The 72,089-nt window shown below is 38.9% G+C and overlaps 2 protein-coding genes across 3 annotated transcripts in view; both read left to right on the top strand.

Moving 5' to 3' along the window:
* Positions 1-13,616: 13,616 nt before the first annotated feature.
* prima1 (proline rich membrane anchor 1) lies at positions 13,617-40,019 on the top strand. Its single transcript, XM_057353327.1, has 4 exons — positions 13,617-14,467; positions 15,579-15,729; positions 24,456-24,588; positions 38,288-40,019. Exons 1-4 carry the CDS (start codon positions 14,375-14,377, stop codon positions 38,397-38,399), a joined length of 489 nt encoding a protein of 162 aa, XP_057209310.1. The 5' UTR covers positions 13,617-14,374; the 3' UTR covers positions 38,400-40,019.
* A 17,487-nt stretch (positions 40,020-57,506) lies between these two features.
* Positions 57,507-72,089, top strand: part of btbd7 (BTB (POZ) domain containing 7) — a 64,764-nt gene continuing 50,181 nt past the window's right edge. For both annotated transcript variants that reach the window (XM_057352387.1, XM_057352388.1), the window contains exon 1: positions 57,507-57,859. The gene's annotated coding sequence lies outside the window, so the exon portion shown is untranslated. The remainder of the gene's footprint in view (positions 57,860-72,089) is intronic.

Raw genomic sequence — 72,089 nt, forward strand, 5'->3', positions numbered from 1 at the left:
TATAAGCCACCATTGTAGCGGTTTTAGCTGCACGTTAAAATAATGATGAGCTTAGCTCACCAAATATGATTCTCCACCAGATCTATCAAGATCACATCCATGAAATTAGTTATTTAAAACATCAATTTCAGTCAAGGAATTAGTTTAGCTCAAAGGAAAATACGTATAATAATCGTTATTAAATATACATATTTTACAGTCTCTGATTAGTAATATAAAGTATGACAATATTTGTATGTATTCGTCCAGCGAATGCATCAATGATATTATACACTTTACGTTATCTCATGGCCATAAGTAACGTGACTTTACCAAACAGGATTTAGAGCAAAGGTAGCGTAAATCAAACACAGTTTAACGGACCAAGTATATGAGTTGATCACAGAAAACCCATCACAAGTAAATATATGGTTGTTTATTAAACTCTACTCTACATGGTACAATCGCATAAACACAAACAATACATGAAACATGAAACACAAACACGCTAGGGAGCGCAGAGAGAGAGCGAGAGAGAGAGAGAGAGAGAGAGAGAGAGAGAGAGAGAGAGAGAGAGAGAGAGAGAGAGAGAGAGAGAGAGAGAGAGAGAGAAAGAGAGAGCATGGCCGCGAGGCAGGTAAAACATTTCTGAACACCAATAACAATCATCTTTAACAAAGAGGCACGAACTTAATGCAGCTATTCTATATATAGAATCGGATACTTGCAAGCTCTGTGCTGGACCAATATCCGTATGCACGTGGATAGAAATCTTGAATGGTTTCAGAATGCAGTCCTGTTGAAACGCTGAATTTAGGTGTCTGAGGTTTCAGGGCCTAAACAACCTCCCCGCAAGCCGGGGTGTCTGTTGGATTGTCCTCCGTGTTCTCTTCCTTTTTTCTCCTAAATGTATCGGTGATGGTGTTTTTAAATGTATACCTGCCCTGCCCCCAGGTGGCCTGCGGCCCAATGCCATGAAAGCGATAAGGGGGCTCCTTTGTTTCTCATGGTGCCTTATTTGCATAGCTCTGACAGTATGGTTAATTTGCATTTAATAACTAAACTTAGTTCTGGACATAGTACGATGCAGGCTATAGTATTACAATATAGCTCATCGGATAGGTAATTAAGAGAGCAGTAGTTACATAGTAAACATACCGTGCTTTGAATTATGTTAAGCTGTGAATCATCCCAACATATGAATACAACCAAGCCTAAAATCAAAACTTGCATCATTACTGGTTACAGGTAACTTAAGATTGCAAGAGTGCTAACACACAACAAGGATATTTGCATACATTTATAGAAAAGGCTAGTTTAGTCACATAAGTTGTTGTCAGAGTAGTTTCACTGGATTGCCTCAGATGGGGGAATAGGTGTTATGTCCTTTTAACGGCTTACTGATAGCAAAAGGGCCTCTGGAACCCCTGGAGAGAGGATGGTAATAAAACTTTTGGAGAAGCACCAGGTATCAGGCCATTTGGAGCTGACTCTCTGACCCCCAAACGAATTCTGCAAAACTCTGGTGAGGGGCAAGTTTTATGACATGATCCAACATTTAGCAATGTGCAGGCACTACACCATTAACAAAAAGAACTGGGGATTTGCAGTGGAGAGTTATACATGGCATTATTGCTGTTAATTCTTTTGTTTCTGTTTTAAATCCAAATGTCAGTCAACAATGCCCATTTTGTTTTCAAAGATAAACTCTTTTTCATGCTTTTATGCAGTGTTCAAGACTTCAGCCTTTATTTGACTGTTTACTTTTTTTTATTTTTTTTAAGGAGAAGTTTACTGAACAAGTTTTTATTTTTGGTTTTATATATACAAGAAGTCATCAGTTTAAATGTCAATTCCTTAATTTTATTATAGGTAAAGTAAAAATGGTTATCTATATGTCATGAATCACTGACAGAACCCAGACGCAGACAGGGAAGGTAGGGGAAAAGGACGTTTAATAAATAATAAACCCACGAGAGGGCAAAACAGCAAATATCAATAATACAAAACAGAACACTTCCCACGAGGGGCAAAACAAATAAATTCCAAAAGACAAAACAATAAAGGGTCCAATGAAGCAAGACAAGGCAAGACTGGAACAAGGTATTAAATGCTGGGGAATACTCCACACGGACTTTGAACTATGCAGACAAACTATAACGATTCGTCAAGGGACAGAGAACACGGGGGCTTTAAATGGGGAATACTAACGAGGGATAATGACACTGGGTAGGTGAGGGGAATGAAACACTAAGGGCGAGATTTCGGGAAAACAAGGGGGCGGGGCCAAGGCACGTGACAGGAGAGAACGTGGCGCGAAGTAACAACAAAGGCCACGTGCTTCCACACAGACACGCAACAAGCACAAAAGACATGGTACGTCACGACCCTGTCCACAGAACTAAAGAACTGACAAGAAGGACAGGATAATGACACTATATGAGTAGAAAAGGAAAATGGAACAAAAGGGTGATTACTGTCATGTCCTATTGCTGGCGCCTCTGTTCGCCACCTGAGGGCGCCATAGTGCTCTGTGTTTCTGCTTGTGTTTTGTAGGACTCCATTTCCCATTATGCCTTGTGTCTTGTTATTGTAACTGGTTTCACCTGTGTCTTATTTCATGTTTGTCTCTTCTCTTGTGTATATACAGTATATTGCCCCTTTGTTCAGTTGTGTTTTGTTGATCGTTGTTGTTTGTTACGCCTTGTGTCGCCTTGCCGTGTTCCTTGTTTCATTGTGGATTATACTCACTTTGCGAATTGATTAAAAGAACTTTAATGCACGTGGATCCACTCTCCTGTTTTCCCTGCTGCTATACGTGACAATTACAATGTTGTAATGTTTTTTGTTGGGCTATTGTGGCTATTGGACACCTACTGTGCTGTTACTGCAGCGAGAACAGCAGTGATTGTTTGTTGCAGACATTTATACTTAGATGATTATTCAAGACATAGACATTGAATATTGTTGTATTGTTTTCACCGCAATATGTTAATGATGAAGAGTGACAGTAAATGATCAACCTTACTACGACTCTGTCTTCATTGGCTACCGTTTAACTTGGTGTTTAGTCAGAGTTACAACAGACTGCACGAGAACACTACAGTGAAAAGGCACCGATTGATGTTTAAAGTGGTTAAGATGGCAACAAGCAATAAGTCATCTGTGTGCAGCGCCAGATGCAGCAGGTCATCCGCGTCATCTGCTAGTGCAGCCCACACCCGGGCCAGAGCTGAAGCCGCCAAAGTAAGAGCATCATATGCCAGCGAAGAGGCTAGACTGAAAATGGAAAAGGCTGCAAGAGAAGCTCAAAATCAGCTGGAAACAGTGAGAATAGACACGGAATTGGAAGTGTTAACACTACATAGAGAAGCTGAAGCAGCCGCAGTGGAAGCACAAGTGCTGGAAGATGCTGAATTATCAATGCATGCTGCAGAGGAAAGAGGAAGATCTGAATCAGAAAAGGTTAAGATTGAAAGTACCAGTTAATATATAAATTCTCAAATCAACCATCAGAGTCGTTTTCCCCCTCCTCTCTTATTAGCCTCACATGTCGTTCCCCCCTCTCATGCTGACTCACACAACAGCTTCATAACACAGAGTCCGCCTGCGAAAGACATTTCACACTTACCTGTAACAAACCTACCTGATCTGTCTGCAGGTGCTATGAAGTCTGAAGTCAGAAGCCCCATCACGAACGTGCATGCTAAGTCTCATGTTCCTCGATACATTCCTCCAGTTAGCACGCCACCTCAGGTCGAGCCTTTGGCACAGTATTTAGCACGACGGGACCTTGTTAATTCAGGACTGTATCAATTTGATGATAAGCCAGAGAATTATCGGTCATGGTATTCTTCGTTCACCAGTGCAGCACGGGAAGTTCACCTCACAGCAACCCAAGAAATAGACCTCATGACTAAATGGCTGGGAAAGGAATCTGGCGAGCAGGTGAAACGCATCCGCTCAGTGCATGTCAGAAACCCCAATCTGGCTTTACACAAAGCATGGGAGAGACTACGTGAGTGCTATGCTGCACCAGAAATTATTGAAAAGTCACTATTTCAGCGGTTGGACAATTTTCCTAGGATTTCAGCTAAAGACCACACCAAATTATGTGAACTCGGGGATTTGCTTATGGAAATCCAAGGTGCTGAAGAAGATGGTTATCTCACAGGTCTGTCATACCTCGACACTTCACGTGGAATTGGACCAATTGTAGACAAGCTTCCATGTGGGCTTCAAGACAAGTGGGTGACTTCTGGGTCATTCTACAAGGAAGACAACCACAGTCAATTTCCTCCCTTTGAGTACTTTTGTAACTTCGTGTGCCATGAGGCAAAGAAGCGAAATGACTCTAGCTTTATGCATCAAAGCAGTGCTACAGCACCCACAAAGCCTGACAGATCAATTGTGAAGAGTTTCCATACCAACAAACCCATCTCAGTGCATAAAACAGATGTGTCTGCAGCCAATGACGACCCTAACAAAAACTGTCCATTACACAATAAACCACACCCTTTGAAAAGATGCAGAACATTCAGAAACAAGCTCCTTGGTGACAGAAAAGCCTTCCTCAAGGAGAAAGGAATATGTGTCAAATGCTGTTCTTCGGTTTCTCACTTCACCAAAGAATGTAAGTCTTCTGTGAAGTGCACTGAATGCGGCAGCACCAATCATGATGCGGCCATGCACCCTGGTTTAATTTCATTGGAGCGTGCAAGGAGCTTGGAATGGACAAAACGTTGCAGAGGTACCTCAGTGAGCAAGGATGCAGCTGGGAATTCAACCCACCACACAGTTCTCACATGGGAGGCTCGTGGGAGCGTCTGATTGGCATTGCCAGAAGAATCCTAGATTCAATGTTTCTGCAATTGAACACTCACTTAACCCACGAAGTTCTTTGCACTCTAATGGCAGAAGTTACTGCTATAATTAATGCACGACCACTCTTACCTGTCTCTGCGGACCCGGAGCAACCTTTCATACTTTCACCATCAATGCTCCTTACACAGAAGACAGGAGTTCCACCTCCTCCTGGAGATTTCTCGGACAAGGACCTGTACACAAAGCAATGGAGACAAGTTCAGGCTCTTGCAAACCAGTTCTGGACCCACTGGAGCCGTGAATACTTACCTTGCTTGCAACACAGACAGAAGTGGACAGTACCTTGCAGAAACCTTCAAGTTGGAGATCTGGTTCTGCTCAGGGACAAGCAGATGGCCCGTAACTGCTGGCCCATGGCCATATTTCCTGGAAAGGATGGACATGTAAGAAAGGTTGAGGTGACTACAAGTGACCAAGGCAATATAAAAACATTTCTAAGGCCAATTGCAGAAGTTGTTCTACTTCTACCCAAAGACTGATCTAGAGGTTAAGGTTCAACAGTCTCACAAATTCATAGTGACTTCACATAGGTCAGGCGGGGAGTGTGTTGCCCTTTAAGAAAAGTAACTTTCAAATATCCGCTTTATTTTTTTGAAACATATCCTCAGGTAATATGTGAAGTTCATAATTACTTTTCTGTTTATATACCTCATTTGTAAAAATGTATATTATTTGTTATGTGATGATGTCACTTCCTGTTAGTACTTCCTGGTTCTACATGAAAGTAAGGATTTTGATAAAAGATGATGTTTAATAAGTTGTTAAAATCAAGCTAATAGCCACTATAGCTTTTACTGCAGCGAGAACAGCAGCGATTGTTTGTTGCAGACATTTATACTTAGATGATTATTCAAGACATAGACATTGAATATTGTTGTATTGTTTTATTACACTTTTCACCGCAATATGTTAATGATGAAGAGTGACAGTAAATGATCAACCTTACTACGACTCTGTCTTCATTGGCTACGGCTTAACTTGGTGTATAGTCAGATTTGCAACACACTGCACGAGAACACTACAGCTATGATTAAATCAAGAATTCTTACTGATTTTCTTTTTTATAAGGCTACATAATGTTTATTAGTCTTTGAAAATATCTGGTGCTGTAGAGGAGTGTTGTGTTGTGTTCTGTTGTTGAAAATGAAATCTTTTTAATTATATTTATTTTATAATATTGTTAGAGCCTTTCTCAGATTGTGTTTGTAATGGTTTTATGTTTTTAATTGTATTGTAATAAAAGGGTTTTGAAAAATCTAAAAATCTCTCTCTCTCTCTTTCTCTCACTCTCTCTCTTTGTTCCATATGGACAAAGAGGAGGCAACGATCTACAGTGGCATCAGCAGGGTGTCAGCAGTACTCTGGAACACTGACTCTTGATATTACCTTGCAGCACATTCTTCATCAGACACTGCATTTTCCTTCACAAAGCCCACAGACAAAATCCAATGCATGGGCCATTTAACACTTTCGTGACCATGATTTTTCTCCATGATTGCTCTTTTATTGCTATTAAATAGAATAGCAAATGTACCATTCCCTATTAACAACAATGAAAAGTGTACAGTTTGCAAGTGTGTACGATACCAGAAAAGATTTGATATAACCACACTAGATATGGCCTTTGTTATGCTTTATCCACGTTAATTATTAATGTACACTATTGATTTTTCCACATTTTAAGTGTCTTTAAAATAGCTAGAGGTTTAAAGTACACATGCACAAATGTATTAAATATCATAGACTTCGGAAGTGGCGACCCTCCCTTCTCCCAAGGAGGTCTCTACATGATTCATGCCCAGTAATCAACTGTGCTGCCTTGATTGGGTAAAACAGTCACTTCATTCACCCTGCCAGATGCACCTGGCAGCAGAAAACCCCCTTACTGACCTCTGTTTATACCAAAATCATGATCACCTTTCTTTCCTACCCAGCATCCTGATCTTCCCACAGTTATTGTCTGAAGTCACAGAAAGTATTGAAATGTGTACAGTGTTGCAGTTCCTGTCAGGTTGCTAACTGATTATAACGCAATCAAAGGCTTTCATAGACCAAACCATTGATCACTCTTTAAATAAACTTATAAAATACAATATTAGCTATATAAAGCATAACCTTTACTCTGCACAATCTCTTACCAGCGAATTATACAACATACAAAACATGGAATAGGAATAGGAATACATTCCCTGACCCAGCAGGACCTTAATTCTTGTTTCTCTTTCCCTGTTCATTTTAACCAATAGATTAGTTTGGCCATTGAAGCCAAGAAAGTTCTTTGCTGGAATTTGTATTAAAATGCAATTCCGTTCCACATTCAGTCTAATCAAAATAATACATAGCTCATATCTCATAGACAAAGGTGAATCAATGTGCTCTTAGCCATTGAAGTTCAATAATTCCGATTAAATAGTACCTTGGTTACAAAGAGAGACCCTCAGTTCCACAGCTGTGGATCTATGTATATGTCTATTAGCATCACATTCAATTTGATCTCTTTCATCATGCAGGCCAAGCTGGAGCCTGGGTGTTAATAATGGTTGTTCTGACAATGCATCTATCTTTTCAAAGGCTCTTACCTGTAAATGATCCACGCAACAGAAGCGCAGGCACTAATTGATGAATCAAAAACATGCTACGTGATTACATTAACACAAAAGTTTTTATCATGTAAAATTCTGCTATTGATGTCTTATGGCTAGTTTTTGGGAAAATAAACATCTCTTCGGAGACTTTGCAACACCATGTGCAATTCATATCTGGACGGTCTTTGGACTAAAGCTCTCTTTGAACGTTAGACACGGTTTGACATTTAAGACTGTGACATTAGGTTTTTCAAAGAAAAAATGATTGAACTAAGTTTAAAGATTTGTTACATTTTATGCATCTGTAATGTCATAGGACCTGGAGGTATTAAATAGATATCATGTTGGAAAGCTTGATGTACTGTAGGGAAGCAAAAAAAAAAAAAGGCAATAAAGCTTGAGTGTGTTTTATAAATCTTGTTAAAAGGTTTGTTCGAGTGTGATAAGTCAATAGAAAGTCTCATCATTATGTCATGTTGCATCTGTTTATCATTATGTCGCTCTGAGTGAGCTCTTTTAATTCAATCTGAAATATAAGCTCATTGCTCTTGTATTTTACGTACAGCTCAACCTCCTAACACCCCTCTGATCTTTCTATTTGTTCTCTATAGTGAGGCGATGATACGTCAGAACAGCACAAAGGTCAAGGACAAAGGTCAGGTCAGCAATTCATCAGAACAGACTCCAGTATTCCTGATTGTCATGGCTCTGCTTCCTTAGTCATGTTTTTCTTGGTCCTGTAGCAGAGCCATGACAAAGTCTTTGGTTATGTGTGGAGAGAAACATATTATTGTCCGTTTGACAATAATATACGTTCTCTCCAGTGTCTTGTCATTGACCCCATTCCTCTCGTTTCCTCGTTATCTTTACCTGAGTGTTTGATGTCCCACACCTGCCCCATGTAATTATCCCTCGTTTGTCTTCCCTATATATACCCTCTTGTTTCTTTGTCCTGTGCTCTTGTATTGCGTGTACTATGTTGTGTATGCATTGCGTTTGTGCTCATGTTCCTGTGTACCTTGGTTCCTGTTCCGTGCCTTGTGACGTTGTGTCGTAAGCCTGTTTTGTTATTTTCCAGTTTTGCCCCATCGTGGGAAGTTTTTTGTTCTGTTTTGTTTAAAATAATTATCTGTTAACCCCTTCACTGCCTGCCTGCGCTTGGGTTCTTCTGCCAGTTTCCTGACACTGATGTCCAGCTCCATAGAAGAACAATTTAAAACAAGACACAAATGACACAAAAAAATGCTCCTCAAGTCTGATTTATTCTGAAAATACATACAGCACAGATTTCATTAGAAGGAAATGATACCAAAGACAAATTATTTAACAATTCAGCTTTGTGATTGTACAAAAATTGAGAATTGTAGTCTTCATTTAAATAGTCAACTAAGAATGGTTATCATAGCACCAGCACTGGGGTGTATGATCTGTCCTAATTTGATCATCAAATTAAAATACAGTATCAAAATGTTCAAGCATGTTTGTATAGTGTGCATCTGTTTGCTGTTCTTGACCCATGTGTTCAGTATGTGCTACTCTAGCAGGATGGGTCAAGGACACAAATGTTTGCTCTATGGTTTACATCCAGTGTCAATGACCCACTCAAAGATGCATTTTCAGTCAAGCATTTTAAGCAAAAAGCAATCGCTTTGTAATTTGCCAGTTAGAATGCATACAGTTTATTTCTGGTCATGCTGCAGTAGGATTTAATTCATGGACTACTATTTACTGTAGCACTGATAGCTTCACCAAGGCCACAATCTCATGTTTCTTAAACTGTGTGATTGATGATGACACAATAATCAAAAATAAACCAAAGTAGGTATAACAGTAAGGACAGGTGGTAAAAATAACACAACACCTTTTTTTGATAATGCTAAAAGCCCTCTGTAAAGTGCCATTAGTTCTCTTTTGCAGCAGAGGGTGAAGCGTGCTTCAGCGATGGCACTTAAAGCTGGATGAACTGGCTCACAAAACAAGGAAGAAGACCATTACTGACAGTGGAAATACACAGTGACTATTGCAAATGCATTCTTAGTTTGTTGTAATCATGTAAGTTTACATGGTCTGAATTGGTTTACTGAGAATAAAGAAAAGGAAAATAAAGAAAGTAATATTTAAAATGGCTCTGGTTGATGCACCATTCGTCAAGTAGTGCTTTTAAAGAAAACATGTCTCACAGACAGCAACATCTGTATGTGAGATAAAATGACAACATTCACATTTACATTTATTCATTTGGCAGACGCTTTTATCCAAAGCGACTTACAAGTAGGAGAGCATATAAAATTTTTGTCAACAAACTAAACAGTACTGTTAGTTTACAAGGCCATGCTAGGAGGATTAAAGCAAGCAAAGGAGGTAATGAACAACAGACAGACAGACAGACAGTTATTGATTAGTCAAATAAATGCAGAACAGATCAGTTGTTTTTGAAAGCAGAAAACAATTCACTAGTATCACCACACGGAATTCTGGGAAAGTATGATTTGCCTCTGGGACTGAATGAGCTAGGCTTTTGGCATGCAGAGTTAGGCCCGTCCTGTTAAAGTGTGCCATGTGCTCCCCGGGTGCTGAGGGATACCTTGCTGGATATGCTTCGCTGCTGCTGGCCACTCAGACTCTTCCTCTCCAGATCGATTTACTGTTGGAGCGCAGGCCTTAAATCACAGCCCCATGGCTGTGCTGACTCCACTCCACTTCTTGACCTGGGGTGGAAAAACTCAGCAAGAAACAAACGGCTGTCACAACAGCATCTATCACTACAGCTCCCTCAATCTCTATCCGTCCCTCTCCCCATCGAGCAAGGTTGGGCACAGCGCTTCAGCTGCATTACATCCAAGTGCTCTCCACGGGCTTTGATAGAGCATTACATCATGGACTGGTGAGAGACTGTGCAAGCACAAATGTTTAGCAACATGTTATTAGAGCTGACACGGAGTAGTGCAGTGGAGGGCAACTCTTAGCTAAAAGACAAGGGTTAGAGATATTATATTATATACCAAGCTATTATTCTTATTTAATAGGCTGATGGTTTATTTCAAGTTCATTTAAAGTTCATTAAAAAAAATATATATATTTATATATATATTTTTTTCCTGTAGCTCCATTGGTGCATTTACATTTATTGGTCATGGCTTCGGTCCAATACTGCTTTGGAGGAAAAACGTCTGCCAGATCATACATTTAAATATATACTGTATATGCACAAGCATTGTATATACAGCCTGTACCAACAAAATAGCAATGTGGAATGTATAAATAACATTTTTGAATATTTAAACAGTTTTATTTCAAGAAATTATATTAGTCATTTGTAGGTGATGCACTTAACACGAAACAGTCAATTACAGCCAAACATTTGTAAAACAAAGGCAATCATTTATAACATGATGGCTTTCTTATACCATTCTGAGCAGACATTAAAATTCATGTGAACTAACACTGTGCATGATAAAGGAACATCACCGAGAATGCTCATTATCTACAGCTTTTTCAAGCACACTGTTGAATTGTGTAATTTCTCACAGAAAGAAGTCATAAAAAACATGTAGTATTTCCGCATGAATGACCAATTCAATTTAGGAATGAATTGCAAATGCACTTATGACTGTAGTGCATGACTGAATGACTGTATAGTATTCCAAGATGGTCATCATTTTAATTACTCTTTACAAAATGGATGGAAGCATCTTTTCTTGGAATTAAAGGTATAAGAAAACCTTTGGCACTCTTTGACAAAAAAAAAAGAGATTTTAAATCATTATCACTTTCATTATTAAAGTCATGTTGGCTGCCCTCAGACTTATGGCATAAGAATATACTTGTAAGCACAATTTACTAGACAAAAACGGTTCTGTACAGTATATCTGTCAAAAACATACACAAAACTAATAGTGACTATCATTATTAAAAGTGACTAAAAACACAAGGCTTAACTTCGTTTTAGGACCATGGACACTGCCAAAAAAGCCAAATGATTACTCGAACACATAAAGTTTGTCTTCACAATTGCTTCAGTATGTTATCATCTTATAGATCACAGAATAAAATGTCCTGGGTTTTAACCCCCAGAAGTGTCTTTGATCTCTATTAAAACAACACCATTGACATAATGTCTACCGAGAGCTTTCAGTTGGTCGGCATAACTGCTTTATTGCAGCGAGACTGGCGCCAACCCGAGACAACCCCGAAAAGGTTGCAAAGGCTTACGGGTGCAAACCTTATTGAATCTGCCAAAAAGAATACCCTCAGCAGTCAGTTTGATATAGTATTCACTTCTATCCTCAGCAGAAAAGCCCAGGATTGACAGAGGGTTATCCTGTGAGGAAGCACGAAGAAAGAATTTAAGGCCAGGGAGATAAGGAACAGAAATCGAAAAGAGGAAGGAAAAGAAGCAGCGTGAGCTCATCTTGATTTAACGTAAGCCTAATGATCCGGGCTCAATTGGATGAACAATCACACAGATCTACCTTAATGTACACAGAGCCATCAATCTCCTTTTTAACTAGATTACAGCACCCTTTAGCGTTGGTCAGTGGCAGGGGAGAGCTGCCGCAGACCAAGCAGGCCTTCCTGGCATCAAGCTTTAGAATCAGCTATTGTCTGAATATACCCCTCCCTGTTCTCCTGCCCCTCTTCCTATTTCTAATCTACTCTTCGGCAAGGCATGTCTCAACTAATGAAATGGCATTAACTTGGACTAGAGCCTATCACTAAAACCAAGCACTCACTTTATTTCCTATTGACTACATTTGTCCAGCACTCAGGAGAACGTACGCATGATGCCTGCAACTTTCATAGCGCTCAACAGATCTCAGCGTGTACATATTTAAAGAAAAGTATACCCAGGAGTTTTTGATTGTTAAATTGAAAATAATATTAAATGTTGACTCAATTTAACAAAATAAAATTTCACATTTAACATGCCATGGTGTTTGTTTTACAAGCGAATAAATAAAAAAATCTGCCAGTTTATTTTAAGAGCCAATAAATGGTTACTGTGATTGAATGATCACATAGCAACACATTGGAGACACGGTGTCTGGGGCTTTTGGCACACTCGGTCTCAGTCCATAAAACAAGACCTATAAATTAAGATTCAATTTATTCTGGGTAGAATTTATTGCTTTGGTGATTTAGTGGAGCAACCTCATTTAGGATGATTACATCAGAGGGTCCCTTGGTCTAATTAAATTTGAGGAAGGAGAGGGTTTTATTGCAAAGTGTAAGCTGTCACTATACTGTACATTGCAGTTTGGTAGAAGACATCTATCACATTCCTGTTACCTGACCAGTCATTTGTCAAATAAACAAATAAATGAGCACATTATGAATGTTATTTGCATTCAATTTCAGCCCATGATAGATATGTTATCAGCTGTACTGCCTTTTCAAAACTTTGCTGCAAATTGCTCCAATACTTTCACTACCATTTAAAGCTTTGTTTATTCACCTTCACCAAGTCCTATATCAGAATTACATCAATTATTTTAGTCTTTTATTATAAATTGTCATATCCAGTGTTATGGATGTGACATTTTCATTCAAAACTTGAAATATATATTCTCTGTATTACCAATATAGAGATCCACCTTTTTCTAAATCCCTGATGATAAATTCCAGATATCAGAAAAACAGTGTGTTTAAAATAGGGAAAAATCAATGCGTTATAGATGTGACAAAATGGATGCACACATTTGAGACAACATACTTTGTAGGATTTCTGTGAATTAAAATGTACAAACCATAAGCAATAATACCCAACAAATGGAGAAGGGATGACATTATAGAACATTAATTGTTCATGTTCCCCTTTGTGAGGAATTTGGGTGGTTATGGAATTCACTTACCTTGCTATGAAAAACTATACTTTAAAAACTTTAAAAGAGACTTCACGTGGGAATTTAAATCACCAAATATTCCCATATGACATATCAGTATGGTGAAATCCCTCGTTAAAACTAGATTTTTCATTTTAAGTTTGAAATTCGCATGGAATAGTCCAAATGGCGTCCTGTGCGTTACTCTTGGTGGTGGTAATAAATTAACAGAAATGTCCTTTAATAATTCCATGGAAGCTGAAGTTAAAATTCTGCCACCTAAACAAAAAGCTAGAAGGCAAAACTGCCCCCCTCCCCTTTCTCTCTCCCTCTCCCTCTCTCACGCTCTACTGTGTCTTCTCTGCAGAGTGCATCCAACTCGCCCAGGATACACGCTCAGTGTCTGATGCTGTGACCTATCTGATCGTAACCCTAAGGGTCTTCGTTGAATACAACATCCTCGATATTTCTTCTCAACCGTCCAATCGAATCGTCACATTCGTCGGCAATATAAATCGCTAGCACGTTTATAGTGCGTTATCTTTGCGCGCGTCTCTCGCCGGAAGGCATCGCGTCAGGTGCTCTCGTTGAAGTAATGAAGAGGTGAATCCTCAATCCACAGTTCTGGGACCTACACTCGCGCACCGGTGCATGGACGATTAGCGTATCATTTCTATGGTGCTTTTATTAAATACGCACAGTGTCAGTAACTTCTATGCCGTATGACTGACATCTCATCACGCTTGGCAAGAAATAAATCCTGATTCAGCGTTTCACACCCATTCAATCGTCCGTCAGTCACCGCGCGCGGGAGAACTTTGCAACTCTTGTGTGGATACGCCACGCGCCGTACCGCCGCGCGTAGGATCGTCAACTTTCCCCAAAAACAACGATAGCGTCCTTCATATGTCGTTTACAAACCTTCCATGTCACCGTTTAGCGTCGTATTAAGTGGACGAGAATGTTTCAGAGATCGTATCTGCTCAAACTCGGGGAAAACATCGTCGGTAAGCGTTGAGGAGCGGATTAAACTGCTGATAATAAATGACTTTTATGCTCCTCAGACTCGCGTCCTCAGGTGGACTGTGAAGAGCCAGAAGAGGAATGTTTATCCGAAATTTGTTGCCGCTCAGTTTTGTTTTTTGGTCGTTTTTGTTAAGTCGTTGCTTTTTCTCGGTGTTTCTTCCGTTTTTGCAGGTAAGTTGGAGTGAGAAATGTAGTCGTTGCTGTTAATTTATAGTCAGGTGCAGTAGGCTATCTGTAGTGGAAGTGCACGTGCATATCGGTCGTCTGCTGTCATATTGAGTTAACTGAGCATAGGATACATTTTACTTATATGATTGATTTGTTTATCAACCTTTGTGTGTATTTAGTTAATATCTGACTGATGATCGTTTATGAATGAACAACTACTGTACCCAATCAAAATATAGGCATTGAGATCATTGAGCTACTAACCTACAATGTTAAGACCAGTTGTTTTAATATTTTGAGAATATTTTAAATATTTTGCTTGATTACAATTTATTTTTGAAACATGTGTGCAGTGTAACATTTCATGAACACGCATGGCCATGTCAAAAATCCTTCAGAAAGGGACATTGTAAGGGGAGGTTTTAAGGAAAATCTATGAGTAGAGAAGGTAGAGAAACTATATGAGTTACAGTTAAATGTAATATTTTTATGTTGCACACTCAGTAGTAGTATTGACTTAGTATGCACTATTGACGTATTCTTTTTAAAGACTCTCTGGCGCTCCTTTCAGTTTTAGAGCCAGTTAAGTCATTGTTATTGAACTGATTTCTGGGGACATGGTTATTGGTTCTTTACTGCGGTCCCTTGTGGCCCAAAGCTCACAAGACTACCAAAAGTGTTTCCTGGATGGTCTGTTAGGGGGAGGCAGTGGTAGGGTTCACCCCTCGGTACTCCCACTCCTCTGGGGATCTGAGGTTCTGCGGTGTGGGTGGGTGATCTCTTTAAGAGACCTCAGCCTCCACACACCCTTCATTCTCCACTTTTAGTGGGAGGGCGCTCCCGTTTGCCACTGTGAAGAGAATAAAAGAGCGCTTGTGTTTCCAATGCTTTTATTTTCTCTTCATTGTAAAATGTGAGGGCTATTCACACAATCTCGGTTCACTCCTAGCTTCTGAATATCACCACAATCATCTTACTACTTTACAGCGTTTTTTCTGCCCTTTGCGAGCCATGGAACACTTTTTGTAATTATTCACATTGGATAGAGTGTGAAAACAACAGCTGAACGTGACAAGGAACATTAAACTAAATTTTGCCCACTTCTCCATCCTAGTTTGCAAAGGGGGAGCTCCAGAAGTCATGTTCCCGAACCACAGTGTCACCGTTGGAAGGGAGCTGCCAGTTGCCATGCCAGTGTAGGCCCTACCCACCGTTACCACCTCCACCCCCTCCTCCACCACCCCCAAGGCTCCTGGCTCCAACTGGTGAGTATCACTACCTTGCCCACATGTCATTGCAGTCTTAACAGAGATTGGCCCATGGACTTTTGTTTAAAAATGTAATGCCAATTATGACCTCAGAAAATGTTTAAAATTAATAAACATAAACACAGTTTATGCTTATAAGCGCTTCATTGTCACCTCAGAGTGTTTAAAATGAAAGAAAACAGTTTGTACTCATAAGCATTTCAATGCGTCACCTAAGAAAATGTTTAAAAATAAATGACAGGTTGTACCCATGTGCGTTTCTATGTCTATCAAATCAAGGATAGGATTTTCACTAACAGGTTTGCTTCTATTTCTTTTTTCTGGTTTCATCTTATCTTTACTGTTAGCAGATTTTGCAGTGACGTTTATCCCCAAAATGAATGAATTGGCTCTGGCCGCATGCTCACTCAGAAAGATTGCTGTTTGTATAGCAAAGCATCAGATTTTGTTGCTGTTGTGTTGAAGGTAGCTTATAAGCAGTTTAATAGATTGTCCTTTCTCTGAAACTGTTTTCATTTCCCGAAACCTCTCGTTTTCAGCAACAGATGTGGCCATAAAGTATGGTGCTGCTTGAAATTGACAAAAAGCTCAATCCGGTTCATTATAGGGGGTGGAAATCTTAGATTTGTCATCAGGGGTCCCTGTCAGACACGATGGAAAGCCAGATCAATGAGGCTCTTCAGCATTGAAAGGGTTGTGAAATCAATCTGCTCTTCTACAGTTTTAGACTTCTGCTTTAAGTCAAAGTAACAGCTCTTACAAAAATAGCACAGTGTTGAATTTATGACAAATACATTATATGTGCTTTGCTTCCGGTGCTTTACCTGCCTAATGCATGCATGCTTGATACATGTACAGGTATTGATCAGACAAAATCATTCATTACCATGATTAACGAAGGGGTATTAATATTACGGCTATTGATTGGCTTTGTTTTCAGTCTGCTTTTACGAGCTGCGTGAGGTTTGAGGATTTAACTTGAAAATGGGCTTTTGATAAGTAGCCAACTGAAGGCGTGCGACAGGCTTTGCCTTTAGGGGCAGATGGCTTTAACGTGAGCTTATTAAAATTATTCATGAGGAAGTTGTGGTTAATAAGGACTCCCACACCTGTCCTTATTGAAGGAGCGATAAAAGATTTAAAATGAAAACGTATTAGAATGGGGAATGGAATGCTCAAAGAGGCGTTAAAAAATGCAATAAAATGCACTGGATTTAGGGAACTAGTTGGATTAAAACGTAACTTTTACTTTGACCACGTAACCACACAAGATGTTTTACGTCACTTGTGAAACTGCATATTTTCCGGATAAACGGATGATTAAAGCAGAAATGGACTTCTGGACATTTTGAAACACTATAGCAGCAGATTGATACAAATGGGGATTTGAAGGAGATCATTTGTCACTTTTTTTCCTGTTCTGCAATGTTGACCACAGCGGATAATTCTATGCTGCATTTCTCTGTATTTTATTGATAACCTTCATAACCATTTTGGAAGCGACACAGTACTGATTGAATCTTGAATGTCACCAAAGTGTTTTTTATCGCAAGATTAGCCTGAATCTATTTTTAGCAGAACTGCTGATGCTGTGTAGATGAGGGGAAGTAGATTAGATGGAATTGCTCCTGGGCTCTTGGAAAAGAACACACTCTTTTAAGCCCAAAAAAGGGCATGTGTGGCAGTCAGAACAACACATGGCTAACTCTGCTAACTTCGCAGAGGTGTTCAGAGACACTCGGCTTGCCTTTGTGACGAATTGCAGTAACCTGAAATCCCTGTGAGCCGTCATCCCAGGGGTTTCCCGTGAGATGAAAAGAATTTGATTATATTTTTACAGTTGTGTCAGTTTTTACCTATGTGTCACTCAGCATGTGTGTATATTTAAAAAAAGGGCAGGTTTGGAGTATTTTTAGATAATCATTTATTAAGTGTATACTGTTGACACAAAGATACACTTATTATTACTAATTCAATGAGAAAGATGCAGTTTATTGAACAATTGCGTTATTGAATGTAATGTTGTTTCATGAAATCTAGGCTGAAAGTTTGCACCCAAAAACAACATAACACACCGTGCTTTGAAATGGCAAGTACTTCTCTCCTCTCGTCAGCCGTTCTCCCTCGGGGCCTGTCGACTCAACTCCCCCTCCTGACAATCAAAGTAAGGAAGGAATAAAGCAAAGCTAATGTCTCCCTGTCCAAAGGGCGGTTCTGTCTTGCAAGCGTATCGGCCTGTTTATGCTAATCCAAAACTTGTCAACATTAATTAAGCGTTTCATCGTCTTGGGAAGTAATTAAGTGTAGCCAAATCAAAAACACATTGTGCTGCATATAAAACGCAAATAAAGCGAAAGAAATTCTCCTCTGCGTGTCTTCCCAAAAGCAATCGGCGCCACCATGCCAGGTGATGGCCAATCCAAAAACATATTTTTGAGAAACCAGGCAATGTGTTTTGTTGGGTGCTGTGACTGATTGCAGAACATTTTCACTTTCATCACACCCATAAATTATTCAAATGTGTACAAGTAGGATAACTAGCCATAGGGAAAATTGCTGTGTCAGAAGAGTAAAATTGTCTTGTACCGTTTGAAGGTAGTTCATATAGGCCTGCTTCTGCAATATTATATAACAATGCAAAATGATCATGATCAAGAGTCCAACGGTTAACAGTTGGAACAGATATCTCGAATGTTATTGATAACACGATGCTGACGTAGCCTCTTCATGCACAATGATATTGTAGTGCTTTTTGTATTTGCTCAGGACACACATACTTCAAGGTGTGTAGTATTTGCAGATGTAATGTGCATTAAGGGTTGTCCTAGATGAAGTAGTCGTGGTGTTTACAGTTTACATCACTACATCTTGTCTCTGTGATAAATCGGTGAATGCTGTTAGCTTTCTGTACTAAAGCAGGATAACAGCAACAAGTAAAACCTTGACAATGATGTTCTTTCACTGCATAGCCAATATAGGTTCAGACAGACATCAGGTCCCAAAAATGAAATGCCATGATTGTTCAAATACTCGCTGTGGTTGTTCTGAGATCTGTTCATCAATCTTCTCATAACTCAAGGAAAATTGAACGTCAGCTTCTTTTATAACTTGGAAAGCAATACTTTGGGGCCATGTGCATTGCAAGATGACTGGACCATAGCGCTGAAGGTTGTAAGACCTGCCTAAGGTTTCAGTGACTATGAAATTGAGAAATTCATGTGGCATAAAGTATAGAATGTTATCAGGAGCTTTCTACCTCTACATAAACTGATAAAATTACCTTCCCTGCTGTCCAGTTTGTTTTCCAGCTGATCTGCTAATGTTACATGGATTGATCCCCCATGATCCAGTTTGTCTTATTGAGAGGACATTAGTAATCGAGGAGCATTAGCAGATTGACAGTTATTGGCTGAAAACCATGCAGTTGCTTTCTGCAAACAGGGAAACGCTAAGCTGACAGCGCAAATAAGTTGAAGACCCTCAAGTAGTCTGAGCTTGCAGGAGAGGACATAAAGCTTTTTTATGTACTGCTGATTAATGCTTTCCAGTTTGGGGTAATTGTATACTAGGGAGGCTCATCACAATTCTCATGACACAGAAGTTTGCATTTATTTGTGGTGTGCCATTGTCTGTAGTTGAGAATACTGTTTGAGAATGTGATCTAAACCCGTCCTAGTTTTATGACGTTTAAATGTTCCTTATAACCATCCAAAGATTGATGTAATCCGTTTCAAAAACAGTTTCGAGTTAAATTAACTTATCGGGTTTTACAGTGTGGTGGAAGTGTCTTGATGTGGGTGTTTTGTATGGTCATTTGCGCTTGGTGCATGCATCATAAAACGCATTGAAATCACCAAGATTTATTTCAATAAAGTGTGATTAATATATGATTATGAAGAGATGTGTGAAATGAAGTGACAGGATTATGTACGAAGGGGATTGCACCTGACGTGCTACTACAGTAGGAACAGTTTCCAGCTCATAGCTTTAAGCTCTCCTTATTGATTTAATTATCCATTTACATTAGATGGGATGCCAGCACACAATACTCAAATCAACCCTCAACTTATAGTTTACCCGGAAAGTTGGCAAAAGGTCTATATCTATAATGAAAGTGTATCCGGCAGCTTCACTTACAGTATTCAAAAAAGGGCAAAATAAATGAGACAAACGTCTACAATACATTGTTTCTCAATGAACTAAGCCAAAAACCATAGAGAAGTTATGATTTTAATCACATCTGAATCAAACACAAACATATTTACATAAGCTCCACGTGGAAGCTAGCCTTGTCTTTCCTGGCCTAAAATAATTTTACTTGGAGAACAAGCATGCTGGAAATTTAAGCAGACCTTTATAAAATTCTCTTATAATTAAATGTCAGATCATGGTCCTATTCTGATGCTAAGATGCACAGAACATTAATCAAACAAACAATCACTTTGCCACTAATACCTGATGCTTGTATGTTTAAACTAACATTAATTTACCAAAAAATTAATATGATGTGTAAACCATTATGTCGTAATAATAATTGCTGTGAGAACCACATTGTGCTTTTTATCTTTTGAAAATGCTATAAAAATATATAAAATTGTTATGTGTATTGCAAGAACTGAAGACATTATAAAAGTCCTGAAATATCTTATTCTAGCTCTAGTTCTTATTCTTTTGCACGTTTAGTCCAGTACTGCTGGCAAATGTCATGAGTTGGGGTTGGAATGTCATGGTCCCTTCAGCCGAGCGGGAAGGACGTGCTCGCAGGTCTGGCCCCGCACCAAGGTCCTATCTTTAATTAAAGTGGGCTTTAGGATGTGTGCCAGAGATTTTTCAGAATCGCCTTCATCGATCACCACCACCATCTCGCTGAGCTCTCCACACCCCCACAGCTGTTGAATCATCTTTAGTTTTTTTCATTTTACCCACTCATCGTCATTGGATGATGGAGTGAAGTTTTTCCTGTTGAGCATGACTAACTAGGTAGGCTGGGGGATGCAGCAGTGCCTGCAGGCTCTGCACTGACCTTTGCTCGCGTGCACTTTGTCATGAGTGTGGATGAGCCACCCACAGGGATGGAGGCCCACGATTGCTCCCCTCCCTCTGCATGCAGACTTTCCCGTTCTGGAGAGAAGCAGAGCAGCGGCCTGCCCTACCTGCACTTGTGATCAAACACTGGAGGTCTGAAGCTCAGACAATAAGACAAAATAGGAATAGTGTGAGTAAAAAAGGATATTTTACTTTGCTCCTTGTGTGGCAATCTACCAAAAAATATGCAGAGCTCGGCTCAGATGGAGTCATTGTTTGTTTTTATATCTGGCAATCTGTCAGTCCTCTCGTTTTAAAATCAGTTTTGCCCAGGCAATCCAGAGCCTTGTAACTCCATTAAACAGGAGAGCAGGTACAAAAATAGACTAATCTAATAGGCCTGGTTCTCTCTCTGCCATCATGAGACAGATCCTCTGATATGTCTGCTGCTCCTTTATCACAGACTGGAGACATCACAACCTTATAATGCTTTTCATAATGTACACATTAAAAGCGGGCGATGTTCATTTGTTAAGAATAATCATGTGTTTTGGTTTGAGTCCATCATGTTCTATATTTAAAATGAAAATCATGAGATGAGTTACCCTAGATTATTACATTTGGTGTATATCGTCGGAAATAGAATTACTGAAAGGGTTGGCAAAGTATGAAACATTTTTGAACATTGATTGAACTTACAGCAAGTATTACAACAAATCTTGTTATATGTAATGTTACTGTGCTATACAGTTACTTGTAACATCATTTTGATCATACCTTACACCCAGGTAAATACATTGTACACATCTTTTTATCAGTCTTTCAAATATTTAATGTTGAACATTAGCTATCGTGTTTTTTTTTTTGTTTGTTTTTTTCCCTTCAAGACACAGATCAAGTATTTGATTGATTTAACACTTTATTAAGCATGACAGGTTTGGAAATGACGGGACTCCTTTCAAAGATTAAACACATGCTTTCTATTGGATCACAGTGTCCCTTTTTCCTCATGTTTGGCCCATACAGTACATTCCCTGCAGATACACAAGGGCCCAATTACAAAGTTCACTCAAGCTAGATGCTCTATGCCACTGGAGATCATCTCTTAAGGGCAGCCATCGTTTCTCGGTAGTCACGCAGCGTGTTTTGGGCCAGTCGAGACTGAGGAGTCTATCGAGGACGGGCCTTGTCTCCCAGGCAGCCGCTGCGGATACGGCCACACTCATTACTGCACATTAGTCATTTCACCCTTTGCCTTAAGTTATCAGACTGAGAGCATATGCAGAAGTCAACCTAAGTCAACACGCATTGAGATCCCTACACGAGCGGACAGAGACATAAGGAGAAGTAGGCCTGTTGCGATAGTCAATTTATTGATTTATCGCGCAATATATAAACTTGACGTCAGTAGTTTTTGGTGATGCAATATATCGCCGTTGTGTTTTTATATGCGTTTTTTTTACATAATGAATGACAGTAACATTTCATCCGATTGCGCTGTCTCTGTTAGCGCTGCCCTGTGTCTGTGTATCAAAAGCGGACCTCGCGCTTACACACACGCACACACGGGGCGGACAGCGGCAGGGGAAAAGACTCGAGGAGTTATATTGTGTTTTCCTGATGAATAAAGCCAGTTCGGAATACTGTAGTAGACCTAATCGGCTTGGTGTCAAAGCCGCAAACCTCCCACTCCGATATGAAAACAAAGGAGCGTGTGAACGAGACGCTCTACTTTTTAAATACGGAGGTTACGAAAACAGCAACACAACTGATTAAAACAAAAGCCGCATTTGGAGCTCAAGAGAGGTCTTACAGACAGTCAAATTAAATATGACATGTCGCATGTATAAATACACCTTAGACGAATTTCAAACGTGTTTGTTCCTTTGAAGGGCACTTCACGAATAGAACCACTCAAAAAGTCGCTCCAGATAAAGAGACATTGTTTTTCATTGCTCAGTTGGGAAAGGGTATTTTAAACGGCCACATTATGACATACAATCGAGCTGTCCTCTCCAGAGTTCACATATCAGGGGCTCTGCTTGCGCTAAACTTCATCATAGCGGCGTGTACGTAAATCAACCAATTATAATTAAGGACTGGAAGTGTCTGTTTTATTTATTTTAAATATTTACATTCCAGTTGACATTCCAATTTCAATGTCCAAATATTCTATTAAAGGTTGTTTAAAATGGTGTACTTGCATTATTACATTATCATTACTTAATCAGTGGCATAAAATATTTATAAAATGACAATAATATTGACATTCGCAAATATTTCTGATGCAATTAATCGCCAAACAAAAAGTTGCTATCGCAACAGGCCTAAAGGAGATAAGATAACAGTCGTGAAATATTCTTGTGGTTGTGCCTAATGCGTTAGCGTTAATGTTCTATGTATGTGTACGAAACTGAGCCAGAAAGCATTATCATGCAGATGTTTGTACGAAAAAGCGTACATTAAAATATGAATAAGGTCTCGGCATTATTCTAGACTTATTAACTTCCCCTCAGGCTTTTAGCTGTATTTATAATTAGCATTTTTTCATTCTTTAATATGCAGTACATCCTGGCCTTCCTGTTGATTTCTGAGTGTGTTGTAGTTCATCACTAAAGTTATATAATCAATACAAGAATTATAATCTGCCCTGTTGCATTATTTCCGCAGATATCTGTTTGTTTCTCTTCGGTCTATTGTGAATGGTGAGGCTGAGGAGCATCGATCAGTGTGATAAACAGCAGGATGAAGCTCAAATGAAGTTGCTGATGCATTGGGCTTGACCCAAGGGAGAATTATTCAGTGATTTATTCTCCAGAGCTTCTGGCTAATGCCTCACATCCCAGTAATTAATGGGATGTTCGGGAGTATAGTGAGAAATAACAGGGCAATATTTGTGTAACAAAGTACGCTGTGTTCTGAACTTAAAGATGAAGTGGTCAATGAACTTGAAATTCATGGGAAAGTGTCAAGAATCATGGTTTTGATGTGTGGCTTAAAATTTATTGAGCTGGCTATATGTCCAATATAGATTAACAAACTGATAAAACTGTGAAATGTTATCTTGAGGTTTTTCTATTTTAATTAAACATCATTTTAAAATGAAGTGGAAATTGTACATTTTGTTACATTTTCTTTTAATATTGATAGTAATTTGGCATCAGGACTTATGACATTCTTCCTAGGTAGGGTAGGTTTTTCTTACTTGTGACATCCCTGCTTGACACAGCCATGCTTATCTGCCCTGTAGTATTTAACTGAAATTCTGTAAACTCCCAGTATGTCAACACGGATACATCTGAATTCAAATGTATTTGGACAGAAAGGCGATGAGAGTGATGTGACCATGTGATCAAGAGAGCTATGAATTTGTTAATAATCCCTCTCTGGTGTATTATTTTATGCACCAATAAAGCCGTTCTCAGTTCCCAACCAGAGAAAACTCATCCAAACTTTAAAGTGTTGGGGAATGTAGAGGAGCCCAAAGCGCTAATATGTTTCTGGATGAGACAGCTGCATAATGGTCCAAATAAAGCACCTCTCAGATACTGTATGAAATGATAAATGGAGTAGACACCGTCGTGTGATTGGGTCATTGAAATGTATAGGTTTGAGAGAATGTACTGCCAAGAATGGTAATGGTAAAATGTGCTTGAGGATTGTTTTCTGTACTTCACACGCTTTTGACTGTCTTTCAGTGGCTCCCTCAACTGTATCCCCTGTAACACCCTGGAGAAGAGAGATGGAGATCTTGGTACTAGGGACAGTAAGCTGTGCATCTGTGGTCTTCCTTCTCCTGACTGTCATCATTTGCTACAAGGCTATTAAGAGGTATAGGACATCATTAGCTTTTATAAGCTTTAGATGTTTCATTTTCTTTCTGTATTTCATTTGGTGCATACTTTCTTGCCTTATTTTAAATGTTTAAAGTGAGACAAGTTGCTAATAAAACTAATAAATAACTAAAACTAATAACAAAACCATTTTAAAATGTATGCTGAAAAAATGATGTCACCTCCAAGAGGATGATGTCATAAAGGGATCGCCTTTTGTTTGAGGAAATTAAAAAGATGGAAATCAACATTATGGCATATTAAGAAAAGAATATCAATGATTACTAATAACAAATATGTTTAAGAACTTTTGTTTGAAAAGGAAAGAGACACACGGTGTGTATTGGTAAAAATAGCAACATCCACCCAAACCTAAATAGGGATTTTATTTATTCAAATGTTTTGTTTTATCCAACAGTCTTAAAGACGGTACATGATGGATACATGTTTTGAATAGCGCTGTAGCTCTGACCCAATTATTTAATGTGTTCATGCTCTGGTATCTGCTCTGCTTTGTCATCATCTTTAAAGGGATAGTTCACCCAAAAATGAAAATTCTGTCATAAATGACTCACTCTCTAGTTGTTCCAAACCTGTGTAAATATCTTTGTTTGGTTGACCACAGAGAAAGATATTTGGACAAATGCTTGTAAACTGGCAGTTCTTGGACCCCATTCACTACCATAGTAGGAAAAATGACAATGGTAGTCAAAAGTCCCCCAGAACTGTTTGCTTTCCTACATTCTTCAAAACATCTTCTTTTGTGTTTAATAGAACAAAAAAATATATATAATGGAATTTTTCCTACTATGGTAGTCAATGTGCCTATGAGAAGCAATTACCGACCAAATAGGGCTTAAGTATGGTGGCCGGTAGGTGTCACCGTGCTGCAACGAAAGAAAACACATGCAAATAGAAAAAACACCAGCAAATTCAGAAAGCATCTTCATTAGTTTGGCGACACATGCCCTGAAAATACTCACAACACAAACGAACACAGAAACGTGTTACAAATTCTCGCAACACAAACAAATACAGAAAAGCGCTGCAACTGGCAGAGACGACAACGGAAGTGTTTCACGGGGACTCAAAAAACTGATGCACCATGGCTGGGACGCACTGTAGGTGGCTGTAAGTGTAAGTGGACTGCGATGTGGACTTCACTGAGTATTCCCGACTGGCGTGGGAAATATGGGAATATAGACATCACCTCGCGGAAGTGGAGAGGGAGATCCGCCTAACTGCGCCGCATCACCAGTCAGAAAAACAACAGATGAGTTTTGTACATGATTTGTTCCACATGAATCTTTTATTTTACTTATAAAACTTATAAGACTTATATCATATTTGAGATGATGAATGAATGTATTCACCACTGTTTATTTGTATTTATATTTTATTCTGCAATTAAAAGAGTTTACATATGCGCGCGAGTATTCATTCATTTAGCTACTATCATACAAACTAATGTTAAAGTTGTAAGAGGCAGCCATTCTTTTTTATTATTTTAGGATTACCTCAGAAATGTTTAAGAATGCGCATACATGAATAAAAGCACACGAGATGAAACCCACATGACACATCTTTACATAGTTGACCTAATTAAAGTGTATTTTCATATTTTAATCAGTGATGGGCATTTTTATATAAAACCATATTCGAGTTCATAAAAAACAAATATTCGTTTATTTAAAATTAAGTTAATAAAGACGTCATGTTTTGACGTTTTATTTAGTCAGAATTTCACATCAAGCTTATATTACATCCTGTATGTGTTTTTTTTTAAGTGGAAAAGATAAGCAACGTTGGAACAAGAAAATGAAAAAAATAGAAAAACGCATCAAAACTGTAAAACAGAACGTACAAAAAACGTACATAACAGAATGTATATTGACAGTCTGTGGTATATAGTTATCTTCTTTATTTTGTTTACATGTTCTTGATTAGAAAACAAGCATACAAGGCCTATTTTACACTAAAGTCTGTTCCTCAAGACGCGCTGCTCTAAGTTGCATGGTAACAATAGCCGCACAAGAATATCTGTTTTTATCATTTATAATGTTGATAATAAACAAAATAAGGAAACGGGTTTGATACCTCCATGCCGACTGTATGAGTTAAGATCCTAAAAAATGCCCCGCAACAAAGACGGAGCCATTTGCTTGTTTTCCCATTTATTATGTGATCGACCGTCATCTGAGGAAGATATTAATTCTACTGATCACCACCTAGTGTTTATGTTACATTTATGCATTTGGCAGACGCTTTTATCCAAAGCAACTTACATTGCATTGTACTATACATTTGCTTTTGACTATGTGCAATCCCCTGGGATCGAACCCATGACATTGGCGTTGTTAGCACCATGCTCTAACCACTGAGCCACAGGAAAGCTAGTTTTAGTATCGTTGATGAAAATTATGAGACTAAAATGTAGTTATAAAATAAAATGTACCCAAAAACTCTTTTTAGTCGATCTCCACTACATTGTTTGTTTGCAATTGTGGTTGCTCAATAAAGACATCCCACCTTTCGAAAAAAAGGTGAAAACTGAACGTAATCAGTTCGTGACTACGTTCCGAGGGTTCTCCTTCACGGTCAATCGCGTTGTTTCCGGGAAATTGTCAATATTTTGCGGGAATCAGGAAGATGCGAACGTTATTAATTTGCGGGAGAACTTAAGGGAGAGGTTGGATGTTTATGAAAAGGCCTATGCACTTATCAAACCTCTTTGGAAATACTTCTTAAATGAAGTTGAATAAACTATGCACATGATTTGACATTCTCTTGATTTGTGCTTATTGTATTATTATAATATTATTATAATTATATAAGATTATAATTTTTAGTAAAATAACTATTTTTATCATTTTAACCATTATACAGCATGACGAAAATGTGACTAAGTTTGTATTGACTAAAACGAGACGAAAATGCATAGACATTTAGTCGACTAAACTTGACTAAACAAAAACAGGACATGGATGACTAAATAGTATCCTAAACTAAAAAATACTAAATACTAAAAAACTAAAAAGTGTATTTGTCGTGGGACTAAAACTAAGACTAAAATAAAAAATAGCTGACAAAATTAACACTATCACCCCCACATATAAATGTTGTTCTCTTTGTTGTTTCATTGTCAGTGTCTGTCCTATTTAGCTCTGCATTGTATCAATAAATAAAATCATCTAAGGTAACGGCGTGTTTCAAAACGAAAAAAAATTCTGTGCAAACTTCAACTAGAAATTTATTCATAGGTTGTAAAGGCGACGACCCCATCGAAGTTCTTAGGTGGAAAATACAGGTTTTTAGGTATGGAAAAGGGTACCAATCTTATTCTATAGCCAAATTCATTAGTTGCTGTGAAATGTACTAGTGATGCACGATATTGGATGTTTGCCGATATGTCGATAATTTCCACCTCAATTAAGCCAATGCTGATACCGATATATGCTGTCTATCCACCGGGCATTTTTACGCAGCTAAAAGCGGCAGGTGCTGGACAGCGTTTTTTCAACCAAGGTGCTTTGGTCGCAATTATAAGCTGCATGGGAAAAAAATAAGCGCCGGCACTGAGCCCGTGGAAAAAAACAAGGGGGCATAGCCCGGTCACATTTTAAAATGATGATAAACTAAATAATTTTAAAACATTTGGAAAATGAATTTGGTGAATATTAATTAAAGAAGCAACAAGAGCATATGTGTCTTTGAAATGGAGACTACAAAACAGCAGTGTGCAGAGACGAAAGTCACAGGGCAGCGCGTTGCATATTATGCACGCTTGAGCTCAAGTTCAAAGTCTACTCCCGATGGACGATGGGCAGGATTCACCTTTATTTTTACTCTGTGTTTTAGTTAAAAATGTTAATCAATAAATAGGCAGTGCGCGGCTGACGGGCGCAGAGATGGATTTCTTTGCGCACTCAGTTAATGTACGAATGTGCTGCTTTTACAAGCATGATTTAATTACTATGTTGCATATAGATATTTTTTCCTTACTGTAACAGGTATTCTTACTGACTTACTGTGAAATATTCCCACACCGCCGACATGCTCGCTGTAGCACTCACAAACACGCAAATTGACGCATATTAATCAACAAAGTTTCCTATCGGCGAGGCGTATCAGCGTTATTTTCTTTATCGGGCCAATGCCGATAATTAATTTATAAGCCATTATCTACCGATAATATCGTGCATCCGTAAAATGTACATTTATGTTTCAAGCTTAAACTAGCATTAGTTGATGCATTTTTAACAAATGAACATGAATGCGCAACCCTGCCGTTGCCTTTCTTTGATGACGTTGCAGGGCATTGCAAATAAGTCCACTTCAACGGACATCCTGTGCTCAGGGAGTAGGGACCAGCTTCGCAGGAACCCTATGAATTGGAACGCAGCTTGTGTCCATATTCGTAGGTTGAGTTGTCGACGAAGAACTTATATTGTGTTCTATGTTGTCTGTTCAACTACACTGTAACAAAGGTCGAAGTAAACAGGAAGAAGGAGGCGGGAACCGGCGAACGTTAAACCAATCTTTAATAAAATAAACAAACAAACAACAAAATGAAAGTAAAGGGCCACACAAACATAATAAAACACAACATAAAATCCAGACCTGGTTCTCTCTCGTCCTTCACTGCTGTCGCTCCTCCTTTTATGCTTCCGGAGCTCCTCCATGAGAGGTGCGAGACCGGTGCAACTCGCATCACCGGCATCGCGCCATTCCCTCACGGCCCTCGTCCCGCTCTGCTTGTCACATCCGCCTACTAATATGGCCACAGTGAAATGACGCTCGTCCCAGCCATGGTGCATCAGTTTTTTGAGTACCCTGGAAACACTTCGGTTGTTGTCTGTGCCAGTTGCAGCGCGTTTCTATGTTTTTTGTGTTACGAGTATTTGCAGGGCATGTGTCGCCAAACTAACGAAAATGCTTTATGAATTTGGTGGTGTTTTTTCTATTTGCGTGTGTTTTCTTCCGATGCAGCGCAGTGACACCTAACGGCCACCGTACTTAAGTCATATGTCTGTGTTTTGTTGGCAATTGGCGTGTACGAGCATAATGTAAACAACACGAACTTACAGTTATGCAGGGATAATGGGATGATGTCCTGTGTGCTTGTGCTGTAGTTCCGCCCCCCCCCCCCGCACAACTTCAGGCGCACGTCTTCTGGAAATAATCGTACAGCTGTATCTGTCTTTTCATTAATTTGATCAAACTAAATACTCTTCGAAGATATGAAGTATGCAATACTACTGTATAGGTACTCAAGATTAATATGAGATTGGCAGAAACTGTGTGTGATACCTCATCTTTAACTTAGACTTTCATTTTTTAAGATTTCATTTGAGTTTTATCTGCGTCAGCTTCGTGTTCCATAATATAATATAAAAAGGCAAAAAGATGTTATCTCCTTTACTTGTGTAAAAAAAGACAGTGTTAATTTATTGTTAAGGAAACCATAATTCATTTGGCACTGATGGTGAAGTGGAAGGCATAAACATTGCGTTTTTGCCAGCCTTCAGCTGCTATTGCGGTTTGGTACCAGTGATGTGCCGTCAAGGGAACAGCTGAGAGGTCTGTCAAATGAGCCGCAGACAGGCAAATGACCTAAGACAATCTGAATCACTCACACAGCTCAAGACGAAAAAAGGCTCTCAAGCTCTGGGCTATATGACAACACATAGATTCAGCTAAAAGGTTGACAAATTTATCAGTTTATTGCACCGTTTTCCATTTTACTTTTCCTGTAAGTAATAATATAAGATCTCTGCTGTCAGGTTGCTGTCAGCAAGCAGTGTTTTCAGGAGTCTTTTACACATGCTCAGTTATGTTTTTCCTATACCCATTTCAGCAAAAGCACCAATACTTTTTCATCCAATGAGCTGTGTAGTTAACTTAAACATTAAAAAAAATACACTTTGCAATATAAAAAAATCCTGTATAAACCAGACGAAACCATAAAGAGAACAAAATGCCACAGCTAACTTTCTCTTACTGGTTTTTGCTTTCATTAAATATGTAATAAAAGCATTATATTTTCATTAATATTTTATTTGAGTACATTTATTATTAGTCCCTGACATACAAACATTATTAGTTAAGTGCTGTGCAGTGATATCCATTACACAATACAAGTGTTTGCATCACAACAGTTACTATGTTGTATATTTTAGCATGGCTTAAATGTGGAAAGCTGTATCAGCATCTGAAATTGTTTTGAATCTGTTTTATAATTGCTCATAAATTGCTTTACCCCTAGAAACACAATCTATGTAGTAATCATCAGTTGACTATATTTGGTCTGGTTCATGTCATCTCAAAGCTACTCTTGTTAAATTGACACTATTCAGATTTTCCAGCGAAACTACTTGAGAGGGGATCCAAGCTGTTCATGTTAAAACATTCCAGACTTCTGGAAATTAATCTTTTATTTATGAAAGCTGGGGAACATCCCCTCCTGGCTATTAAGCAGGGACTTGTCATTACCTCTATGTTTTGGAATCATTTCACTTGGTGAAACCGTTTGTTGCACATTGCCTCTTTTCACCTGAGAACTCTGTATAAGGAAAGCGACTCCCAAATGATAACCCAGCTGGCTGCTATTTCGCCACTGATGAGCTTGCCCAGTCTGCTAAAATGAAGAGAGAGGCATGTTTAATGCCTTCTCTTATATGCACGCGAATGCATCATTTAGCTATGCCCAATGACCGATGCTTCTTCAAACAGTCGCTAAAATGTCCCAGTGAAGGCTCGGATTATTACCCCAATCATTGCTTTATGGCTTCTGCATGCTGAAGCCTGGTGTGGCTCACTTATTGTAATGAGTTTAATGGAATTAGAGGCACTGGAGGGGAACGCTAAAGCAGTTTTGCCGAACAGTTGCTCAGCGCAAATAGAGAACAACGAATCTGAGGGGAATGAAAGTGGTGCTTTGTCATCTTTGACCGCTGTAGATTGTTTTGTAATATTTCAGTCATTCAGGTCTTTTTGAATTTCTTTGTTTATGGTAATTATAATACAGATTGGACGCTACGAGCAAATATAACTTGAAGCACTCTTAGCTAAACATAATCAGGCTTAACCTGTAATGTGTCTTTCTGTTCCAAGGCTAAAACGTGTGAAATTTTTCTGAAATATTAGCATTTATGAATACTTTGCTCTTATATAGGTTATTTACGATAATTCTCTAAACAATGGAAAAACCGACAGCATATTAGTATATTAAAGTTTAACCAAAAAAAATCAATTCTTTCATTATTTACTCACCTTTATGTTATTCTAAACCTGCAGAACACAAAAGAAGATAATTTGAAGAATGTTGGTAACCAAACAACAACACTGGACCCCACTGACTTTCATTGTATGGACATTTCTCAAAATATCTTCTGTTCCAAAGAAGAAAGTCATAAACAGGTTTTGGTTAACATGAGTAAATTAATGATGAATAATGGCCGGTTTCACAGACAAGGCTTAAGGCTAGTCCCAGACTAAAATGAATGTGTGACCTGTCTTAACTGAATATAACTTGCCCTGTAATATCTTAAAATAAATCAGTGCCATTGTTTTGTATCAAGATGCAGACCAGTAATGTATTCTTCCAAGGCATATTTATAAAAGCGACAGAAATATCTTAATTCAACTAAGGCATAGTCCTGGCTTAAGCTAAGCCGTGTCTGTGAAACCGGGCCTAAGTGTTTGATGCTATTTTTCAAGTCTGAATTTAAGTACAAATAAATGAATTAGTTAATGTTTTTCTATTTGGCATTTTTAGAGTTAACTTTCATTATTGTCCTTATTTTCAGGCTTTGTGTACCTTGACTCGATGATGATATTGTATGTAATGTTATTTATAATTCTTGAGTTGTGTGTTACACACACTGTTTCCACTATTAATAGTCTGAGCTATAATTAGGTCGTAATATCCTTTGTATATATCAAAGAGGGAAAGGTTAGCGAGTGGTTATATTTAGTTCTGCAGTCAGCATCAGTGGCGTGCACAGAGGAGGGGGGGGCGGTGGGCCTGATCCCTGGCTTGTTTTCTTTCTCAGTCTGAAAGTGCTAGTTCCAGATCATTAGGTTTATCAATGTCGATTTATCAGGTTGTAGATCAACATTATTAATAATGTTTTATGAGAACCTGAAACTGTGTGCAGAACCATTAAAGACTAAATGAAAATTGTGTGATATGCCTTTAACAGCAGTGAGACCAGGTAATTGTTTATTAGTAAACCCATCATATTAACAAAGGGCAACACTCTGACACATTTCTGGTTATTAGATTTTTTTAGCGAAAGTCAGAAACTGAAGGTGCGCTCTACAATCAGTCTTATTTTTTTTTAAGTATGTTTAAAATGAATTGACATGACATGAAAATTGATGTCACTTCAGTCTCTAGATCTTATACTGTTCACAATGTTTAGACAGCTTGACTGATCATAATTTTGTCACGTTGCTTGCTTGAAGTGTAAATGTCGTGGAGTGAGACAACAAACAGCTGTCTGTTATACTCCAGTCTTGAATATGACAAAGAAAACATACAATAACATTGTGGCAGAGATAAGAAAGAAAGTTCAGAAAATGAGTCAAGAGATAGATGATAGAGAGGTGAAGGGAAGGATGAAATCATTCACTTGATTCAGATCATGAGTGAGAAATCTCTGAACACTTTACATGTGCAAATATGTAAGTGCTAATTGTTTTCATTTCTTTAGTTTATTTCTGTGGCCGTACGCTCCTGTTTCTGCAGAGGTCTGTATATATACAGTATATCACACTTCATGTACAATGTACAGTAAAAATACAAATAGATTACAGCTCAATTTACACTTTGAACCTACAGTATAGCCCGGTAGCAGCGATTTCGGTCTGCTTCGTTGATGTTTTTGAGGAAATAAATGCATTCTGCTGCATATTCCGAAGAGCCTGGTGATAAAATATTTAGCTATACCTGTTATGCTTTGTGTAGTCCCCTGCCATGTGTGTACTACACATCATGTATTATTAAGGGCCCAGGCCCATGTTTGGAGGTGAGGATGTAGCTGTTTTAGATTCAGCAGTGATATTCTGGGCTTCTTTTTAATGAAGAACAAAAAGCATTGCTGAACATTTAACCATGTGTTCTTCAAGCTAGAAACATTAAGTGGACTAAATCTGATCAAAATGATCCATTTTTGTCAGTAATATTCAATGCATCATTAGATATTCTACTCCCTTAGAAATTCTAATTGAGATTTGCATAAAACTGTACAACCAAGGAACAGTTTTGGCCTTATAGTGACTCTCCATGCTACGTCCAGTTTGTATCCCATCCTAAAAAGGATATGGGTAGATGTCTTGTAAATAATGCTCCATTGTGGACAAAAAGGGAAAAGCTGATCATTTGTTAAAATCATGACACACCATTTTTTAAAATCCCATTGTAGCATGTCTCTACAAGCAAGCTTCTTCAAAATCAGATAGGACAGACTGAATCGATCATTTCATAATTGTTTGTCGCTGCAGTATAAATACAGGCTTTATTGCCGTTTCCACAGGAAGAGGAAGGAACTTGTGCAAGTGCTTGTTTTTCCAGCCAGCTCTGCTAGAGAGTTTATCAGCCTCCCAGATCAGCATTTTTACACTCTGAGACACATTTTTGGCCCACTTTCTCCCAAAGGGAAACATCACGTAAGATCCGCTCAACGGCAGACCGAGGTGTCTGCACAGCAAAATCGCCAGTGTTTAAAAAAGTCAAATTAACTCTCACCGTGTGGATTATATATACACTGTGAGAGTTAATTTGACCTTTTTTAACACTGGAGATTTTACTGTGTGGGGAGCAGGCACAAGGGCCTTTCAGGTGCCTCTGTCCTTCGGTGAGAAAAGACGGTAGAGAGAGCAGAAGCAGAGGGATGGGGTGGATAGAGAGAGCATTGAGCGAGTGAGCTCTGTGCTGATTCAGGGGAAAGATAAAGGAGTTGGCTTCCTGTCTTGGCACGTTACATAAGCCGAGTGGTCTATAGAGGAACTGGGCGACTGACAGTGCACATGGTGCAGTAGAGCAACACGACTCGAGGGAAATCCACACGACTCCTGGAGTCTGTGAGCCAGGTTGAAGGGGGATAAAAACCAGCTCTCAGTTGAAATGGTCTGTTTAGCTGAAAAAGCATACGTGTAAGATGTTTACATGAATGTGAATATGCAGTAGACTTTTAGACCTGGCGTGTGTTTACAACACTGTATGTGGTTACATTTAGGTATATCTCCAAAAGGCTTAAAATTAGGCAAAAAAAAGATCTTTTCATATAAATCTGTGGTTTTGTCCCAACCAGAAATGACGAGCAACGAGCGACAAGAAATTCCATCAATCGCCTGGTTTGTTTCTGCAGCAATGTACCAGGTAGCATATTTCACAAAGATTATGCGACAGTGTAATTGTAAAAACACCCCGAGCATTTATTTATTTATAGGAAAGGGGGAAAAACAAGACTTTCCTGTGTCTGTCTCCCTCGCTCCCTTCTCACTACCCCACCCCTCAAACATCAGATGAGGCAGAGTTTTTCCCTTGTGTAAATCATTCAACGCAAGGGAATGTCTGTATAGGAAAGCCCTGCAGCCCGGGGCATCTTGTGACAGATGGCCCCTGCAGAGTAATGGGATTGTCTCATCAGTCCTGCCCGAGAGACAGAACTGTGTTTATCACAACAGATGAGCACAAGCTACCTCTAACCATCTCATCAATCTCCAAGATGACTTGCGGTTGATTTCATCTGAAGGTTTTGCTGTGTTTGTAGCTTAAGGTTTGACATTTTGTTTTATACTCTGAATAGGTGCAATGACTGAAAATGTATTTGACTATTGTTTCTGCTTGAGTAATGTATCCGTCCAATTATGCAACCTTGTATATTCATATTTCATGATTTTTAGGTTTTGCCATAAATTATTATTATTAGTCACCCTTTATGTTTGTCACTGGGTTTTGCAAATATCTAACCAATAAAATGTATTTAAAAAGTGTTTGTCAACTTTGACAACACCGTTTTTTTCTTTGACAATGTTTTTTCCATTTCCATTCCAGGTTTCAGAAAGACATTTATGATATTCTGAAGTTGCATATTTGTTCAATATAACAAAGTATGACTGAGTCATGAAGAGAACAGTGCACTCCATTTGACACGACTCATAGTCGTGTGTCGGATCGCTACGACACATTCAGACTATGTATGTTGATGAAGTAGCCCAGCTCCACATGCATGACATTTCGCTTGGGTCAGCTGGAAAATTGCTCTTTATCTCACCCCGACTGCAAAAAAGCATCCTCATTCAACAAGTTACTAGTGTGTTTTTTTCCTGGAATAAACGGGTCAATTTTAATGAGCTCAGGCCCCGTTTATGAAATTAGACTTGTCCTCTAGACAGACCCCAGAGATCTGCAGACAGTAGACGCAGGCTCTCTAAAGGTCAGCTTGTTTTCCTTCTCTCGTCCTATTTTATTCTCCTCCTGACATAATCAATGGTAGCCTATGTGATGTGGAATCTCTCATTCTGGCATTTACTGTTAGCAGTAATTATCCTTAACTTTTGATATGTTTACTGCAGAAATCAAAAGTAACTGCACGCATTTTTTATTCATGTTATCTTTTCTTCGCCTCTTTAGACAATTCAGAGAGTTTTTCAGCATACATTGTCTATTAATATTTGTTGATCTGGGGTGCGTTTCCCGAACAACGACATAACTCGCTGGTTAACCACCATAGTACGATGCATCATTGGGGAAATTAACGATGTAGTTACGACTGTTTCCCGAAACCGTAGTAACTCTGTCAGAGATCAATTGTTTGAACCAAGTTGGTTCAGCAATCTAGTTGATGACGCCACACAGGTGGTGGAGTAAGGACGTCATTCGTTAATTTCCCCAATGATGCATCGTACTATGGTGGTTAACCAGCGAGTTAATTCGATCTGACATAATGTCAAATTCTTGCTCTAAATAACATACATTGCATTTAAGGACTACTTTTGTTATCCTATTTTTGTTATCTGTTGTTTTATTTCATGATATTTAATTCATTTATAAGTGTCCTCCTACGTCGTTCCGCCCAGGAATTCCAAAGGGTCCTAGCGCACGCAGGTCAAAGGCATGCGCAATTTTAAAAAGCAGTGCTTCTATTTCCTCGACAAACTAAAAGATGTGCAATTAAATTTGTATATATTTTGAGTGACGGATATGGAATGCACTGCATGTTGCTTGCTTACTTTGATCAAAAGCTTGATGCATGTAAGTCTACATGTCATAATAATAAGGAACGATGCTTCTAACCACAGCTCTAGACCTGTAGTTCCAACCATGCAACTTTGCGATGCTGCTTGCGATTGATCGTTTGAACGATAGTTTTGGGAAACACTTAAATGGTTGATCTATGCTGGTCTATAATGGTTGATCTATACCATAGTTGGCTAACGATGCTTTTGGGAAATGCACCCCTGCTGTTGTAGTAAAAACTTTAAAAATCTGTAGCTGTTCTCCAATTGACTCAAGCTTTTGTCATGTGTTGTAATTTTTTCCAAGCCTCAGTTTACACTTCAAGCACAACAAAGTCTTCAAAGATCTTTTCTTTGAATAAAGAGAAAAGTGGATTTTTTTTCAAAGTTGGACATCACTTCCCCCCCCCTTAAAAAGAGAAATACTTCCATCTTGTATCCAAGATGTCCAAAATGTCCTTAACTAGAGCCCCCCCAGTGAATATCAGCCATATCCACCAACGAAATTTGTCAACTAAACTGGATTTTAACAAAAAAATTAAATGACGTATTTAACCTCAAGGTAAGCCTGTCTTGAAAATTTTAGGCTATATGCTAATGCTGAAAAAATCACTGTAGAGGTTCGATTTTCCTAACCCCCTAGAGCTCTTCTGTATGTATTTGTTGTTGAAGCAGTGATGTGGTATTAAAGTACCACATTAGCTTATTGAATACATTAAATAGCTGCTTTTATGTGGTGTCTATACGAAATCATGCGGTCGCCTCCCGTACGCATGTTCCATCAATACAACCTTATTTTGAAAGTTGAAGCATTAAATGCGCCTCATCTAATTTAGAGCAACAGTTTGCTCGTTTTCATGTTGCCATCTACTGAATGTATATCTCCCATCATCCATCTTATACTATAACCAGCTTTTCCCTTAGGCATCTTCCATTAAATAAGTGGGTGACTGACATGATTTAACGAAATATCAACAGATTGGATCTCCGTGCGCCGCTGTTTGGGCAGCTCTGGATTTTAAACCAGTTATGAAGGCAATTGGCTGGAGGCAGGTTGCATATTTCAAACTGTAATAAAGAATAGACAGGCTGGGGTGAATGCCACAGCTTTAAGTCTAGCGCCCATTATGGCTTGCGGGAAGTCATTTAAACTGCAGAATAACTCACTTTGATGACCTGTGCTGCTGTTTATCACACTGACTTTGTTAGTGTCCAGAGGGCGATGTGCACACGGGTTTATAACACAGACAGTAAATTAGAATTAAAATTAAATATGGTTAACAAATTAGTGAATTTTCACTTTTTGGTTGCATATCTGTGGGTTTCTTTATATTATTTATTAACAATTTCTACTTTGCTCTACAGACATTTTCCATACATTCTTTGTCAGTGCATTCATTTTTAGTCTTTCACAGCTTTGATTTTCTTAATCTCTTTTATTCATTTTGTAGGAAACCGCTAGGAGGAAAACGTAAGGAGGAGAACGGCACAAGCCGAGGGGAGTACGCCATGAGCTCACGCTGTAAGCAGCAAGTAGTGGAAACCAATAACACTGGAGTATAGTGGCCATGCCAAAGCAAGACGTGTACGAGAGATGCTCTGTATCCTAAAAAAAAAAAAAACACCATCTCTCTCTTTGGGTTTATGAGATGGAGGTACTGTAAACATAAATAAGTAAATAGATAATGACTGATGTGTGTACGCAAAAATAAGCAAAGTTTAAAGGAGACTTCAAGATGCCGGCAGTTGGATGAGTATCACAAGACTGAACCTGGAAGGCCCCAGAGGCCCCTCGGAGGACAATATACAACACCAACAACAAAATAAACGCATGCACTTTTTGTTAAATGCAGTGGTGTTTTGAAGTTTCTGTCTTAAACGTTGTCTCTGCAATGTCCCTCATTAAAACTTAAAGGTTCTCTCATGTCATGTGCAACTATTTAACGGTAAAAAAAAATAATGGCCCGTGTTTTGACGCATAATATTAAAGAGTTCAAATTGCTTTTTTGTGAGCCAAATAGAAAAGGCACATTCTGCCCGCAGTTCCTTATATTGTGTTACTATGCAATTGGAAACGACAGAAATCTTGGTTTGCATGTTGTCAATACAAAGGTGTAATGCTATAGCATTAGCATTGCTAAATGTTAGTAATGATTCTAGTCTGATAATTTTATACATATATTTTTAGGAGCCTATCATTTTTAACACATTAGACATACAGTATTTAAAGTTTAAATGGTAAGTTTAAACTAAACTGTCTCACAGTGTGAACATTATGTTTCAGTTTTTCTATAGCACAAAATAATGGGAAATATTTTCTTGGATGCCATAAAGATCATACTTTAAAATGGTCAGTCATATGTAGGCTATACATTTTGTGGACAATTCAGTGTGTCCAACTCATAGAACTTTAGGAACGCTTAATTTCATCCAATAAAAGTCTTGGTCTTCTCCTGAAGCAATTTATTGGCTATGGTACATCATTTTTAAAGCATTAATACTGTGATGTCATGTTGTTTGATCTTTGCTTACAGATACTTAAAAGATGGGATGCATAGCATAACTTGAAAAACACATTGTTTTAGATTTAGCTCGTAATATCATTCAGGCCCTCTCCAGTATCTCAAAACAGAACTGTATTTCAAACATGTCTGATTATCTTTTTGTACCCAGCAGTTAAAAAAATCCAAGCGCTATAACTGCAATTGGTCATACATAGTAACATTGAGCAAAGAATCTCAAGCTTTTTAACTAACAAAATATAAAACCTTGTGTAACCAAACATCCCCTTTTTCACATTGTACATCTTCCTCTGTATACTCACTCAACTGTTCATCAAGATATATGTATTGAAGATATGTGTGTATTATATTGTACAAAGGTACTCGGAATTGTATTGCATGAATGTACATATCAATATTTGCCTTCTTGACAGTCTTATTGTGTGTACGGCGTAAGAGAAAATGTTTATAGGTTGAGTATAAGTTGATGTGTTTGTCAGAACAGAATATGTGATATTGTTTGTCTGGAACAAGCCATTAATGTATATTTGAGTAATCAGAGGTCATTGCACAATGTATGCATCACATACCAAAATACAACGATATATTGTGCATTGGATTAATTTAATTGCAAATTGCTGAATTTTTTTAGTTTTAAATAAAAATGTGCTACTGAATCATATCTGGTGTTTATTTGTCTGTTTCATGAGATCTATTGGCAGCCTGATTTCATAATTCAGCACAGATTAAAGCAGAGGATTAGTGCACAGCTGTGATATACATGTGTACTTTTCCACTCTGAAAACAAACACTTCTGCCAAATTCTGGGGCTATAATCGGTTGAATTGAGTTAGTTTTACATGCATGTTGCTTTTTATGTTAACTGATAGGAATGTGCAGCACCCTGCTCCATATGTTTGTAAAAAATACTTACTCTTTCATCTTTAATGTGATTTTATTTCACAGTAATTAAAAGTGATTTGTCACTTGAGTTAAATCAAACTTTGTTACACCAGTTGACACCAGATGTTGGTCAACCTCAGAGCTTTTTGTAATTGCATGTGATTATATTCCAGATTCCTATCTGAGAGTTAACTACAATCTGTATAATCATTGTACAAAAATATACCTAGCAAAAAAAATAATGTCACTGTTTACTTCACACGAAAGGGGAAACGTCTCATACCAGAGATGTTCACAATTCTTTCAGCTAGAGTCTGAGTCAAGTCCGAAGTCTTTCAGCTAGAGTTCGAGTCAAGTCTGGAGTCTTTATCGCTAGAGTCCGAGTCAAGTCTGGAGTCTTTATCACTAGAGTCCGAGTCAAGTCTGGAGTCTTCATCGCTAGAGTCCATGTCAAGTCTGAAGTCTTTCAGCTAGAGTCCGAGTCAAGTCTGGAGTCTTTATCGCTAGAGTCCGAGTCAAGTCTGAAGTCTTTCAGCTAGAGTCCGAGTCAAGTCTGGAGTCTTTATCGCTAGAGTCCGAGTCAAGTCTGAAGTCTTTCAGCTAGAGTCCGAGTCAAGTCTGGAGTCTTTATCGCTAGAGTCCGAGTCAAGTCTGAAGTCTTTCAGCTAGAGTCCGAGTCAAGTCTGGAGTCTTTATCGCTAGAGTCCGAGTCAAGTCTGAAGTCTTTCAGCTAGAGTCCGAGTCAAGTCTGGAGTCTTTATCGCTAGAGTCCGAGTCAAGTCTGAAGTCTTTCAGCTAGAGTCCGAGTCAAGTCTGGAGTCTTTATCGCTAGAGTCCGAGTCAAGTCTGAAGTCTTTCAGCTAGAGTCCGAGTCAAGTCTGGAGTCTTTATCGCTAGAGTCCGAGTCAAGTCTGAAGTCTTTCAGCTAGAGTCCGAGTCAAGTCTGGAGTCTTTATCGCTAGAGTCCGAGTCAAGTCTGAAGTCTTTCAGCTAGAGTCCGAGTCAAGTCTGGAGTCTTTATCGCTAGAGTCCGAGTCAAGTCTGAAGTCTTTCAGCTAGAGTCCGAGTCAAGTCTGGAGTCTTTATCGCTAGAGTCCGAGTCAAGTCTGAAGTCTTTCAGCTAGAGTCCGAGTCAAGTCTGGAGTCTTTATCGCTAGAGTCCGAGTCAAGTCTGAAGTCTTTCAGCTAGAGTCCGAGTCAAGTCTGGAGTCTTTATCGCTAGAGTCCGAGTCAAGTCTGAAGTCTTTCAGCTAGAGTCCGAGTCAAGTCTGGAGTCTTTATCGCTAGAGTCCGAGTCAAGTCTGAAGTCTTTCAGCTAGAGTCCGAGTCAAGTCTGGAGTCTTTATCGCTAGAGTCCGAGTCAAGTCTGAAGTCTTTCAGCTAGAGTCCGAGTCAAGTCTGGAGTCTTTATCGCTAGAGTCCGAGTCAAGTCTGAAGTCTTTCAGCTAGAGTCCGAGTCAAGTCTGGAGTCTTTATCGCTAGAGTCCGAGTCAAGTCTGAAGTCTTTCAGCTAGAGTCCGAGTCAAGTCTGGAGTCTTTATCGCTAGAGTCCGAGTCAAGTCTGAAGTCTTTCAGCTAGAGTCCGAGTCAAGTCTGGAGTCTTTATCGCTAGAGTCCGAGTCAAGTCTGAAGTCTTTCAGCTAGAGTCCGAGTCAAGTCTGGAGTCTTTATCGCTAGAGTCCGAGTCAAGTCTGAAGTCTTTCAGCTAGAGTCCGAGTCAAGTCTGGAGTCTTTATCGCTAGAGTCCGAGTCAAGTCTGAAGTCTTTCAGCTAGAGTCCGAGTCAAGTCTGGAGTCTTTATCGCTAGAGTCCGAGTCAAGTCTGAAGTCTTTCAGCTAGAGTCCGAGTCAAGTCTGGAGTCTTTATCGCTAGAGTCCGAGTCAAGTCTGAAGTCTTTCAGCTAGAGTCCGAGTCAAGTCTGGAGTCTTTATCGCTAGAGTCCGAGTCAAGTCTGAAGTCTTTCAGCTAGAGTCCGAGTCAAGTCTGGAGTCTTTATCGCTAGAGTCCGAGTCAAGTCTGAAGTCTTTCAGCTAGAGTCCGAGTCAAGTCTGGAGTTTTTATCGCTAGAGTCCGAGTCAAGTCTGGAGTCTTTCAGCTAGAGTCCGTGTCTAGTCTGAAATCTTTCAGCTAGAGTCGGAGTCAAGTCTGGAGTTTTTATCGCTAGAGTCAGAGTCAATTCTGAAGTCTTTCAGCTAGAGTCCGAGTCAAGTCTGGAGTCTTCATCGCTAGAGTCTGAGTCAAGTCTGAAGTCTTTCAACTAGAGTCCGAGTCAAGTCTCAAGTCATTTCATGCCTTATTGAAAAAAGTCTCATACTCAAAAATCCTATTTACAAAGTTGTTTTATATAGAGAAAATATATGATGTTTGGAAAACCGTGGGACACTACTAAGATTCTAGCTGAACGTGTCTGCCTTTTACGGGTCTACATATGAAGAAAGATACAAAAATACGGGACAAACTGTATGCATTAATATCTTTCTTTATCTCTCATACAACTCACTAAGAAAAAGCCACATTCACATTCTACGAAAATATTGATAAAAACAGAGCTAGTTTTAAAGGCTAAATTTTTCATATCCTAAATACCCGTGACATCACAGTATAATAGCTCTCTATATGTGACCTTTGTGTATGCGTTCTTAGATGTCTAATAAAGTTTGATGTTGTCGTTCCGGTGTCTTTAATTATTTTCCCACATTCTTTGCATTAAGCCGATCTTCCCGAAGTTCCTGATTCTGACACATTAATAAAACCGAACGTGAGAACATATGGTGCCGAGGCTCCCGCCATGTTTCATGTGACTGAAGTTTACGCGGAATACGCAGTGAAATGTCCGTCATGAAATTCTAATTTCTAAGTTCTATTTACCGCTATACACATTCTTTCCTTACAATATCAGTAAGTCAAGGATAAAAAAAAAATTTTTTTAACAATATTCACGAGTCCTTTTTGTTGAGTCGAGTCAAGTCTGAAGTCATATCAGGTCAAGTCTGAAGTCGAGACTTTTAAAATGCGACTCGAGTCCGAGTCACTAACTCGAGTGCCCATCTCTGTCTCATACTGACACATAGGACATCATTTTCCTTTATATTACTGATATATGTACTATACATTTTTTGCTTTTATTCCAGTAAAGGGTTAGGAGAAAGAGTAAACTTCAAAGTAAATGGTGTAGCATTGAGTATGCCATTCATAAAGGGTTAAATCAGGAGAAATTGTGCAGGCGAAATGTTTTCAACTTGCTGCTGACAGTTGACATGCCTTGCTTGAGATGTAATTCCGAAAAGTTAAATATCAAGATGTGTTTTTTTATAAGGACTGCAATGTAAACATGTATTTTCTGTCAATGTTGCCAGATAAATTACCCGGTGAGGATAAGCATGATGAATTGCTTGGAGAAACGGAAGATCGAATAGGCTGTCATTCACTTTAATGCGAAAAACTTGATGCCTTACATTGTCAATTAGTGAAGCTTCGTGTCAATCAAAGTTATGTGCTTGTGGCTGCACAGCATTGCAAGTGTTCTGACCAATTAACCAATTCAAACACACCGAATTATGATTTCAAGAGTTTTATTTTAAATCACTGAAACTCAAATGAATTTTAAATTTCATGTTTGAAATGTACAACATTACATTTACTGTAATCATTTATAATATATATATATCGCTGCTGTCCTTCTATACGTATCTCCATATTTTGTGATTCCTGTTTTTGGCTATAAATCATTATTACTAATCTAATCACCTTTTATGTTTGACACTGGGTTTTGCAAATATTTAAACAATGAAGTGTTAAAAAGTGGTTTGACCGCAAAGCATTTAATCATTTAAAAAGTACAGTGTTTTTCCATCTCCTGAAAAACTGTGAATTTGGACATCCAAGGTTTCACAAGGACAGCAACAATTGTTCCATATTGTCGCTGTCGGGCGGAAACCTCCTATGTCCAAATTTGGTCAATTTCATATTTTTTCACAAATCGATGCTATTGGTCAGACCCCATGTGGGTCTGTTATTTTTACAAATTATTAACCAATCTAAAGTGTTGAAAATAGCTTGAGAGCAAATCTCTTAACTCCATTGGACACATCAACTGCCTGAGAAGTCTCGTAACTCCACCTCTTCTTCACTCCGCGGGAGCCTCTCGGCATTACGTCTCCTGATTGAACGTTTTTTAGACAATAACGAGTGAAAATAGTTAGGTTAGATACATTTGAGTAGGCCTGTTTTGTTAAAAATGGATAGCTGTAATGCTTCGATGCAGAAGGAAGCCCGTGAGCCACGAAGGTAAGTTTGCGAGCAGAATCAGCTAATTTCCGCCTATTAGACAGCCTAGTCAGCTCATCGTTTTTTTGTATTACATCACTTATAGTTCTTAAACCTTTAAAATAGAGTTTAGGAAGATGTATGTAACCACAGTCGTTAGCTTTGGTTAACGATTGAAGCCTTTTCTCTTGTCAAGAGGCTCAACGTGACCGCCAACTTTATTTGCGTGCAGATTAATTTCCGCCTCTATTAGACAGCCTGTTTAACGTTTTATTTTGGTATTGCATCACTCATAGCTCTAACGTTTAAAATAGAGTTTAGGAAGATGTATGTAACCACAATCATTAGCTTTCATTAGCTCTTAAAGCCTCGTCTCTTGTCAAAAGGCTCAACGCGACCGCAGACTTTGATGAACACTGCTGGCAGCAGCGACGTCTGTGTCCGTACCATTCTTATCAATGACAGCGTAATCTCGTATCTCCCTGCTCCCAAGTCGTAAACCTTGTATCTCCGATTAAACATGGTTTTGGGGAAATGTTGTGTTAATGTTGGTACACAACAGTATATGATAGCAATATAAGGTATAATACCAACTTTAACGATACAATGTTTAATAACTCAAAAAATATGCAGTTTTTTTAATTTCCTGAAAAATAATGGTTTTGGAGATGTGAGGATTCCATGTATGTCATTGCTGTGAAAATACTTTTGTAGCACCTTTATTTTCAAGAGAATCTGATCAGTATATACAGTAAATACTGCCTTAGTACTTAGTTTTGCATAGGTTAGGTTTAAGAGGTGGTGTTAGGGTACTAGGAAAACATACTAGTAATACACCTACTACTGTACTAGTATTACAAGTAGGACATGTAGTTATCAGTGTTTTGATTGGGTGAGTATCCACTATAAGTATAATATAGAGTGCAACCAACATGGTTTTTAAAAATACAAAATGTAAAGGTTTGGTTTATGCTTAGAGAAAAATAATATATTTAGTTCAATATAAAAGTTACACCATCATAGAAACCCAAACGTGTACTGTATGTGTATTTCTGTGTGGGCATTCATGAATTCATGAACAGGTTTGTGTGTACGTGTGCCCTCTCATGCAGACTGGCATTGGTCGCTGGCAGAGTATAAGGAAATGGTTCTCTCACCTCTTCTGCTTGACTATGGTTCTGTTTCAAAGCTTGTTCCTAATCGCCCTCTATAATATAACCCAGTATTAATGTTTTAGCTAGGGAAGGTCACCCAGGACCATATCAACCCATCAAGAGGACAAAATATAGTAGACTGGCACGTGGAGAGAGTCAATAAGTAAACATTGTAAAGAGTGAAATGCTGGTTTGACATGATATATTATGGGGAGAGATACGGGGTACTCCCGTGTGCAGAGGTGCAGTCCGTGTTGTTGGAAATGGAGGCATCCTTAAATGAGAGAAGCTAGAGAGCTGTTTTGTAACTTTTCCATCAGATGTGCCATTTGAAGATAATGCAATGAGATGGCCGGGGCCATTTGGAGCACTGATGCGTCTCTTCTCCACAGAGACTTGACTTACACGGGAACAAAGCCAACCCGACAGCCTGTAAATCGCTCTACTCAGCTCCTGATCACAGGAGGAGAGAGTGGGGTCCACGTTTAGACTACACAAATCTATAGATATATGACTTCACCGTGACAGCTTTGTAATGAATTATTCCACCGAGACGTAATATGCAGAATATTCGGGAAGGTTAACGAAATAATGTAGAAGCGTCTTACTGTGTGGAGGATTTGTAGCACTGCATTCAGCCTGTGATGGGACAATAACAAACTCAAGCGTGGATCCCAAGCTGTGGCACAGCTGAAGCGAAGGCCTTTTGGACCATATGGAACAAATGAATCGGGCTGGAGGGGGATAATCCTTCTGCTAAACCCTATAAACAAAACCAATGCGCCACCACTAATGTGCACGCGCCCGTTTGCATATCATTGGTCTGAGCCACAGAGTCATCAACAATAACAACATCTGTGAAAAATCCACTTTTCTGTACTGTGCTCAGTCCTCTGTGGAAAATTTTCAGATTTTCAGGTGACAGTTTCTGTTGTGTGAATCCACTCAGAACTCTTGACTCGTAGATAATGTAATGAACTATTGATGAAATATATTGGCTAATGTAATTGTTTTTACATAAGTATTTCTTTGCTGATTTGCTATGAGCAATTTGTTCTGAAGTATTTCTCGGAAAAAGGACAATAAGGGTCTCATTTCTGCAAATCACAGGCTCATGGAATAAATGCAGCTTTGGCAAAACGCAGCGCAAGGTGCTCTTTCAACAGATGTTCTCATCATGCAGAAAACAAAAGCTCTTGATCCAAAAATAACATCATCCGCTGTACTACAGTGTGGTTAAGTCTAGAACAAGTTTGAGAAATGGCATCGCTGTCTTTTACACAAAGGCTCCATCTGCTGGATGCATTGAACATGTTCTCTCGGTAAGACCTTTTCATTCAAAAAGATATATAAAGTATAGATAACATTTGCTCTTTACATAGACCTCTGTGGCCATTTCACATTTCAGACACAAAAGGGCATATGACTGCAAGAGGGCATTCATTTAAGCCTTTTAGAATGGATTTAATATGTCAGCCTTTTTCTATCGCAAACCCCTAGCAAAGCCAGTGATGGTTCAGTGAAATGTTAATAATAGCTTTTATCTCTCATGAAGCTGTGATAATGGCTATGCAGTATCAGCAATGGGATTTTTTTGTAGGAGAAAGATGGCTTGAGAAATGAAAAGATAAACACAAAAGTTTAGGAGATTCAAGCATGTGCTGTTAAAATACCCTGGCTGTAACAGAATACTCCAGAGGCAGTTGGTAAGGTGTTATTCAACACTTTATTGCACAACACAGAGAGAGCAGGTAAGTAATGATTGAGAGAGTTTATGATGAAGGTTGATGAGAGTGAGTGATACAGTCCTTGCAATGATGGTTGCAGGAGATTGTGGACACAGGGCTAGTGATTCATCTGGTGAAGGGGAGTGAAGATGACAGGACCAGATGAAGACACTGAAGACACCAGAGACGAAGACACAGAAGAAGAGGATTGAAGACGATCGGCAAGGGATATTCCAGGTAGGTTTTATTTCCCTGACCAGTGAAACAGGTGTGGCTGGTAACCAAGTATGCGCTGGAAGGGGGTTAACCCAGTGGTAGGCTGATGAAGAGAGTTCAGAGCGTACTCGGCCCAGCAGAGGTATTGGCTCCAGGACTCCTGGTGGTCATGGCGGAAGGTCCACAGAAACCTCCCGATCTCCTGGATTTTCCTCGCAGTCTGTCCATTAGACTGCAGGTGGTATCCTGAAGAGAGACTCATTCACACCCAGGAGAGAAATAAAAAGCACACCATACCCGTGAGATGAACTGTGGTCCCCGATCGGACACGATATCTTCAGGGATTCCGTAGTACCGAAATACTTGTTGCAGTACAGTTCAGCAGATCCCATTGCTGTGAGCACACCTTTGAGAGGGATTAGGCAGCATGTTTTAGAAAATCAGTATAGGATTACAAAAACAGGTATTACCAGAGGAAGAAGGCAAGTCTGTGATCAAATCTACCCCCAGGTGTGACCATGGCCGAAGAGGGATCGGGAGAGGATGGAGCTTTCCTTCGGGGAGGTGCCTGGAGCTCTTGGAGATGGTACATGCTCTACAGGCTTGGAGATGGCACATGCTCTACAGGCTTGGACAAACCATCTCACGTCCGTGCGATTCCAGACCACCATAAGCTCTCCTTGAGAAGCGAGAGAGTTCCTTTGGCCCCAGGGTGGCCAGTGCCCAGAGAGCTGTGTGCAGAGTGGATTATGCTAACATGTGTTTGTGCGTGGTACATGCATACGGTTTGGATTGCACCCTGGTGGGAGATTGTTGGGGTCATTGGCGGAGGTGATGGCCTTCATTAAAGGTCCACCTGATCGGATCGATGAAGATGGATTCAAGGAGGATTGGCTCATCGGGTGACTTTATCCTGGGGAATAAACATACGAGAGAGACCATCGGCACAAGAGTTCTTTGTACCTGGTCGATAGAAGATTTCAAAGTGGAACCGGGAGAAGTACATGACCCAACGAGGGCTTGGAGTCTTTGATGTATTGAAGATTTTTGATGTCAGTGTACAGTACATGAGGAAGGGATGTTGAGCACCCTGCAACCAATGCCTCCATTCCTCCAGTGCGAGTTTGATCACAAGTAACTCTCCGTCTGCGACATCGTAGTTCTTCTCCGGCAGGGAGCCAGTTTATGCGAGTAAAAGGCACATGGATGGAGTACCAATGGATTCCCCTGCCTCTGTGAGAGCACCGCTCCGACCCCAGAGAAGGAGGCATCAAACTTGACAATGAATGGTTGGGACGGGTCAGGATGACTGAGGAGCGGCGCTGATGAGAACTTCCTCTTCAGCTGTTCGAAGGCATCGGTGGCCAAGTGAGACCAGGACAGGGATTTGGGTTTATTGCGGAGGAGGTCTGTGAGTGGGAGGACGATGGAACTGAAATTCTTGATAAACAGTCTATAAAAGTTGGCAAAGCACAGGAAGAGTTTGAGGTCTTTCAAAGTTTTGGGTGGTGGGTGGCCAGTTGTGTACAGCTGCCACCTTCCCCTCGTCCATGGTGATGCCTTCCTTGGAAATATGATAGTCAAGAAACTGAATGGTGGATTGATGAAAGCTACATTTCTTCGCGTTGAGGTAGAGGTGGTGTTCTCGCAGGCGTTGAAGGACCTCCGCAACATGGCGCTGATGTTCATCTGGGTTGGATGAGTAGATCAGAATATTGTCTATGTAAACTAGTACGGTTTGATGAAGAAAGTCTCTGAGTACCTCGTGCATGAAATACTGAAGGAGCATTTACCAGTCCATGCAGCATTACTAGGTATTCATAATGGTCGGTTGGGGTCATAAAAGCAGTCTTCCATTCATCCCCTAGTCTGATACGCACTAGGTTATAAGTGCCGCGGAGGTCCAACTTTACGAAAAAGCTCCAGTGCTGCTAGGACGAGGGGAAGCGGGTAGCGAAATTTTACAGTGATTTTGTTGAGTGCTCTGTAATGAATGCAATTTTAGAAGCTTCGGTAGGATACAAGTGAGCATAATGCTGAAGGTGGAGGGTGCACAGGAGGAGAAATCCGTTTCAATCTTCTGCCAGACCAGAGTAAGGAGCTGGTGAGACAATGGGACAGGCAGCGATCGCAGGGGAGGTAAAGATGTTGACATTGGGAGAAGTAGGTGATGGTGGAGTGCTCGGTGTTAAAGGCCTCTTGAGTGCATCCATGGTCTCCTGAAAGGGATTGGAAAGGATTCCATCTTATTTATTCTAAACCCTGTGGGCTATAAATAATCGGCCACTTGGATGTGATGGAGATGTATTTGGGGAATGCCCCTTAAATGTGTATGCACTATATTTAGGGATTAGTCTGTGTGTGAGTGTCTGTGTTTGTATGTAGGCTATGTGTTATAAGGAATTTTCATAATGGTTTCTACACTTCATGGTTAAATATAACCACAAAAGTATAAAATGTCACCTCAAGACGGGGATGAGCAAGACCGAAGATACATCACCGATGTCATGCAAGTGTTTGCTTGTGCTTAATGAACAGTTAACTGTGACCACTGCCCGTAGGGCTAAGGAGAAAATGTGGCTAAATCTGGCTTTTCATGTGTAATTTATACATATTGTCCCTGATTAAATATGTAAAACAGTGGAACAATTCACAAATTGTAATGCATTTTAAACATCAGTAATATTGATTTATTTTTAGATATAATTCATATTTATTTAAGCTATAGCCCTGGTTTCACAGACAGGGCTTAGCTGAAACCAGGACTGTGCATTAGTTAAATTAGGATATTTAAGCAGATTTTACAAAATGCCTTAATGGCACTGGTATATTTTAAGATATGTCAGTGCAAGTTATTTTCAGTTAAGACAACTCAAACTTGCATTTTAGTCTGGGACTAAGCTTAAGCCTTGTTTGTGAAACCGGGCACTTATTTATAGATTATAGGCTTTAATTCTTATTGTGGATTCTCTAAACATTCTATAGTCTTGTTCTCTATTTCATATAAAACCATCTTTAGCCATCTCATTTATAGCTCCAGATTGACTAAAATCTCAGATGTCTTGTTTGATTACACCACAAGATGGCACTAAACCCTTTTTCTTTTTGTTTGAGTTATCAGATCTGGGGCTGTTTCAAGGTTCAACCAACACAGAGTTAAAATGTGAACTCTGAGTTGATTTACACCGAGATGCGAAACTTTGAGTTTTTGGTTTCAGAACAGCTGATTTGAGTTAATTCTGTCAACTCTGGGTAGGCTTAGTTAAGTGCTTACACCACAACTACGAAAAGCCATGATCACTGGAGCTCCGATATTACGGTTCACCAAAGCACCAAAAAAAGCAACATGGCGGCACACTTTCTGCTCTGCATACAGTGGATATGTGCTGAAAATCATGACTTAAGTTTAAATAAATAAATAGATAAATGTACCAATAAACAAACAAATTAATCAGTAAATGAATGAATCAACAGAAATAATAAAAAATTCTCGTGTTCTCACTCCACATCAGTGCTCTAGTGATGAGTGTGAGATGTCATGGTGTATAGGACACTTGTTAGGGTATCAGGCTTTTGTGTCAAAGTCAGACTGATCAACGAATCGAACCCTGCTCGAAGCAGATTTGGTTAGGAATGGCTGCACGTCTAAACTAATTGTTTATTACCTTTATCACTTAATTTCTGCATTTATTAATTTCTTTACTCATGCACATTATTTATACACTTTATTAAGTAATTTCTTATCTTCACATACAGGATCCTCTATAAAAGCACAAATGAAATTTTAGTCACTGAGATGGAGATCACTCTCTGTGTGGTCAAAACGTGTGCCATGAATGACTGTATTAATGAATAAATGAGGTTCACCACTTGCGCTTTAGAAAGGGGGTGGAGATCGAAAGAAACTCTGGGTTTACCAAAGAAAACCTTCTACCGACCAGATTAATTTCACAGAGTAAGTTATCATGGTTACTGACTCTGAGTATATTACCTGTCCTTTAGAAACATGCTTGAGTTGCCCCGCTTTCTCAGGTTTGACATACATCACATTGTGAAACGGAAAACGGAGTTTCCCTCATTTCAAGATTAATATATTCAGAGTTTTCACTAAACCTCCTTTCTGAAACGGCCCCTGGGAGACAATCAACTGGGAACCAATGAACAAAAGGAACTACAACATAACACGGGAACTAAGGAATACAAACTAAAAGTTCACAACAACCAGGGGAAACAAGAGACAGATACATGACACATATCATTTCATGACTTTCTGGTTTAGCTTTCATAGTATTATCAGTTTTACCTTATTGTTTTTAAATTACATGTTTACATTTATTGAAATTAAACTGCTATCTACCACTGCAAAATATAGAATCAGACATTTCACAGAAATGCAGATAATTTACTATTGAGTACATATATTCCCCCTTTTCTTTTTGCATTTCTATGTTGATCATATCGATTCAAATATGCTAATATCTTAAATTATGTTATCAGTTTCTGCTCATAAATACAACTGGACCTAAAAAATATATTTATTTTAAATATATTTTGTTCTTTTTACTTTTCTGCTTTTTCTTATTCATCTGCTTTAACATCTATAATATTGGTTTTAGATCAATTTTTATGATGTTCTTTAGATAGACTTCTATGTTAAATTATTAACTTTACTAAACATAAATTATTATTCAACTGTTCTTATGCACCATTATGAAATTCCCTAAAGACTTTCTAATGAATAAGAGGCATCATACACATCCGATTTTCAACATAAATAAATATATATAATATTACAGTTAACAAATAAAAAGAAACCGGATCAAAAACATTTGCATCCGCAAAAATAATCACCAAAATCCTATTAAAGAATTCTGAAGTGCTCCCACAGTGTGGGAAAGAATTACATCATAACTGTGTATATGCTCATCCCAAACACAGATACATACACCCCCACCCCCATCCAGAGTCAATTTCACCCAGAGCTCACTGATTTATTATGCGCACACACATTTGCACGACGCCGGTCACGTATCTGCAATCTTACTCATCCTTTCCTTAAGGCGACATTGTGTATGTGTGTGTGGTAACGTTTAACCATGACCACTGCTCATTTGCAGAACCATGCCTGAAAATAACTAATGCATAAATGCATGATCCCAAACATCAAACAAATCCGGTCCATTCATTCATCATTTTTTAAATGAAAGGGATGTGCTTGAACTTTTTAGTGAGAAGCAGACAACTGCAGTCAGACAGACCTGGCAGTGTCTTATTTGTTACCAGGAGGGAAAGAACATTCTGTCCCAAAGTTGTGGGAATATCAGGAAACATTGTTTGCTCTAGAGACAGTATTGCTGCTATTTACATGTTAATCTTTGAGAGGTCTGCTGCAGCATGCCAGAAAAAGAAGAGAGAGTCATGCCGTGTAAATTATAGAATTATACATAGAAATCAGGTGCAGCAATAGAAAAGTTGCCCATTATATTTTCATTTTACATTTTCAATCTTGTGACACATGTGAAATATGCTTTTAATAATGATGATTAAACTTATTTTGTCCCCTTTTCTGTGCAACAGTTGCTAGGGGTTGTTTCGTTTAACTGTTGGTCAGTTTGACTTTCAATATGCATCACTATACATGACTCAAAAAGTGATGATATTATGCTGCAGCTCCAGACATTATGGTTTTGTTATGCATTTCCTATGTTTCTAATATGGCTGCCTCCTTCCTTGCAAGAAACGGTGGTGCTGTAAAGGAAATGGACTTGTTTATTAAACAAGGTTAGGACAGACTGTAACAACAATGAAGCTGAATCTCAACATTCCTGCTGTTCTGGAAAAATAAACAAACAATGGGGATTCTGAAGTGCTTGAGACTAGGGTCACAACAGCTTTTGGAGGTTGGATGTATTCTGACTTCCTTAGACTTAGCAACTTGGTTTTGTAACTAGCATGAAAAGAACAAAAGCATTTTGTGCACAAGGTAACCGTGGCAACATCAAACTGATTTTGGTAACATGACTGCAAATATTGCAAATCTCCTTTTAACCTATTTTGTTTGTTTTTCAGCAGAAACTGCATATTAAACTGAAGCCTCTCATATAGTAGAAAAAAACATACAAAGCATCCAATTTACTTGAATTGGCCTTCCTCTGTGTCATTTAAATTGCTGCAATCCCCATTCATTTTCTCTCCATATAGCTGACATAAGTCTCACTAGTAAACTAAACCATGTGTGGTACTGTGCTGACATCTGCAAAATATATTCATGGTAACTCTTCTTCTACTACTATCGCAACAAAGGTACATTTTCTAGCTAATTGCATTACATTATCGCCTAATCTATGTCCCATAATGCACTCCTAGTGAGGTTTCCAATGCTCTGAAGATAACAGAAACTTGACCAAGCACCGACTGCATCATGTTAGTGTTTTGGATGTTATCAAGTACATCAATGTTTTGTGTTGTTCCATCCTTTTGAGATGGATTGCAGCTCTTTCCTGCTTCACTGAAGCTAAGCGTAACAGTCTGGACCTGGATGATAGCTCTCCATTATCATGAAAGTGATATGCCCTCCATATAGTATTAAAAGCACTTTGAGGTAGATGTTACACTGAAGTTTTCTTCACTATAGTAGGGGTGTATAACTGGCTAAATTGGCCCATTGGCCACCTTATGATCTCCGTGTAAATAAGGAATTATGTTGAACATAAATACAGTACATAGATAGATAGTGTAAAGGTGGCAAGTTCACTTCTTTGATTGATTCATAAGTATTTTTTATAAAAGTTTTGCGTAAATGTAAAAGATCTAGATCACCAAATTTCACCAAACTCTCAGTATCCTGCACAGCTGATCTATCAAATGGCATGTAACCTTCATCTCTGTCTATTTGGACTATTCAGTTCCTGCTCCAACAAACAGGAAATAGATTTTCAATTATTGAAGTCCTTTTTAGGAAATCTAATGTTTTTCTGCATGAACTACTTTTAAACAAAGGTACCGGGCGCACAGGGAAACAGGGAGTTATCAACAAAGGCTTGGTATAAAGAGAAACTTTATTAGAACAGTGCAGTCATTTTCAGTCATTTTACTCCGCAGAAGATTTTGCTTATAGTAACAATATGGGCGAGAGTCTGGAGGGATTAAACAGGACAAAATTACATTTCCTATTAGATTCAAATAGGGCTGTTTCTCTTAAACAGTAGGACAGTATTATATTATGTTAAGCCAAAATGTATGTTTAAATGCGTTTGTTTTTAAATGTAAAGTCAAATGCAAGTGAATATGGACAGCCAGGTGTGTTTAGTACACAACATCAGGTAAGGTGACTGTGGCAGAGATGTGCTTTCTTTAAAAAGGTGGAGGTTGTGGTCTCTGGCGATATTCTGGGATGTGGTGCAGGATCCAGCCGGCAGGAGCCAGAAGGGCAACAGCAAACACGAACATAATGAAGAAACTTTGCTGCAGAAAAACACATGCATGCACATTTTACACATTTTCTTTGTTCAAATGCCAACGCCAAGCTTCTCATAGGTCCTCACTTCTCACCAATCTTGCAGAATAAATATTACACTTTGCAGGCTACTGTAGATATGACTGTGTGTGGGGCATCTTTAAAAAGGATATATTTACCCAAACCAAAGAGTATAACATAATATATATATATAAATGCATGAAATAAATAAATTCAAAAATAAAGTTTACTGGTTCTGACATTATAATTTGACATTTGCTACTGTTATAACGGGAAGCATTTAATACAAAGAGTCATTCAAGCCAGTCCAATTATTTCCTCAGTTAAAAAAAATGTGTGCATGAACCTCTTAAGATTCTGTAATTGTTTCACTTACCCCAGGTCCAATCTTGTTTTTTGCAGGCTTGCTATAGATGCTGGAGTCACGTTTCTGAAAAAGACTCCTAGCCCTGCTGACAGCCATTGGCTGTACAGCTCCTTTCAGAAAGGCCAGCATCCCAGCAGCTGTATGGGTCAGCACCAGTACGTGTATGGGTTCAACCCCTGGGTTTCCTGCCTCAGGACTGCTGCAGAGAAAATGCATGTATACTTTCATATTTTAAAGACTTTCTTCCAAAACCAGCCCACTGTGTGGGAGGGGCATACACAAAATTACCACTCACCCTCCATACTAACGTTTCTTCAATGTTTTTGACAATTAATCAAATTGAAATAAAACAGATCTGATGTGGCATTGTATTGTTCTGCATTTCATGTTCAGTGTAACTCAAGTTGGACTGTTGGACTGCAAATACATAAATTTGCTAAAAGCTTGAACTTCTTTTAACCTTACAGGTGACGGCCGAGCAGCTCGCTTTGACTTATTACTGTACAGTACGTACAGTCATTGTCCCATAAATATAAATTGTGTTTTCTTCTACGATTAATGTCTTGTGTGATTTATTCCCTGTTTTTCCTGCCATTAGCTGACCGCAGATGAGTTCACAGGAACATGGGTAACCGTAAGACACCTGGCACTGCTTATTGCACATTCAGGGCTGTGTCCAGTACAATGAGGCACAAACTACAAGAGATCTGATTAGAGGAGCAGATTAAAGGGAGATAAAAGGGAAGAGCTTGCTGTGTGTTCTGTCAGCTGTCAGGGTGACCTGTGGTCAGATCATTCATGTGGCCAATCACATAGAGACTTGTCTTTCATGTTAGGACACAGTTTGCCATTTAAGACCTTAAATGACAGTATTCTGTGTCCACTGTAGCTTGTGTTGCTTTTTTATATATATGTATAAAGTAGACAGGATTTTTCTAGGGTAGTAATGTGGTGGAATCAAACTATTAAATATCTGAAACCAGGAAAAAGCCACTCTACAGTCTACAGCAGGTGATGGTTAATTCCCCCCATAAGTTTCTCCCACAATAAGTTTGTAAATGAAATTAAATCAAGCCACTTGTTAAGCCACTTTTTGTTATTGAAATATTTGTGTAAATAATGAATAAAGAAATTGTAGGCAATTCATTCTAAGTAGACAAGATGAGTTTAATTATGTGATGCTGTCGCCCTCCTATGGTGAGAAAAAGTTAACATTACAATTGATGAAATATGAAATACATGCTTTGTAGGAAATGCATTTTTTTTAACAAAAAACATTTTTAAACGAAACTTTAGGAAAAAAAAGCGTTGTATAACGTATATATTAGTATATATGGACCATTCTACAGAATTGGTGCAAAATCGTTGGAAACATCTTGAAAAATGTGTTTTTTATGGAATAACGTCCAAAAAAGTTTGCTTAATTGCAGAAAACGGGGCAGTCGTGGCCTAATGGTTAGAGTCGAACTCGGAATTTTTTTTGAACTTCACTTTTTTTAAAACATAAAAAATATATTTTTAAAAACAAAAATGGGAGAAAATGCAAAACAAATTTTTATATAATTTTCATAAATTAAAATTTAGGGGTTTGGGTTCGGGTCACCCATCTCCCAATTGAAAGTACCCAATAAATTATGATTTTACATATATTAAGCTTAATGATATTATGAATATTATTGTGGGTCTCGAAAGATGATAGAAGGATCTTAGTAAACAATTTAGATTTGAATACTTGAATGCTTTTTAAGGTGTTTTTTGATGTGTGACAGCAGTTTGCACGAATTCTGTAGAATCGCCCATATACAAACGATCTACAGAAAATGAAGAAAAACATCATTCCTGTGTTTGCTTTTAATGTCGTCGTTAGCATATTGTTGAATGTAGTATATATTCATATTATATGAATAAAATTTATAGGAAAATTATAGGTCCAAGCCTCACATACTATTGATTAAACCTTTTTCTCTGTCTTCTCTGCGCTCGAGCAGATAGATGGCGTAGCGTCATTGCTAACCGATTCCTTACGCTTAGCCCTCCCCTCATTGTTTTACTGAATAAGAGGAGGCTCGCCACAATACTGTAAAATTTGGTCACGGCAAACTGAAAGCGAAGAGCACAGACTTTATTTAACGTGTTTTGGTTTTGGAAAAGCAGTTAAAAGCGAACAATGAGGGAAATGGAGGACGAATGGTGTAATGTAAAAGTATTAGCAGCAGCCTGCTAGCGCTTCACGTATGTATGTGTATGTGTGTATGAACCCGGGACACGCAGAGCCCTTTTTATACTCAATATTACTACGAAAGAAAAGTGCGAGCACATTTGCTCATCTCAACAAATATCAAGCAGTCGCTCGGTTGGATTTAGGCTCGTTTTATGAGCAAGAAGACAAGAACGGCAGCAAACTTGACTCAGGTATGGTTGAAGACGTTTTTCTCATTTTTGCTTTGCTTGCTAATCTGCCGTAGCAAGCTGCTGAATTAGCTACATTACAGTTGTGCTTTTAGTGTCACCAAAACAGTTACTAACTATTTATTCATAACGTTAGCTACTATAATCTGATAAACTCAATATAGCAGCCTTTATTTGAGTCTTCCATACTTAACAGTAAGCAAAGCTTAGTTATAGTGATTAGCTTACATGCTAAACCCAAAGAAAACATTAACATCCTGCAAGTTCTTTAGTTTATTATACAAATGGCTTTAAATAAGTACATATGGCGTATTTTGACAACTTTTCATCTAAAGGGGATGCAAAGAGCCACCTGAATGCTAAAGGCTCGTAAAGCTAGGCTAGCTGAGTATGCGTAGTTTTCAGATATTACAGATACATTGCCTTCCTATCTGCGGACACCAGAGAAACTGCTGTTTATGAAGATGTATCTTAAGAATAAACGTTATAATAAGCTCTTCTGTGTTTTCAAGACTGTTAAGTCATCAGTAGCCACCAACGTGTATTACCAGTTTCAAATATGTGACTTTGTTGATGCAGGAGATGATCTTTAGTTGGCCAGCATAAAGCATACTAATGAGTTCAACAATGCTGGCTTGTTTTTTTTATTTGTCTGTTTGTAAAAAGCAAGCATATAACCTATCAGAGGGATATTTTGCATAGTCTAACATGCCCTCTTCTTGCTAACCTAGTTATTTGTATTTAGAGACTGTTGCACCGTGGCTTATTTTGGACCTGTAATTAGACATTGTTTATAGAAATGAGTGGACAGGAACATTATTTCCCTGTCTTTGTTTTTATGCCACTGTTTATATAGTTCGGAGTTCTGGAAGTCATCAGGGTGTAATTAGGCAATTTTTTTCACTGTCGAAAATGGTTTATAGAGTCCCATCCTGTTTTGCCCCCTTACAGTTTTGAGAGTTCATTCACCTCACAGTCTCGTTCTGTTTCCCACACAGAGCCTATTGACTCCAGTGTTCCCAGGTGCCTTGAAAACCTGTTGTGAGATTGTGCTAATGAAGCATTGTTTTACAACTAAAATTGCTTTTCTGGGATAATAGAGATGGTCACACAGAGAATTACTTCATGTTACAGGGAATATTCAGGGATTTCAAGTGCTTTAGTAATCAGATTTCCCCCAAGCAAAAGTAAAGACAATGTGATTTGCTGATAGTAGCCAAGTACCTACCCATGAGAATCCAATGTAAACAAACATGTTAATGAAAACCATGTCAATTGAGTACCGTTCTATTTGCCAAGTTAAGAAAACAGTTATTGGTTTCAATTCTGCAGTATGTTATAAACATCTTCTGATGGTTCTTGATGTGGCTCCTGTTTAATAGATAGTAGGGGTTTCCCCTCTTCTTTATGTTCTTGCGATTTAGGTCATCCTTTTCTCTGCTGTTGTGCTGTGATATCATGTGGTTGTGGTTCATTAAGTCAGATGTTCTTGCAATGGTGCTGCAGTTCTGTGTAAGAAGTTTCTATGTTCCAGTACTGCAGTACAAGCGTCATGATCGTTTCACAGAAGATTTCCATGCTTGCTCTATGAAGTTTGATATCTGAAGGTGCAAGACCCAGATGAACTGTTTTCTACATTGTAGTTGCTGAAAGCCTAATATGCATTGTTGGCACTGTGCTAGTTTGAAAAAATCTGTTGTGCATTATCAACACAAACGATGGGATAACTATAACTTCAGAACTGACACTAGGTATAAGCTATCTGTCAGGCATCATTATAAAATCTTTTACTGTTGTGAATTAATCCAGTATTTTCTAGTACTGTTTTGCAGTTTGACTATGTTGTGCTTGCATACGGTGTAACATCAGACAACTGGAAATCTGTATCGATTAAAGGGTCTCTCTCCAGATATGATTAAAAAGAAGGTCTTATTGTGCTTTTTGTTGAGCGTTCTCCTCTTATCTTGTAGGAATCTTATTGCACTATTCACAACCACATGATGATGGTGTTATGAAACATTGTTACTCATTTTCAGTACAACAATGATTTGGCTAATTTGGCGTATGTGTTTTTCAGACAGACACAATGTGCTGCATTGTAAGGGCAATATTCTTGCAGTATTAGACTCTACTGACACAATTATTATAATGGCTTGCTATTTTTTGCATCAAAAATGGGATCAACAATAAGGATGGCCTGATGCCAGTATAAGAGTTTTCATACTGCAGTTACTGCAATGTCAAGCAATTTTTCTTAAAGGCAAAAATGGATGACACACAAACTTTGATCATTTTACATTGTGTGGCCAGTGAAGGCCAAGTAAAAAGAAAAATCCTCATTATGTCGAGCCCTGAAAAGCCAAGCTGGGTGATGCACATAGATGTAGAAATCTGAATAAATTGTCTATAAATTTCAGTCTATAGTCTTTGAAGGTCCCTGCAGTTCTACAAGAACACTGGCTTAACCTCTGGCTGCTGTCATTGAAGAGAGAAATTGGATGGGGAAAGGAAAGTGGGACATGTTTTCATTTTATACTCCCCCTTGTTGTCCTTGGTAACCAGCTTTTTTACCCCCCTTTTAAAATTGACAGTCTGACTCAAGTCCCAATATTTCACCTTGTCCAATGGGATGTTGGAGTTCTAGCCCAACTGGGAATGAAGTGCTCACTTCCTTTGTCTAGCTCTCTCATCACGCACTAATGAAACCCAGTACTGTGCAAAACTAAGGCTGCAGCTGGGGCTTTATTTCGAACTGCTGAAAGTGAATGCTGTTTCTACACTCATTGTCATCGAAATGTCATTCCGCAGGTCTGTCAGATCTTACAGGAGTAACGTTGCATTATACAAAGTGATGCTAATTAGCAGCTTGAAGAGACTTTACTGTATTACATTGTGTGAACATTTCCCAAAATCAAAGTGAAAACTGCTGTGAACGATTTAGAAAAATTGAGTCATACATCTGCGAGTGACTTGTGACTAGACTTCTGCCCGATTAACCGAAAATATATATCACGTGATTTATGCACAACTTGTGAGTGAAGTACGGTAAAATGCTACTGCATCCGAAAGCCAGAGGGAGCTCTCGTGCAGAAACTCCAAATATGCACTGCAGAAGAAGACCATAACACACGTAGTTCTAGGAAATGCCTAAGGACATGTTTTTATCACTGTTCCTCAAGCCTCCTCAGGTATCTTCATGATAATAAAGTATATTTATAATGATCATGTTTGACGGGTGTTGCTTTTTTAAATGCACGTTATAAGTGACTCAAACTCGCACTGCTTTTAGATCGAGCAGATCTAGATTCCTACCGATCCCATATCCGTGCTTCACGGACAAGCTACGCATCAATAAAATAATCGATACCTTGCATTATCGTAGCCAGCTCGGTTTCAGCAGGATTTAGTGGTAACCGCGATTAACCGTGCACATGTCTACTTATGACTCCAAATTGTCAACTGGTTAATAATATAATAAAATAATCATTGACACTGTTCACTATCCCTTTATTATTATGTTTACCAAGGAGTGCATTTGAGTTAAACTACTATACATTTCTATCATGATCCACATGTACTGTATGTCATAGCAGATTCTTCTAATATTCCAAGTAAATTGGAATTCACACACACTTCACAGGAATGGCCTTTCTGCCATAGCTGTGTTTCTGTATCTATTGCCAGGGTTCGTACAGTGCTGGAAATCCTGAAAAATTATAGATTTTTAATGCAGTGTTTTCAAGGTTTAAAAATGCCTCGATTTGGGATAAAGGGCTTGGAATCTTAATTGCTTAATTTCATATCAAATCAGTATGTGACAATAGTTTACTTTTTAGATAAAATAACTGAAAAGTTCTTATTGCGTTCGCATTAAAACATAGGGTTGTAATGAGTCATCGGTGTGTTTTGGGCATTACGCGCAGTAAACTAAACAGAGTGATATCATTCCCTTTACACTGCGTTCCAAATTATTATGCAAATGATATCTTTCTCTGGTTTTCCTAATTTGTCGATGCAAATGACAGTCAGTATAATTTTCAAGTAATCAACAGTTAGGGTACATTTGGAATTTTATTGAACAAACCTCCCACTGACAACAGTATTTATTTAAAAAATGAAAAACTCAAAATGCACTGTTCCAAATTATTATGCACAACAGAGTTTGAAAACATTTCATAGGTTGTAAAAAACTGAAAATGGTCATTTGTTGAATTTGCAGCATTAGGAGGTCATATTTACTGAAATCAAAAGCTATTTCAATCAAAAACATCCTAACAGGGCAAGTTACATGTTAACATAGGACCCCTTCTTTGATATCACCTTCACAATTCTTGCATCCATTGAACTTGTGAGTTTTTGGATAGTTTCTGATTGAATTTCTTTGCAGGATGTCAGAATAGCCTCCCAGAGCTGCTGTTTTGATGCTAACTGCCTCCCACCATCATAGATCTTTCGCTTGAGGATGCTCCAAAGGTTCTCAATAGGGTTGAGGTCAGGGGAGGATGGTGGCCACACCATGAGTTTCTCTCCTTTTATGCCCATAGCAGCCAATGACACAGAGGTATTCTTTGCAGCATGAGATGGTGCATTGTCATGCATGAAGATGATTTTGCTACGGAAGGCATGGTTCTTCTTTTTGTACCATGGAAGAAAGTGCTCAGTCAGAAACTCTACATACCTTGCAGAGTTCATTTTCACACCTTCAGGGACCCTAAAGGGGCCCACCAGCTGTCTCCCCATGATTCCAGCCCAAAACATGACTCCGCCACCTCCTTGCTGACGTCGCAGCCTTGTTGGGACATGGTGGCCATCCACCAACCATCCACTACTCCATCCATCTGGACCATCCAGGGTTGCACGGCACTCATCAGTAAACAAGACTGTTTGAAAATTAGTCTTCATGTATGTGTGGGCCCACTGCAACCGTTTCTGCTTGTGAGCATTGGTTAGGGGTGGCCGAATAGTAGGTTTATGCACAACTGCAAGCATCTGGAGGATCCTACACCTTGAGGTTTTCGGGACTCCCGAGGCACCAGCAGCTTCAAATACCTGTTTGCTGCTTTGCAATGGCATTTTTGCAGCTGCTCTCTTAATCCGATGAATTTGTCTGGAAGAAACCTTCCTCATTCTGCCTTTATCTGCACGAACCCTTCTGTGCTCTGAATCAGCCACAAATCTCTTCACAGTACGATGATCTCGCTTAAGTTTTCGTGAAATATCTAATGTTTTCATACCTTGTCCAAGACATTGCACTATTTGACGCTTTTCGGCAGCAGACAGATCCTTTTTCTTTCCCATATTGCTTGAAACCTGTGGCCTGCTTAATAATGTGGAACGTCCTTCTTAAGTAGTTTTCCTTTAATTGGGCTCACCTGGCAAACTACTTATCACAGGTGTCTGAGATTGATTTCAGTGATCCAAAGAGCACTGAGACACAATACCATCCATAAGTTTAATTGAACAATATAAAATTAAATGTTTACGACACTTAAATCCAATTTGCATAATAATTTGGAACGCAGTGTAAGAGTGCGAGCAGACCACAGGACAAGTCAGATTTTTTATCCCATGTACACAATAATCTTTTACATTGTAATCCATTTATTTGTAATATTTGGCATTATTGTGTGCTGCTGCACATCCCTCTGTGTGTAATAAGCAGAATGTATGCGCGCTGTGCACCCGCCTATAGGCGCATTTGACTAATGTGCTCTTTAAATAACAACAAATATTGCTCCGTTGACTTTAGACCAGGTTTCAGTTGGTCAGTGGCGCAGTCTATGTCAGTTGCCTCAAACTAGCAGCGCGCCAACAATGCACCTGAACACATCTCATTTTCAGACCAGCACACCAATGGAAGGAAATACATTTGCTATTTAAACATGATGTGAAAATGATAACTGTGTTGGACTGAAACTACTGTAGCAAAAAAAAAACTTTTTCAGTCCCTCCAAGCTCTTGCAAATGATAGTAAATATTTTAGAAGCATGTAAAATGTAGACCTATTTAATTTACCAGACAGTCAACAATTTAAGTTGGGAATGTCATTTTAGGATCTTTTTTTAGCACATTATCATTAGGGCTGTGACGGTGGCCGTGACAACCGCACCACCGCGGTGGTAAAGTGCCATGACGGTGGTGAGCTGCCACCGGCGGTAGTTCACGTCACTGTGACAAATATAAGTGTAATAAAAATGATAGTTGCGATCAGGATTGCTAGCCTTTCAGTTGTAGATGGTTTCATTTAAAATATTTTACATTAACAAAGAAATTATTGGCATATGTTTCCGTTGGTGCGTTCGAGCGCAGGCCTGCACGGCAAAACCCAGGTTATTCTGCGGGTTCTGCAATGGATCTTGTTGTAAAATTAACAGTTACATAAAATCAAAACTGGCTATGACCCGCTTGCTTAGTGTCGGAGCTCGCGCAGGTTTTGCCGCGGTTGCGGAGAGACATCTATTCGTTTGCGCTCTTCTGAACGCGCATTTATTGCAGCTGTAAACATTTTAATCTGGACAATGTCAACATGTTAGTTTTCCACCAATGAGTAGGAAAAAGAAACGTTTTATGGCAATCTGAATAGGAATCTGCGCGTACGCAGTTTTAAAGTCAGACGTGTATGTCTGTGGATGCGTCTCTTCGTGCAGCGCGAGGTGCACAGTTTTAAAGTCACACTTGTCTCTCCGTGCAGCGCGAGGTGCGCAGTTTTAAAGTCACACTTGTCTCTTCGTGCAGCGCGAGGTGCGCAGTTTTAAAGTCACACGTGTCTCTCAGTGCAGCGCGAGGTGCGCAGTTTTAAAGTCACGCGTGTCTCTCAGTGCAGTGCGAGGTGCGCAGTTTTAAAGTCACGCGTGTCTCTCAGTGCAGCGCGAGGTGCGCAGTTTTAAAGTCACACGTGTCTCTCCGTGCTGCGCGAGGTACGCTGTTTTAAAGTCAGACATGTATCGCCGTGCTGCGCGAGGTACGCAGTTTTAAAGGCAGACATGTTTCGCCGTGCTGCGCGAGGTACGCAGTTTTAAAGTCAGACATGTATCTCCGTGCTGCGCGAGGTACGCAGTTTTAAAGTCAGACATGTATCTCCGTGGTTGCGTCTCTCCGTGCGGCACAAGTTCTGCAGTTTTAAAATCAGATGTGTCTCTCGGTGCATGCGTCTCTCCATGCAGCGCGAGGTACGCAGTTTTTAAAGTCAGACGTGTTTTGCATGCATCTCTTCAAGCTGCGCAGTTTTAAAGTTTAAAGGGGAGAGGTGTTTTAAATGACAAAATTAAAGATTATATTAGTAAAACCCAATTTGGGGCGTTTGCACTTTGCAAGTACGTATTAGGCTAAATACCCTGATTTCAGATGGTGGGTAACAAAGTACATTTACTTGAGAACTGTACTTAAGTACACTTTTTGAGTATTTGTACTTAAAGGCGCAGTTCTTGAAAATCAGCGGCCACTAGCTTTGTATTATAGTTTTGCAACGAATCTCTGAGTCATTTGCCCACCCCTCCCTTTCGAATTACGACGGAGGCCGCAACAGTAAAAAAAGATGTCGTCTACTGAGACAGCAGATAGCAATGATACAAGCAGGTAAGGCAATATATTAACGTAATTAATCATTTAACATGTATTCTATTGCGAAAGTTACTGTTACAATTCTATAATTAGATATATTTCTTGCGTGCTATCTAGTACACGCTGAGAGTAGTGAAGTAACTAAAGTTAGCTAATCATAAATAGCAACGCTGTTCAAAGCGTTTGATCTGACAGCGACATAGGCAGTTAGGTGTAAGTTAGTAGACGTTTGTCTCCCCCTTTGTAAAGTCAGGAACAACCGGAGTACGTACCGCAGGGACGGAAAAACATTATTATTCGGAGGTTATATGGCCATTTCTATAAAATGCTAACGTTACCGTTTCAACAAAACAGTTGTTTGGTAAACATTGAAAAAGTGGAAACATTGAAAATGTTGAATTATCTTACCAGTCTAGCAGAAAACAGGCAACTTCGGCGTCGCCTTGAAAACATTTGTCTTTCAACAGTGCCTTCCATCTGGTAATAGATACACCGATGTTTATCCTGGATTTCTGCCGCCGTTTGTCTCTAATTCGTCTGGCAGCATCACGTTTGTGCTTCTTTGACGACGGAGATTCACGCTCTGTCGGCTCTTGTGCACAATACGCATGGTCCTCCATTTTATCAAAACTTCTAAGACAGAACAATCAATTGCTTCAGCTAGACGACGACTACTCCTCCACCTCTCCGTACTACGACTTACTACTTTGTGCGTCTTCAACTCAGTGATGACGCAAGCTGCGTCTAAAAACACACACGAAGACCAACATATACGAAATGCGCTCTGTAGAGCTGCTTGTCCGTTAGAGCTTACTGTACAAAACATGGCTGCGCAACATAACAAATTCCATGTAGATAGGCCCTATGTAGATACAACTGGTTTATTCTAAGGTAATAAAAACATAACTTTTCATTACGTAAGGTTTTTATACACATCTAAAGACACAGTTTTGTATGTTATATTGCATTTCTGTTAATAGATCATACAAAACATCCCGCACTGTACCTTTAAGTATTACTTTTTCTGTTTACTTTTTACTGTACTTCACTACATTTGAATGACAAATATCTCACTTTACATGGCACAAAAAATGATTTCCTTGGCCGACCCTCCCCTCGCTCCCACGTTTGGGAGAGACTATTGTCAGTTGCCTCTAATATGACACACCTGAATCAACTCACCAGGTGTGTTAATTATGGAGACATTCACAACATTTTGGGAGAAGGCTAATGAGTTCAGTTGTGTATACTTTTCCCATATCTAATTTACTTATCATAAGCAAAAGATGTAATTACATTTATATCCGATTAATCGAAAAAATAATCGACCAACTAATCGATTATCAAAATAATCGTTAGTTGCAGCCCTAGAAAATACGCTTTATAACATTATCATGCGATGTAGGCTTTAGCGTGAACGTTTATGTTCATGTGCCCAGGCAGTCAGTAACAGTTACAGAATTTTGGAAACGCTGTTTTGTTCGGTCAGTTAAATGTGCTGCTGTTTTCTGCCGTTCACTGCACAGATAGACCAAGAGAAAGACTAGCTGCATCGGCAAAGCAAAACCTCACGGGGCTGTACCAGCAACATTTTTCTACTGCATAAAAGCTATGGTTTATCTACGTGCTTTACCTGATGAAAGAAGTCACTGCAACACTGGTTTGTGCTTGTGGCGCGCATGTGTGTGTGTGTGCACGCCTGCCTGCCTGTGTGTTTGTTTGGCACTTGGCGGGTCAGGAACGAATTCCCTCCCAGTCCATATCTGCAGATTGATCGGCGTATGACATCAGTACGCCGATCGTCTGCGCAACATTGCATGAAGTCAAACACACCTGATATTATCGGATAGCGCGATGATTTTAAAGTCGATTATCGATAATATTTTTTAAACACATCGCCCAGCCCTAGACTACATTAATAAATTTGTTTACATTAATTGAAACTTAGCAGGGTATTTCATGTTTCCATACAAGTAAATGGGGTATTTTTTTGCAAGATGAAAGAAGAGACATTTGTTAGTGTTTAATGTATGCAATTATCAAAATGTAGAAGAGTTTTGGTTATGCTGGAATTTTTCGTTTTACCACTGTGGTGAAAGTCCAGCTTGTTATGCTTAGTAGGGCTGGTCCGAATACCATTTTTGGTGCTTCAAAGTAGGGGTGGGCGGAATGACCAAAAATCTATTTCACGGAATTAATAGTTTTATTTCACGGTTACGATATATTTCACGGTAACAATTAGGGCTGTGCAAAAATATCGATTTTGATGATACCTCTACTATCGATATATATATATTTTTAATCATGTCATATACATAAGGCCAAAAGTAAGTGGAAGTGAGCATGGTGAAAAATATAAGAACGCTTGGAGCTCTCAGAGCTGATGTGTGGGTGTGCTTTGGTTTTCAAAATAAGTAATGGAGTAATGAGTTATATAAAATAATGCTGTTTGTAGGCTTCGCAAGTCATGACACAAGTCACTTGGCTACTGCAGTGCATTAGACAAAAAGTTTATTAAAAAAAGTAACAATGACATTTATTGTGCTTTCATGGATGTGACACCAGCGCATTTACAGCACGGATGAACCAGAGGTTTTATACTGCCCATGTTCAGTGTTTTAACTGTAATGCACCACAACAGCCAAGTGACTTGCGTGACCCACCTTATTCCCCTGTGCTACCCACTAGAGGGGCGCAATCCATAGTTTGAGAACCCAAACCTCTGATCTAAAGGTCCATGCATCGCACATCATGGCCACACTGCAGAGGTAAGGGATGTTTTTACACTTACCCTTACAGAAAACCCCCAGTGGTGCATAATATTAGAATCTCAAAATTGAAAATCGAATGCCAACCCACCGAACGAATATTCGAATAATCATATATTCTGGTCCAGCCCTAATGCTGAGGTTCAGAATCTGTACAACATGCATGCAATGTGTGCTCAGAAAGCAATGACTCTGTCAACGTAAGTGGATTACGTTGTTTTTGCTCTTACCACGAGCACTATAAATTACATATTGTAAATAAATAGTTACATTAAGCATGCGAACGTGTGCTGACCTAACTAAATAACTACAGTAGATACATTTACTGTTTGGTTAAAGTGACCCGTCAAATTTTAGGGGAGATTGCTTAAGATTTCACTACATAAAATGTTTGGGTAAAGTTTTAGGGAAACCAATTTTCAACATGTGGAACCACTGTGCACAAATAAAATCAATCATCAATTAAGCCGAATAATTATTTTTTGGATTGTGTATGTAATCCTTTACAAATCACAGCAGAAGTGTTTAAATGGTTATAAAAGTTTGAATCATTTTCAAATACAGATATGAATGGTCTTATTATATACATATTTGAAATTTCTTCTTGTTATGGTGTACATATTTTGAATGTTCATATTATGATGAACTACTGATTTTAAGAAATAATTATAAAATATTTGCTGATTATTCATGAAGGAATAAAATTACTGCAGAATGTTTTTCTTCTTCACTGGTTAATCAATATTGCTGTTAATTATTTATTAAGTGCGTCTGATGGACTGGTTGCCTGTCCATGGTTTTCCCTGCATTTGGCGCACGATATGCTGGGATAGGCTCCAGCACTTCCTGGGACCATAGGATAAGCACCATAGAGAATAGTTTTGTACTTTTTTATTGTATTAATAATAGTAGGCATTGAATTGATTTTGAGTAAAAAATACCAGTGTTTCAGCAAATGTTATGTAGTTTTTGTTTTTCTTATGCTAAACTTTAGGTTGTTTTGATGTTGGTTGTATTGTTACAAATTCAGATTCTTTTGACTGTGCAGATAATTCATGTGAATTGGAAAAATGTGAATTTAGGGGCTTAAGTGCTTAATTGAAATTGTAATAGGCTTGACATGTCTGTTCAGTAGGTTTTACTTTTCTTCTTCACATTGAATCGAAGACCAAACAGACAGCACAACTGGACATTTCATCAACTTTCTTTTACTTGATACAAGCCCCAGGCATGGGAGGAGGATCCAAGGGATGCATTCACCCAAAAATGAAAACTCTGTCATCAATTACTCATCCTCATGATGTTTCAAATATGCATGACTTACTTTTTTCCATGCAAAACTTAAATTGACATTTATACTGTCAATCACCAACATTCTGTCCAACATCTATTGTGCTATTGTGTTCCATTTTGGAAAGTCATACGAGTTTGAAACAACATGATGATGAGTACATGATGACAGAATTTTCATTTTTTTGGGTGAATCGCTTTCAGGAATATTGCTAGTCTCTTGATGTTTGACTCTCGTTCAGCATTACCTCTCTGGTTTCACATCACCCTTTGTAAGATCCTGCAGGCTTTTATTCATTTTAAAGGCATGACATAGAGAAAAGTGGTTAGTTGGAGTGTGTGTTCCCAAACCACAACTTAATGGTGAAATGCCCTGCTTGGAGAGTTGCGGTCTGGGTTTTGAGATTCACTTTCCTTGGCCCAGACAGAGGGCTGTTTGCATTTACACAAGGTTTATTGATGCCGTATTGAGTGATAAAGAAGATGCTTGATTAGCTTTCGTTTCAGTAGTCAATTGATTGTTTCTTAGTTCGAAATGGTTTGTGCACACAGCCTAAATACTTGTGCTACTCGTGTGAACCCCATTCTAAGTGCTGCACGTTGAAGTGCTTCCACCTGAATTCATTTATTAGGTATGACAGTTGATCTTGGTTATAATTGTGTTCATATAATCTGTAGATCTTTGCATGTCATCAGCAATAAATGAGATGTGTTTGCTATGTCACGTCATGTGTAATGTAGTATCTGTATCTTGATAAACAGTAAATAAAACAAACCGCGCCAATATACTGTATATGTGAAAAGGCCAGCAGGTCAATAACGTACACAACACAAATGAAATAAAACGAAGACGTTTAACGTAAAAAGATGATTCTGGGTTATAGCCTCAGCAGAGATTACAGAACCTCTCCCTAAAAATGCTTTAATTTTTGACTGACTGGCTTCACTACAGCATTGACAGGAGGCTCTCAGCGACCCATTTAAGGTTTTTGATAATGCATTAGCAGTCTGCCCCACATCAGGCTTCACTGAGACTCCATGTTCTGCGTAGATGATAGTGGAGTCTTCACACTGTCAAGCTCTCTTAGATTCGCAGAGACATGCTGGGGCTCCTGATCTTCCTTTTCACCACAGGCCACGTCCTTGTCATGCGACCTTGTCTAAACTGTGATTATGAAAACGTAATGAGTAACAGATTATACACTGCTCAAAAAATTAAGGGAACACCTCAAGCACACTGTATTAGATCTCAATGAACAGATATCCAGGTTAAAACTATTTACTTATATACTTTACATAATGTTGGGAGAACAAAATAATGTGACAATGGTCAATGAAAGCCGAAATCATAAACTTAATCAGGGCATGAATTACAGTAAAATCACTGTAGAAAAAAGGAAATACTGGCTGATTCAATTTAAATTTCATCACAGTAACTGATAATGTTAATCAATAGTGTGAATGGCGTCCCACGTGGCCGTTTGAACACCCAAAAATGTCTGGGAATATTCCTGATGACATGGCACGTGGTGTCCTGTGGGATCTCCTCTCAGACTTGGATAAGAGCATAAGCAGTCTTGTATAAAGTACTTGAAAGCAATACTTGAGTAAAAGTATCTTACCAGAAAATGACTTTGGTAGAAGTTAAAGTCACCCTTTAAAATATTACTTGAGTAAAAGTCTTAAAGTACCTGACATTTAGTGTACTTAAGTATCTAGAGTAATTGTCTGATATAAAATGTACTTAAATATTAAAAGTAAAAGTAAAAGTAAAGGTATTTAAAAAAAAGTGAACGCTTAGAATTTTGAGGTAATTAAATCAAAGCAAATCTCAAGTTCAACAAAATGCATGGTGCTTTTGAAGACGTGGGTAATCCTGAACGCTCCTCTGTAACCTGCCATTAGCCTAATGTGGTCTAAAAAAATCTCTCTACCGGTGTAACGCTAATTTACCTAGGAAATATTTGGCCACCACTTAGGCTATTCCAGAAACCGTTATTAACCATTTCAATATTATGGACATGTCTTCAAGAGTTTTGTGTTGAATTAATTCGGAGGGAAAATCATTGGTGTTTTTAAATATCTGCACATTGGTTAATCAGAAAAGTTAACTAGCACACGTTAGCCTGGCCATCACGTTAGCCAGATATCTGAACAGGCTTATAACTAATTCATGTTAAATAACGTTGACATTATGGCTCCATTGAATGAAAATTAATTTAACCTACCTCGATGTGCTTCTTCAGGTTGGACGGGGAGTTTTTTAATGCCAATATTTCAGTGACTCTCTGTAGGCATACCGGGTTCCCATCCAAAGTTGCGAATTTAGATTATGCGCAAAATTGGAATATCGCATATAGTGCTGCAACGACGTGTCGTATGCACACGTGCGTGAAATGCGTCGACGCTTCGTATTATTTACGTTTATCTGCTGTAATAGCAGTTTCTGTTCCCGGGCGTGTGTAAATTAATCAGCAGAACAAGAGAAAGTATAATACACCCGACAAAAAGCGATCGAGAGCCTCGGACGCAGTAAGTTAGTGAATGGACGGAGGAATTCCCCCTAACGTTACCCCCGGAATGCGATCATCACAGCATGGACACGCAATCACAAA

Source organism: Triplophysa rosa, linkage group LG15, assembly GCF_024868665.1.
Source record: "Triplophysa rosa linkage group LG15, Trosa_1v2, whole genome shotgun sequence".
Taxonomy (NCBI): Eukaryota; Metazoa; Chordata; class Actinopteri; order Cypriniformes; family Nemacheilidae; genus Triplophysa; species Triplophysa rosa.

What these genes read in the sequence shown, in the direction of transcription:
- prima1 (XM_057353327.1), top strand. Translation starts at nt 14,375, where the DNA reads ATGTTTATCCGAAATTTGTTGCCGCTCAGTTTTGTTTTTTGGTCGTTT. An exon ending in AAGGCTCCTGGCTCCAACTG is followed by an intron (nt 15,730 to 24,455) that starts GTGAGTATCACT and finishes ACTGTCTTTCAG; the next exon opens with TGGCTCCCTCAACTGTATCC. An exon ending in TGCTACAAGGCTATTAAGAG is followed by an intron (nt 24,589 to 38,287) that starts GTATAGGACATC and finishes TTCATTTTGTAG; the next exon opens with GAAACCGCTAGGAGGAAAAC.